We start from the raw sequence: 70,462 nt of genomic DNA, 5'->3' as shown, positions 1-70,462 counted from the left end.
ACACCCAAGTTATTATCAGAGACACACAAAGAACTCTGACAAGTATGTTGCTATGATTTAGATACCAAATGACTGTAGAATTATGGTCCTATTACTTAATAATATTATATGTATATAATAATCAATAGATTGGCTTTGTATGCATAATACCGTGGATATAAAAATCAAGGTTCTTAACAAAAATGATTAACAATTAGATACAGGTTAACATGAGTGTCACATCAATACGCATCCCACAATCCAGATTCCAATAGGGAGAAGTTTGCTATCAATCATAGCAAAAAAGGCTTGCGTTTTAGAAGAAAGATGAAGGGCAGTTCAGGTAACTTATGTTTACCGAAAACGTCTTAGCCAAAAAACCAAAATTTTGGGTTTCCTGAACATGCCAATTTACTAATGCTTCTAGTCAGATTTTGAAAAATACCAACATAGAGCTTTACATATTATCCAAAAAAAGAGGATAGAACAAAGCTTTGGCACTAACAAAAACAAGGGGACATAAAATCTAACATTTACAGTAAAATATACATATAAAAATAAATGAAGCAACACACTCAAGTTTATGATAATGGGTAAATAGTATGCTGAAAAAAAAAACACATCTAATGTAAAGATCACCCAATAGAAGGTAAAGAAAACCCTCAGAGAATGGGATGTCTTTCTATCCTCTGCTTAATTCTTTCATGGGCTACCATGCAGGGGGCTAAGAAAGAAAGATGTCCTCCATTCATGACATGAAGAGAAGCCAAAGAGTTTTCCAAATTCATTAACTAGTGGTGTCAATTACTTAAGAAAAAAGAAAAAAGAAATTAAACAAAAAAGAGATCTGCACAAAAGTAGCCCAAGATTGGCAACCAAGATAAAGTTCGGCTTGGGGCAGAAACATTAAGCAGCTATATTGGCAATTGATACCATGAAAATAGGACAGCTATGTAACAGTGTATATTGATAAACCAGCTATAGTGTACATAACTGACCTGAAGGGTGACACTATTGACATTCTGACTTCTGCCCAACTTTCCATTGATGCTATAGTTTGAAAAGAAATCAAATGAACCACCAACAGCTGGCACACCAAAATTATCATGATTCCCTCGAAGGTCGAAGAAGACACTCTTCTCAAGTCCACTTCTTTTTATAACATCTTCCATTATGTTCTGGTATTCAATCCACTCAACCTCATTTTGCTTCATTGTTAACAAGTCCTTGCTTTTCCCATCTGGCAAAGATGAGGAACACAAGAAGATTATAGTAGAACCATTTGGACATCAATTTGATAAGAATATAAAAATTTTCAAAGAAATAAGCATATAACAGAAGCTAAACACCTAAATCTGCAGATGCAATCATTAGAAATGTCTTTGTGGTTACATACTCTCAACTTATCTGAGTTTAACAATGCCAAATATAATTCAACGACTCAAAATTGGACATGCAACTCCCCAGAGACGAAGAGAGTGGAGGGCCAGTATGGACCATGGCCCTCCCCCATAATCATTTGAAAATTTTCTTTATTGAGGACCATGTTGATGTAGACATGCGTCAAAGCCCTGAGAGTACCAACGAGCTCCTTGACTTCCTTCATTATTACCCATATCTTTGACCCTATGCCCCTATCAATTAATTAATTTAATTGTCTTATCGCTATGTAGTACTTCATATATATACGCATCATCAAAACTAGAGCTCATAACTTATTTTGTACTAATTGTTTCACTCACAACTTAATTAAATAGTCGATATAATCAATTTTTTTATGGTATTTTGCTTATATTCTCTTAATTGACCTTCTTCTTGATAGTAGGAAGGATTCCTTGTAATATTTTGTTTTTGGTTTGTATCTTTTCTTACCTATAAAAAGAAAAAAATAAAAAATAAAAAAAGCTGACCGAGTATTAAGTATTTTTACTACATTACTACAGCATTTTACCTATCAGTTGCGAATGGTTATGCAACGGAAATTAGGATCCTCTCCAGTTCATTTGAACAGAATATCCAGTTAGTTATATTGGAGGGGTATTTTTGTCCCTTCAAAATGTGAAAAGACAACAATAACATTCCAATATAACTAACTGGATATTATCCAGTTCAAATAAACTTTTTGAGGGGACAAAAATACACTTCCAATATAACTAACTGGATATTATCCAGTTTAAATGAACTGGAGAGGATCTTGTTCCATGCAACGGGGGGTGAAACTTGTGACAAAATTTAATTATAAGTTTATCACTGCATAGTAAACTTGAATAATATGGTATAGTGATGATGACGGCGTTTTATCATGAAATTTGAAATATTATATATATATATATATAATCTTCAATCTTAACATATTTCTCATTCATGCTTTGGCCCATTCCGAAAAAAAATTTCTGTGTCCCAGCAGCTCCCAACAATCATAAATTTGGGAATTATTTGATACCAAAAACCAAAAATAGTTGGAAACTATTAAGAGGCTTGGGAACAAATCATAAAGAAATGCAAATACATATGAAAAAGATGCAAGAAAAAAGCATATCAAAACAACTCTGCAGCATATAAGAACCTATTTAAAGAATGCCTAAATCTCAAATTCAACCACCAGATTTGTCTTTATGGTTAAATACTATCAGCTCATCCACTTGTTAAATGTACCAGCACACAATTTGACCATCCTCAATTGAACTTGCAGCCCATTTCCCAATAAGATGAAGCGGAGGGTAAGGGTTATGGTTTCAAGACCCATTGCATGCATGTGTAACTTATCAAAAGCGAGAGACAGAGACAGAGACAGAGACAGAGAGAAAGATCTGGTTTCAATGCCCAAAGCACCAGCCTAGGTCATACAATGTGCATTCTTTATAATCCATGTGAAATTCTTGCATGTTTCCTCAATACTTTGTGTTTATTTTGGGCGAGAAGATCATGAAACTGTTTAGCATTCGCCATATCCAATACAGTGTAGACTTGCATTATGGTTTTAGGCAATAGCAACTTCATAAAGGTCCTGGAACTCTATCTTATGCTCTCCAGAACAATCCTCCAAGAACATAAAAATGGTGATTCAGACTGACCATCAACATAAAGTAAGATATCCCACATGGACCCGAATATACTAAAATTTCCACTAAAAAAATTCCATTCATCAACAGAAATTGTGCTTCAAAATTTTTGGATGAAACTTATTTCTAATCGATCAAATTTGAAAATATCTTAAAATGGATACACAAACATGAAATATCAATACATGCACAAACATAATAAAGAACCTCATAATTCGTTGACCAGAATCACACGAATTACAATTCCTAATTAAGTAAAAGAAATAAAAAATCAAATTTTTAGACAAATACATAACAACAAAAAGAAACCCATGATTCCTAAAACCACATTAACAAAGTATATGGTCCTCAAAAGCTAAGCACAAGAAACCCAAAACATGAAATTCAATCACACCAATAAAGCATATATTGGCAAGAGATTAGAGGGAGAGAGAGAGAGAGAGAGAGAGAGAGAGAGAAAGGAGGGTAAACCTGTGAGATCACCAGTGATGAGGACAAGGGAGGGGTTGATCATGGAGAGAGCAGAGCCCACAATGGTTTTGAAATCACGAGCTCTGTCGGGGTGGTGGACACTGAAATGGAGATCAGAGAGCTGAACCACCCACACCACTGATTCTGGGCCTCCCTTCACATCTATCACTCTCCTATTATTCCCGCCATTGCTATTCCAATGGGGTTTTGAAGAGGAAGAAAAAGAAGACAAATCTCGTCCTCCTGCCTCTTCAATGATTCTTGCTGCATGCCCAGAAGAAGCGCACGTGGTGGTGAGGCATAGGAGCATCACCAGAATCACAATTCTCATCTTCTCTCACGTCGGAAATGGAATTGTGTGGAGCTGACCATGTAGAAATGCACCTGGAAAACGGGCAGGACTGTTCGGTTCGGGTCGGGTCGGGTATCATTTATTTGAAATGATCATTATGGTTGGCTTAAATTACAAATTACTCCATGTGGTATAAAAAATAATTTATAGGTCCATGTAGTTGGTCTAAATTATAAATCACTTAATGTGGTATAAACAATAATTTATAGGTTTTCAAAGTATGCTAAAATAATAGTTTACTCTCTGAAAATCAATTTCCGTTAAGAAACTTAACAAAACTGTCACTTTACCACATCATACCCAATAAAAACGAGACACGTGTTACTATTAATTTATGACTTTAAAAAATGACAATTATGATTTTTCACTTTATTTTACCATGCCAGCTAGGATTACACATCAGCCTTTACTTCACGTCATATTGTTATAGTAAATTAATTTAATCTCTTATTTCTCCAAACTTTTACCTCGTGTATAATTCTCCCTCATATTCATCTTTCTCAGCCATGAAAATGAGGGAGGATTACGCACGAAATAAAATTTTGGAGATATAAAAAATTATGTTAATTTACTGTAGCAACATGGCGTGGCAAAGTGACGAATTCTGTTAAGTTATTTAACGTCAATTGATGTTAGAAAATAAACTGTTATTTTGGCCGACCATGAAGATCTATAAATTATTTTTTATATCACAGGGAGTGATTTATTATTTAGGCCAACTACAAAGATCTATAAATTATTTATTATACCACGTTGAGTAATTTGTAATTTAAGCCAATCATCGTAACCAATTTTGTCTGGACCTTAGAGTAAGTATTTCCGGGTCGAGTTCATTTCGACCCAACAAAATGAAAGAAGCGTACAAAACCGAAATGAAGAGTCCGCTGCTCACATTTCAAAAAAAGCAGATTTTGCCACTTTTTCTGTTTCTTCTCCAATTCTGTGAAATCACACTCTTGTCACTGCTTGCTATTCAGATCAATTAGGGCCTTCCTTCAAATGGACTTAACGACGACGTCTTCCCCCTCCACCCCTCGCTGGAACGTCGAGCGGCCCTTCCTCACTGGCCGATTCCACCAGGTCCTCTCTCTCTCAATTTGTTTTGATTTTCTTTTTGTAGTTTTTCTTGGCTACCAAACGGTGGATTTGGAGCGCTGAAGATTTGGTTTTGAGCTGTATAGGAAACTAAGGCGATGTCTCGGTTCGCAGAAGCAAAGGGTTTCTCAGTGGAATCCTTTAGGTATGGATGTTGTATTTATTGGGTTTGGTTTTCCTCATTGCTTACTTACACTTGCGCCGTAGTCCATCCCATTCTCGTGGAGGAGGAGGTGGCATTTGAGATTTGCTTAATTGTCTTTTTGTTAATTCTGTTGCTATTATTATTATTACCATTTCTACTACTGCTATGATCTAATTTACATGGTAAAGTTAGTATTAATTATATATATGATGCGTAAAGTTACGATAGTTATTAAAGAAAAGAAAGATTTTGATTATATTTATATGATTTTGTATGTGTCTAAGTGGCGCTGGACTGGACAAGGCCATAGGTTGCTTCGATGCTGCGGTTCAGGTATGTTTTTAGCCTCCTAAGATAATGTGCATTGATGCGCATTGATGTTGCGCCCACTTCTTTGCGTTTATTCTGTAAAGTTTCTTTTATATATATATATATATATATATATATATATATATATATATATATATAAAGGATCTTTTGTGTCGCAAGTATGAAATGAAAAATTCAATACCAACAATTGGTGAAGAGTTTAAAGGAACATTTAAAGGAAGTTATCTGTATTAAGCTGTCTTTGTAAGGTTGGAGTCTGACAAGGGTAGGAGGAATTGGTGGAAAATATTTGGAACAGACAAGCGGACCATTGCATTTTGAATGCTTTCTGTTTTAGACAGTTGCGATGGTATTGGTATTTTTGAGTTTCATTATCTGGTAACATGGTTACGAATCATATATGGATTTCAGTTTCTTTGTTTGTTCCCTTGACATGTAGGAGCTTATTGTTATTGATGATCTCCTTTCCGCTATGGTTGGAATTGAAGGACGATACATCTCAATCAAAAGAGTTCGTGGAAAGGAGGATCATGTTATCTTCCTGGTTGATCCATCTATGGATTTAGCACTTCAGGTATGAATTAGTTGGTTTTCTAATCTGGTTGCAACAACAATTTTTCTCATTAGACTTCTTTGTTAAAACAATTTTTGTAGTTTTTTTTTAATTTTTAATAGCTTTTATTATGAAAAGAAGCATGACTTGATAACATTGATTGTTGGGTTGGAGTGGTGATTGAAAAACTGAATAAGTCAAACCGAGCAGAGTTGCCGTGAAATCCCTTAACAAGCAAGGTTTTATTGTATTAGTTTGAGTTGGACTTCAGGCTCTGTAATAGTGTAATGTATTGTCGCTTCAGAAGTATACCAAAGTTCCCTTCTCATAGATTAGTGCGACTTGCATTATGTTTTAATCATGCTTGGTGCCTTTGAAGTCTTTTTAATCAATTTATTTATTGAAGTTTATAGAATCCATAAAAATTGATAAAGTGCTTGAGAAAAGAAATGACCCAGCTGATAAAGTATTTGATACCTGAAAGGGTACACTGGAGCCTATTGACTTCTTTAAAAAACTAAAGAATTTGATAATGCATATTATGGTGTTATCAGAATGTTTTTTTAATGTCTGATTTGAGTGATAGTGTTTTAAAATTGTTTGAACTGACCAGCACATATTATTGCAGGAATTGGCCAAAAAGATTTTCCCCTTGTGTGAGAGCTTTCTTATGATTAACCAGTTTGTTGAGTCGAGGTCCCAGTTCAAGAATGGCCTAGTTAATCATGCCTTTGCTGCTGCACTCAGGGCACTCCTTCTGGTAGTTTCTTTGTGTTGTAAGTCATGTCATAATTTTATGTTGCTTTATTGTTGATGCCTGTTTATATAATTTAATTTGTTACTGACATGCCAACTGTTGTTGGCGTCTATTTGTTTGCTATTGAATTATTATAGCTTTAAAGAGCCAAGTTTGGCCCTGCTCTGAATGCTGATTTTTATCTATTAGATCTTCCAATTCAGAAATTAACAGAATCTAAAATACAACTTAATGGATTCAATTTATAAAACAAAGTTACATATATATATATATGACAAAGCTTTACTTGGTAAAAAGAAGAATAAAACAGAGGTGTTAACCTCCATTGCTCCTGCAGGATTCTAACCAAGGTTCGAAGGGTCATGAGTATATTTACCTTCCTCTCAATACAATTTTGCATCTTGCTACTGTGCAGTTGGATAATATGGTTCTGATGTGTCAAAAATACATCTCAAGTATATTTATTGGTAATTGAAGTAAATACTAGGAAATGTCTATTAATCTGACTTTGCTGTTACTGACTTACTGTGGCTTTGGAATGTTTTGGTTTGTAGCTTTCAAGCCCACGATACCCTATTAGGTTAGCTGGTCAGTTAAGACATGCTGTCTGAAAATTAAGCCACTGGGGTTCCTAAATTCCTTTGGTTGGGATCTGTGGAAAAATATGTTTCCTACTTGATTATTTGGAGATGTTTTCATAAAATGAAAGCTTACAATATATATATTCTATTATTTGGGAATTCTTGAATTAATGAGAATGGTTGGGTCAGAACTTCTTGATTTTTAGGATAATTGTAGCTGCTGATGAAACCCTTATATCCTTAAAATTGATGTGCTTTTGCGCACAAAAATGATTATTATGTTCTTGAGGATCTTCTGGTCCATCTTTTTCTTGTTGAACTTTTTTATTTATTTTTTACTTAAAAAAATAAAAAGGAAAACGTTTCCATGGATGGGGTGGTTGGCCACCCCAACCAAAAGTGCCAAGGGTGGCCATGACCACCCCCTAGTTCGATCGAGAGTGGTTGCGACCACCTCCATAGTGCATTTGGGGTGGCTGTGACCATCCCTGATGGTACCGGCTGTTGTTTTGCCACCCCTGGGGGTTGAGGCTACTAGGCATATACCTCGAGGAGCTCTGGGGAAAAAATGGTCATTCTATTCCAGTTTCGTGTATTCCTAGTAATACCCAACCCTATTCCTAAGGAATCACGATTCTACCAAACGTAGCCTAAGTATTTGTTTCTATGGTGTATAATGTTCTTAATGAGCCTCAATAAAAAACAAAAGGTTTTATTAATATGTCCAACTGTGAACACCATCATTTATCCCTTTGAAGACCAAGGCCTCGTTTGGTTCGTGAAATGGGTATTCCATTAGGAAAAAGAATACTTATTACTTGGAATGAAGGAGGGTGGAATGTAATAGTTATTCCTATTCCTTAGTACATATATTTCATAACTGGAATTGAACCAAAGTTACTAAAAAATTCATATGATTTCGTATTTTTTCCAAAACTCATATTTTTTATTTAAAAAAAAGAAAAGAAAAGAAAAAAACAGAAAACCCGTTGGATCTGTGCCTAGAGGGCCTTGTGGGTGGCCAGCCACATATTGGGTTGGTTGGCCACCCACAGATTCATCGAGTTTTCTGTTTGTTTGTCTGTTTTTTTTTATTTTTTTGAAAGAAATTTTTAATAATGGTTTTTTTTTTTTTTTTTTTTGGAAAACCTTGTATTTGTTTAGAGGAAAATGTATTCCTCTTCACAAGGGAATAGTTATTCCCACGGAATAACTACGTGGGAACAACTATTCTTAAGAATAGGTCCCTACCAAATAAAGGAATGACTATTCCATAGAAATAGTCATTTCATTCTAAGGGTCTATTCTGCAAACCAAACGTGTCCCAAGGCTATGTATTTTGGATGTCTTGTGGATCCACCAACATTTTTTGTGTCTTCTGGATGCAATACAGTATTAAGCTTGCTGTGTTTAAGTTGTGTTGAAGCCTGTTGAGGAAAGTTGGTTTAATAATTGAGAGTTCAGCTGACTATAGCAGTTTTTTAAGATTCTAGTCCCTCTTACTCATTTCACTTTGTGTTCTTCATCTTCTGCACAAATTTAACCTCGATGAAAAAAGAAAAGAAAAGATTTGGGATTACAAATTGGTATTGCCATGACAAGTAGGGGTGGGCAAATTAACCGTTACCGTTTAACCGGCTGTCTACCGGCTTCGACCGAACCGATATAAACCGTAGCCGATATGCCGATATCCTTATAGGTTAAAAAAAGTATACCGGAATTCGGTCCGGTCCGGTCCGGTCCGGTTAAGCGGTTCTTATCGGTTAACCGATTTAACCGATAAGAAACCGGAATTTTTTTTTTTTTAATTCTAGTCCCAAAACGGCGTCGTTTAGTCTTTTAGAGAGGTTTCCAAATTCTCACAAGTGACACAGGTTTCCGAATTTGTGTAATGGTGTTGCCCATGACTTATTTTCCTTTTGCTAAGTGACTTTAATTAGTTAATACTTTGTTTATTATTCATTAATGAATTTTATTTTAATTTGGGTTTGGGTAGGTTTGATGTTTTTTTTTTTAAGTGATGGCATTTGATGGGATTTCTTTGCCTTTGGTAAAAGCATTTTTCATTAACTAGTTTTGCTAGTCTAATTAGCATTCATTATGTTAATTAGTCCATTTGCTTTGGAAAAATGTATTTTATAATATAAAAAAAAAACAAAAAAGTTGAAGTGGATCAATATAAAAAAGCTTCAATTTTTAGCCCAAAAAACAAATATTTGGGTCCCAACAAAAAGTATTTGGTCCCTAAAACAACTCATTTTTAATAAGTTATTTTAGCCCAACAAAAAGTATTTGGGCTCTCAAAAGTAAAAAAAACTCATTTTTGGTTTTTGGCCCAACAAAATAAATCAATATAAAGCTGTCGGTTAAATCGGTTAACCGGTTTAACCGGACCGTTTAACCGTGTACCGTTTTAACCGAAATTATCGGTTAAAATTCTTATTGGTTCGGTATCGGTTAATAAACCGTTTAACTGAAAATTATCGGTTAATAACCGATAAGGTCCTTAACCGGACCGTTTTGACCGATACCCAGGCCTAATGACAAGTTCTTTTATTACTGATTCCAACTAGAAAAAAAGGGTAAAGAATGTTTACAAGCAAAAATAGTAATGCTTTGATATGCTGTTAAAAATGATATGCATGTCTTTAGCTGTCTTATACATAAAACCAGTGTGTAGAAGAGTTCATCTGACATTTTTTATTCTTATTTTTTCTTTTTGTGTTTGTTAATTTTGTTCCTTTTCAACCAACGGTTTAGTTAAAATATATATTTTTTTTTTGATGTCGGGAAAACCTCTCCAAGGCAGAGTCCTTCGGACCCACCCCTACAGAGTAAACCTCGGTCCTATGCACCGCACCCTCGGAAATTTCCCTATGGTTTAGTTAAAATATTAAGTATGTATACTTTTAATTTTTCTTGTTAATACTCCACCCTGTTGAAAAGAGTCATACATCACTGGATCAGCTTCATGCAATTCCATATTATTTTAAAGGACCATGCTGTTTCAGTTAAATGTCCTTTTTTGTTTATGCTATTTAGAAATGACTCACCTTCATTAAATGACACTCCACAATTTCTTATCAGGATTACCAGGCCATGGTGGCACAGCTTGAGCACCAGTTTCAACTTGGAAGACTTTCCATACAAGGATTGTGGTTTTACTGTCAGGTTTGATTTTGTCTTAGATCTGTATAGCCATTTCTAGGATGTTCACTGAAGGGTTTCACCACGTGTTGCAGCCCATGATGGCGTCTATGCAAGCATTGTCAACTGTGATACAGAAGGCTTCAGCTAATAATTTTGCAGGTTCTGCAGTTCTTAACCTGTTGCAGAGCCAGGTAAAAACTTAATCCAAGTTACTCTTGTTTTTGTTCAATAATAAACTTGCTCTTTATGTGGTTTTCTTCTCTGCAGTTAAACTTACTAACTTGTTTAACGTTTACCCTCTCTCTCATGAACGTTGTCCACTTTGAAAAGATGCATTCTAGGAAAGATACATTAAAAGTTATCTCAGTTACTTATCATTAATTCTAATCTTGCCCCTACTTCTGCACTTACATGTGCATAAAATACAACACATCTCATGTAACTAATGGATGACTAAGGCTTTTTTGGCAAAAAGAAACATAAATCTTCTTTTACTTTGACAAGGGGCAAGAATATTGGGTCATCCCAAAATAGAAATGTTGACTATTATCATGGCATGAAGGGATTATATGTTTTCTTAGTTCTCAACATTGCTTTTCCCATATTCAGGCTAAGGCCATGGCTGGTGATAGTGCAGTGAGGTCATTGCTTGAAAAGATGGCGCAATGCGCAAGCAATGCATATCTTGGCATATTGGAAAGGTATAGTTTGCAAGTCGCTATTGAGATTTGTCTTTAGATGTTAGCATCCATAAGGCCATCCCTTATTTGCTTTTAACAACCTCTATTTCTACAATATATGGACCCTAAATATTAGCTTAATTGATCACACATACACGGGCGTACACACAAACAACCCACCCGCCACACACGCATATGCTGTTTATATTTTTGCCTGGGTACCTTGTTAGTTTCATTACCTCCATGGACTGTCCTTTTATAAATCAATGGTTTATTCCTTAACGCTTTTGCATAAATATTCATTATAAAAGGAAAAGTCCGAACTTTTTTTCCCCTTTCCTTTCAAGTATTGAACCTAGGATATATGCGCCCCAGCTCCCCCTTTATACTTAAGGGAAAAAGGGTCCCTAAATTTTTTATTATACTTATCCTGTTAAGCAGGTTCTATCTGTATTCTTTTTATTTCCTGCCTTCACTTATAAAATTATCATCAGGTAATCAGAAAAACACGAAAACACAGACACAATGATGCAAGTGTTGTGTCCTATTTTTTCAATGCCTTTGTTCTTGGTCATCTTAGTGTGTATCTTTGGTGTCATATCCAAGGCCTTTGTTCTTGGTCATGCTTCATGAATTCAAAGTTCAAACTTTAAAGTTTGAGATATTATGTCAAAAGTTAATTTGAATTATGTGTTTTGATTTAGTGGAATTTAGTTGTCACGTATTCAATGACCAGGGCATTTTAGATATTTTTATTTCTGCAGGAATTTGCAGCTTTTAGCATTCTATACTGTTGTTTCGTGCATTGTAATTTTATGATTTGGCCTAATTCATTTCTTTCTGAAATGGAAATCAAACAACCTTCTAGGTGGGTCTATGAAGGAGTGATTGATGATCCTTATGGTGAATTTTTCATAGCAGAGAACAAATCTCTTCAAAAGGTATGTTGCCTTTATTTACATTAATGATTTCATAAAATCTCTCTTTAGATGCTAATAATTATTTTTTTTTTACAGGAGAGCCTCACTCAGGATTATGATGCTAAGTATTGGAGACAGCGGTACAGCCTCAAGGACGGGATTCCTAGCTTCCTCGCGAATATTGCTGGAACAATTTTGACCACAGGAAAATATCTGAATGTCATGAGAGAATGTGGGCATACTGTTCAGGTTTTTTGTTATGATTATGCCCCTAGGACTACCTGTTTTTGTTTAAAGAAAAAGAAAAAAAGAACCTTCTGGTCTTCCATATGGTTGTTTTGGTACATGCCTTTGACCAGATTCTTATTATAGGTCCCTGTATCAGAAAATTCAAAATTAATGAGCTTTGGATCGAACCATCATTATCTTGAGTGTATAAAAGCTGCTTATGATTTTGCGAGTAGCGAGCTCTTAAATCTCATTAAAGAAAAGGTAAGGTTCAGTTGCCATCACTAAATAATTGCCTTGCTTATGATACTTGTGTCTTCTGGTTTTGCTCATATGTTTGTCTGTATGGGAATTCATCTACCTTCGTTCTAGATCTTCTGATGACAAATTATTCTTTAATTATTGTAGTATGATCTAATCGGAAAGTTGCGTTCGATAAAGCACTATCTTCTTCTCGATCAGGTATCTGTAGAATTCAAATCAGTTACTTATATGTAATGTGGGTCTACCAAACTGAGTATGCTAGCTACTTGATTTAACTAAGCCTTACTCCCAACTGATTGGGGTTGGCTACACAAGTCCTTTCACTATCCCAACACCATGTCATATTACGCATGGGAGAATCTCTCTCTCTCTCTCTCTCTGTGTCCTTTAATGATTTAATGTGATGATATTTCAGGGTGATTTCTTGGTTCATTTTATGGATATAGCTCGAGATGAACTCACGAAAAAGCTTGATGACATTTCTGTGGAGAAGCTGCAGGTTTGATCTTAGCAATCTGGATAATTATATATAATCAGAGCTGGGGAAAACTTAAATATACATTTTTATTTTTCTTTTGACAAAATAGTCCCTGCTAGACCTTGCTTTGCGTACCACAGCAGCTGCTGCAGATCCTTGTCATGAGGACTTAACATGTTGTGTGGTAAGCCACTGTCTATGCTTCTATGAAGTTTTGCGGAGTTGAGTTTGCATTATTTCTAATTTCACCTTTTTGTTTTCAGGAAAGATCATCATTGCTTAAAAGATTGGGCACACTAAAAGATCCTGAAGTTATTAGGACAGTTGCTGAAGGTAATGATCTGGAGGAGCCAATGAACATTACTGGCCTTGAAACATTTTCTTTGAGCTACAAGGTTTGTTCTTCAGGGATTTTTTTTAAACTTCCTCCTTTTTGTGATTTTCCTTTGTATTTAAAGTTTGTAGTATTTGTCAGAAACAGCCTTATATGGTCTATCAAAGGCCAATATATTTAACATACACATAAGAATTGGTTTACAATTTGGTGAACCTGAAACTCTCAAAGAAGATATGCTTACCATAAGTTCCATCCTTTCTTTTCTTTTAGTTGTGTTAGGCCCTCTTTTCTAATGTAATGTGGTAGATAGACTGTTGTAGTTTCTTTATCTACTGTAGTTTTGGCCAAATGTTTTCCTTTGTCTACTCTTCTTATTCAGAGGTCCACATCTCCGGATGACGCCACTCTATGCCATGGTGAGAGCATAAATTTCTAATATGTGTATTTGCTTCACTTTCAGGTGCAATGGCCATTGTCTATAGTTATATCAAGAAAAGCCCTAAGAAAGTATCAATTAATTTTCCGCTTTCTTTTTCGCTGTAAACATGTTGACCGCCAGCTTTGTGGGGCGTGGCAAGTGCATCAAGTATGAATAAAAGAATTTTCTTGTATTCTTTGATATTACATGCCTCTTTGTGCTTTTCTAAGTCGATCACAATGAAAATTTGCAGGGAGTTCGTGCCCTTAACATGCGAGGAACTGCAATCTCCAGATCATCACTGCTGTGTCGTAGCATGCTCAAATTTATTAATAGCCTTCTGCATTATCTAACATTTGAGGCCAGTCTTACCTCAACCTCTTTGGAAATATTTGTTTTAAACTCTTTGTCAAGACATTGCTATGTTGCTAATGCTTGTTTGTATATGCCTTTCACTTTTATTGGCATGTTTCTTGTTAAAAGATAGTACCTGTGTGTAAACAACATTACATTGAGTGGCATGCTACTGGACCCATCAAAATAGTGGATAATTCTTTAGGAATCCATTGAATCTGATACTTGGACTTGGCCCTGCTTGTAACATAGGTTTAGTCATTCTTCGTTTATTTTCTTCTTCTATAGGTGGGGTCAGGCATTTTTCCTGTCTCTCTGTGCTTTCCCTGCTTTTAGACCTCAAATGTTGCCTGCTCTTGCAATTTCTATTATCAGGTAATAAAATGGAAATCTACATTATCTTCTCTGACATGCCAAAACTGTCTTAGCATGCTGTTGGAGACATATGGTCGGGTGATGGGTTCTGATGAAATATTTTCCTGTTGACCTGCCTGTTTGATGGGTCAGGTCAGGTGACGAGTTCTGATGGTCGTTTTATCTTGATTTCCTTATCTTCTTCTTCTTCTCTCTCTCCCCCACTTTTAGACTTCGAATGTTGCATGCTCTGGCAACTTTTTGTTAGCAGGTAATGGAATGTAAATCTACATAATCATTTTCTGACCTGCTAAAACTGTCTTATCATGCTGGTGGAGGCATCTGGTTGGGTGAGAGGGTCCAAGGTTCTAATGTTTTCCTATTGACCTAGGAGGGGTTTGAATAGAACATACATTCTGACCATATATGAATTCATTTTGGTTTTTAAGTTACTTTTTATATCCAAATTTTGTTTTTCCATAGAATTCTGATGAAAGTTAAGTGTACCAGCATTGTCCTTGATATATATTACTCCTTGTTCTTAGGTTCTCGAACCCAATTGGCACATAATGCATAACAGACTTCAGACTGCAAAAAGTATAGATGAGGTATCATCTTCATTTACTTACATGTTTCTTCCCCGTCAAAAGAGAATTCTATAGGACTTGAATGTCCTTGACATGTACACTATGTGCAAAATTTGTATGCACATAGTTCTTTTAGACAAATAGAACCAGGGATGGTCAGTTATGGTGTGTGTGAGAGCTCCGTGTGTATGTATATCTGTAATACTCTTTTCTGAAACAGGTTGTCCAGCATCATGATTTTTTCCTTGATAAGTGTCTCAGAGAATGTTTGCTTCTTTTGCCTGAGCTGCTGAAGGTTAGTACTGTTTTCATCAGCAATCCCCGAGTGCTAGTCCAGTTACCTTTTGGATTAACTACTAGGATGGTCTTTAAACACTATATGACTAATTATGATAAGTAAAGAAATAGAAAGATGTTGGATAAAACAATCTACTGATTGAAGAGTGAAAACAAATGAACAAGTTAAAAATGTTAGGAAGTTCCAATCAGCCTGCTGGGCCCAAGAAAACTTGCGAAGGATGGGCTTCTGCTTTGGTACACATTCCCCAAAGACCACATATCAAAGTCAAAGAATTTTGGAGGTAGATGAAATCATGTTGTATGTTATTCAAAATTAAAGCTGTTTAAAAATCTTAATTTGCTTTTGTCTTATTATAAATAGCACGTCTTTGACTTGAGATATACTAATTTACTTTGATAAGGACATAAAGTTGTAAGTTGGGATCAAATCTGTTTCATTTAAAAGAAGGAAGTAATCGAATGATATTTGGGCACCACCACTTAAGAATACTATTAAATGAGGAAGACAAATTTTACTTTTTATGCCAATTTTTATGGGTTGTCTTTGAGATTTATTTTACTAGCTAGATTTTCAAATGCAGAAGGTGGAGAGGCTAAAATCACTGTGCCTACAATATGCAGCAGCAACACAGTGGTTGATATCATCTTCCATTGACATTCCCAAGCTAGATGAATTGTCTGATGGTTCAGTTGGGAATTCAAAAAGTCCATCAAGGGCAGTTAAATTAACTAGCAGAAATGCTGCGGTCACTGATTCCATTCTGTAAGTAATGCGATTTACGCAAACCTTTGTCTGTCTACCTCTCTGTCTCTGTCTCTGTCTCTCATTCACACTTATTGCAGCAAATTCGAGAGGGAGTTTAATGCTGAGCTTCAGAGCTTGGGACCAATATTGAGCAGTAGTTCCCAAGCAGAGCCATACTTGACACATCTTGCACAGTGGATCCTTGGTGTTGGAAAAGACCAATAATTTCTGATGCATCTATCTCCCTTTCTATTATAGCAGGAGTTTCTTCAGAGTAGAAAAAATGTGAATATGTTGAACATGAGATATACATTAGGTATGCAATTTGCATATTCTTTGAATCTGTAGCAACATGAAAAACTTGTGGGTTTGTGCAGATTTTGGTCAAGTTGATTGTATTATTATTCAAAGTGTGTTGAGGAGTAATCTGCTTTACATTATTCATATCTAACTAGCTACTAATGAAAAACCCTTACCTTCATCCTTCTTCTGATGGGTTGCACAGAGAGATATGTGGTTCTAAGTTGGTGTTCGGGTCGGGTTGGCTCCTAGACTTTCAACGACCGGATTGTTAAGTAAATAATCTCAAACTCATGATGGAGGGTTAGGATCACATTCGTTGTTGCCATTAGGCTTGACTTGTTCAATAAACAATTATACACCAACTATATACCTCATAACATATTTCATAGCCAACCTTCAATACAATCCATATAGTTTTCTTATACGTGAACTTAATTTAATGTATGAAGGAAAAATTATTAAACGATCCTTAAGATTTAGACGTGTATCAAATTGATATCTAGGATCAAAAAGGTTATCTTAAATCTTCTTATAGTGGAATTAAAACAAAAAAAAAAAGAAAAAACTTCTTATAGTGAGCTTTTTGTATTCAATTAATCTTTTCTTTCAATTTCATATGAATTTTGTCTATATTTTTTATGAAGCCCTTGTAAAATTATAATTTTATTTTTTAAGTAAGAAATTAATAGATTGTTAGGACGTGAAAAATCCCACCGAGGCCTGTTAAGGGGAATTACTAGCCTCTCAAGTCAATCCGATGAAAAGGCTTTTATTTGCACAAAATATGGCCCAAAGGCCCATGTTGCACCTTGCAGGTCGCCTACGGCCCCTCTGCAAGCCACTCACAATTGACCCTAACCACTTCGCAAAAGAGGGTCCCGAGTTGCCTCTCGACTACGAGGACCCACTCTGCACACCAATCTTGAGCCTATATCTACAAGTTGTGATGTGTCGTCAATACAGAGCACTGCAACAGATCTTATAGGAGTGACACGCCATCAACAAGCTCTGAACATCCATCTTGTCACCATACCTAGAGCCATCCTGCGTCAGGGTGACATGCTCCGTACTGACGACACAACACGGCTCGCAACCGCAACCTAAGCACCTTGCGAGTCTCGACTCGCAGATCAAGAAAATGTGGACCCCTCCACCAATCAAATCAACTTGTATAAATAAGAGGGACAATGCCACAAGGCCCAAGATGGGAACCTCGAACTCTTCCTCTTATAAACACGAAGAAGGTCTCTCAGGGCCTCTCCCTTTGATAGTTTCTACCCTTTGTTCTCTTAAGAACAATAGATGATCTCTCCATCTCCACTTCACTCCAAAAGTATTAGAATACCTTCGGCTCCGGTCAAGGTCATGTTCTCTGACGTCTTCATTGTTTTGCATACGCGCTATTATCCTATTGGGGTTCCCTCATCTCAGCTTAACCACGAAAGCGACTATTGTGGTAGCGAATTCTTGTCCCCAAAAATGCTCCAACATAAATAAATATCAATCTCAATGTGATTATAAATGTTTGTTGAGATCATTAGGCTCACAGCATAATTATTTGATAACATGCATTTAAAAAATGCTCAGTTTAATAACATATTGCATGATAAAAACCGTTAAAATGTTCCATAATTATTTAATTACCTCAAACGCTCATTCTCAATCTTGAACATCTTAAAATATTAACTTTACGTTACTGTGAATCATATTCTACTATTAGGCATATACAACACTAGAAACCCTATCATGTGTTTAAAACCCTAATTATGCATTAAAAACCCTACTATCACCCTTCTTGCCTTCATCAATCGTTCAAACTTTGGGAGTCGATCAATCGATGTTGCCCAGAATCCAATAATCACTAAAAACTTCTAACAAAACCTAATCTCAAGCTTAACCAAGACTCATAATCAGTCCAAGAAAACCTAACAATTAAGCATTATCCATCTTGTTATAATGTTTTAAACACAAGCATGGTTTATGAGCATCATTAAAAGACATACAATATTCCACTTGCTAATAATCTGAGATAAGTGCATTAACGCGTGGAATGATATGTGTTTTAATATTGTTTCTCATTTAAAAGAAAACAAATTTTTAAAGTCTATAGTTTTCATGCATCAATATGCTTTCTTAAAATAAAAACACACATTTAAACTCAAGTGATTAGAAAAAATAACTAAGCATAATTAGATACGACAATACACAATGAAATCGTGCATAAAAACAGAGTTTGAGATTGGGTTTTGCTCATTACCACAATAGTAGAAGCTATCTAAGCAAAACCTTAAAGAAACCCCTATATATATATATATATATATATATATATATATATCTCCTCATTTCTCTCTAGGGTTAGTGTAACAACTTACGAAAAAGCACTAACCATATCTATGCTATCATCCCAAAAGGACTAGTTAATTTGGAGCTTTCTTAAAATCACTTATAAAGCCTAACTTCACATAGTAAGTAAGCAATATGAAACTTAGCACCTATGAATATCTTTATACCACTCACTTTATATGGCTTACTCATCTTCCCAATATGGGACTGAAATGTTGCAAACTCACCCCTTAAACCCCTGATGTCCTTATTAGGGTGACATCATGCATTAATCACATTTGCTCTATCACCCCAAAAAGACTAGTTATTTTGAAGTTTCTCTAAAATCACTTATAAAAGTTTAATTTCACATAGTAAGTAAACAATGTAGGACTTAGTACTCATGAATATCTTTATAAACTATCTAATACTCTATGTAGGCTACTCATCCTCCTAATATGGAACCGGGGTGTTATAGTTGTGTCTCTAAAATGGGCGAAATAGAACCTAAAGTTTATCCTGAGTCCTTAAATAGAGCCATCCAACGCAACATGGTCTACAATTTTCTCTTAAAACCATGTATGTGGGCATCGACCATTCAATTTAGTTATCGATTAATAAATGTGTCAAGTGCATCAATTGATCAATGGTGAGATCGATTGACCAATATTCCCCGAACCCTAAAATTTTAAAACTCTTGCAACACCTTTTGTGAAACACTAGTGCATGAGGGCATATGTATATACTCTTTAATAAATTTATCATATTGCTAAGCCTCATGGTTTATAAACCGATTATTAATTTTAAAAATAATTTCACGTAATTAAGTGATATATTACACATTGTGTTAGCGTAACCATGTTTGTTAAAATGCCTAAGTGACCAAGAATATAAGATTATGCCATAGCACTAACTTAGTTGAAGCAAACAGCAAAAGGAAGGCAATAATATATGAGAAAAAAAGCTAGGACCATAGTGTGTATTGCGTGTTTCTAAAGGCAAGCCAATAGCTTTTTCAAATTTGATTGTCGCATGTATTAATCCTATGGGTACATAATCTTCGACTCAAGAAAATTGCTAGTCACAACTGTACTATTACTAGAAAAGGATTAGACGAAATTACATTTAGAACTCTTTATAATCACTTATAAAGTCTAGTCTCACCTTTAATGTTGTAAGACTTAGCATTCATAAGTATTTTTTTTATGAAAATCCAACAATCCAATACGAGACTATCTATTTTTTTTAATCACAATTTTAGAGTATTTACATTTGGCTCGGCAAATTTCCTATCCATTTTACCTAAAAAATCTTTATTTTTTAGGTACCCATTTTTCAAAGCTCTTACATCTCACTCTCTATTTTAATTATCAAATTTTAATATTCCATTTAAATATTCTTTCTCAAGGATTTCTTTATTCTTTTTTTCCAACAATCATATTTTTTGAAAATTGTCTTTTCTTGACGGTCATGTTTTTAAAATCTTTCCTCTTCTCTGCGGTCATATTTTTAAAAATTCATATTTTCCTAACAATTATGCTTTTAAAAATTTGTCTTTTTCTAATTGTCATATGATTTAAAAATTCGTATTTTTATATTGGTCATATTTGTTAAAATTTATCTTTCTAATGTTCATATTTTTAAAACTTTGTGTAAAGAGCGAGAGTATGTTTTAGAGGAGAGAATGAAAGAGAGAATATGAGAGAGGAGAAAAGAGAGCATAAAAAAAGAAATATTGAGAGAAGGGAGAGTGTAAAATAATTAAAAAATGTTTTTTTTTTTTTATTATTATTATTTTTTACAGTAGAGTGTTCATCAATTTGGTGGAGACTATAACAGCTCAACAAATTTTTTTTGTTAAAATAGTTAGTTGGATGCGAGTAATTTTTCACCCAAATTTACTAGTAGCTTTCACATGCTATAAGGGGTGTACAACCGGTTACGGTTACAATTATTTCTTTATAACCGCAACCACAACTAGTTTAGGGGCTTATTCAATTTTAAATAATGGCAACCGCAACCGATGGTTATGCAGTTATTGAAGAGCGGTTATATATAGACCGGTTTTCATAAATAACTTCATCATTTCTTTCTTTAATATAAAACTTCAAATTTATTAATTCAAATGAGAAAATATTTGTAAGATATTAAGTATAAATATTTGATAAATATAAAATAGGAAAGAAAAACAAATACAAAAGAGAAATTAAGTATACAAATTTTCCCTTTGTCAAACTAAATTTCAGAATGAGATCTACCAAAATGAACTATTTACTTAACACATAAACAAAAAGAAAAGAAAAATTAAAGAGATAAATAGAGTAGTGCTACGAAAACTCACCATTACATCCTCCAAAGCCATAGAGATTTGCTCCAAAGCCAGTGTTGCAACAACATGTAAAAGTTGCATTCCACCGATTAAGAACTATTAGATTACAATTATAGATATTAAAATGTTCATATATATAATAAAAAAGAAAAAGAAAAAACCGATTACCCAGTTGCCCAGTTATTAACCCGGTTTTCTAAATGCCTATAACTAATAACCGTAACCGGCTTAGGTAGTTATTCAATTATCTTGCAGTTATTTTCGGTTATGCGATTACTTGGTTATTTGATTAATGGTCAATAACAACTATCAATAAAGAATAAATGAATTTTTTTAGAAATAATATTTAAATAATAACAAGGGTTAAATACCATTTTTCTCCATGTGGTTTAACAACTTTATTTTTTGCCCCCTAGAGTTTAGTTTGTATCACAGGAGGTACCTTGGGTATACATAAAGACGGAGATGATACCTCTATATAAATTCTGTCCAAAATTTGACGGAAAACCACGTCAGCACCATTAAAAAATCGACATATGTCCATATACCTAATTAAAAAAAATATATATTTTTTTAATTAAAAACATTAAAAAAAAAAAAAAAAAAAAGAAAAAAAAAAAAAAGCCCTTTGGCCATTTGGGGGATGGCTGGCTAGTGGGCCAGTGGCCACCCCTTTGGCCATGGGGTGGCCTGGCCACCTCCATCTGGCCGGAACATGGAGAGTGTTGAACATTTCGATAAATCCAATAGAAGAAGACAACCCTACTGCCACGTACAAGCTCCACCATTAAATCCCCTCTTCTCAAAGAGGAATGTCACATTCCGTTTTCTGACTCATTTTTTGAAACACATGCATGGAAGTAGTGGTTTTCTCTTCAAGAATAGTCTTCCTTTCTGCGATATTTATTCTCAATATATATATATATATATATATATTTGATGAATAAGCAACCTTATAGATCAAAACAAAAACCAATTACACATCAACACCTAAAACAAATCTGGCAAAGCAGGTTGAAAACAACCTACGCAGAGGCCAAAAACCAGAACCACACTAAACAAAAAACACAAGCTGCAAAACACCAACAGCAACCCAGAAACAAGCTAAACCAAGCCCTTACAAAAGACTAGACAAACCAAACTTTCATCAACAAAGTAAGTTGCAGGCAAGGTCAGAAACCTGCAGTAACTTGCATCAACAAAGTATACTTGCAGGCAGCTTCCATAAGGAACAGAGCACCAAATTCTCCCTAGTCTTTGGAAAATTTCCTTTCCCAGCAACTCTTGAACGAACTTCCCATAAAATTTGCTTCAAAATTTGCTCTTCTGTCCTTGGGAGTCCTACATGTTTAATTTCATTTTTAGTTCTCCAAATGTTGTACACTGTAGAACCAAAACCTAGCCGACACAACAAGCCTTTAAGAGTATTGCACCTCCAAGAATCACATCCCTATTGTATGATATCCTCCCAAATAATAGGAGGGTTAGCCACTTTGCATCAGTTATACAAAACTTCTATACTCTATGGTAGAAACTACATTCAAAAAATAGATGGTTGTGGTTCTCCATTTGATTTATGCAGAAAGAGCAATTGACATCTCCTTTATAACCCCAACTCAGCAACCTTTCTCCTGTAACCAACCTATCCTTCCGCCACTCAACTTGATCTCTCTTTTCCCTAAGAGCCTCCTAAGTATCATAACTAACATATACTCCTTTCCTAGAAGCAGTCCATATGGGTTTATCATAAGATCCCAAACTGATTTCAGCAAGTCGAGTTTGAATATCCACCAAAGCTTCAGACCTAGCAGACCTCCAAAACCAATCTCCATTGTGAATAATAGAAGATAGTTTTGCATCCACACTACTTTGGGCATCATAAACAACTCTAAAGCCATACTTCTCAAAAAGAATGCCAGCAGGGTGCCACAAACCCAACCAAAGATGGATATTTTTCCCATATCCAACTTCAAATCTCAAAAACTTCTTTACAGTATCCCTCAACCTGAGTAGCTTCCTCCAACACCAAGAGCAATTATGAGGAATACTAACACTCCAGAAACTCTTTTGTTTCAAAGTTTTTTCCTTAATCCAGGCCACCCAAAAAGATCCTGGCCTTGCAAACAAACTCCAAATGTGCCTAGGCATAGAGGTTTTATTCCAGACATCAATATTTTTCAACCCCAAACCACCCTCTTTCTTAGGAAAACAAACATCAGACCAAGCCATTTTTGCTTTTGCAGCCTCAACAGACTTTGCATTCCACAAAAACCGATTAAATTTCTGCTCTATAGCCTTTATAATTTTATGGGGGAGAATGAAAATACCTATCCAATAAACTTGTAGACTGTACAAAATAGACAACAACAACTGAAGCCTGCCTACATAAGAGAGATTCCTGGATAACCAAGAATCAATTCTAGCAGTAATTTTATCCAAAAGCACAGCACAATTAGTAAAAGAGAGCTTAGAAGATATTAAGGGAACCCCAAGGTTTCTCATAGGGAGAACACCCTCCTTCATCTGCAAATCATTCAATAAATTAAGCTTAACCCTATCTGAAATACTAGGACAGAAAAGAACTTTTTGAAGGATTGGCCTTCAAGCCAGACAACTCCTTAAACTCAGCCAAAGCATCTTTAATGACTTTAATAGACCTCAAACTGGCTTCATAAAATATAAGCAAATCATCAGCAAAACAAAGATGAGTAAGCTTCATTTTCAAGCATTTGGGGTGAAACTTGAAACTTGAAGTAGTAGCAGTAGATTCAGCCATGATCCTAGAAAAAACTTCCATAACTAGGACAAACAAATAAGGAGACAAAGGATCCCCCTGCCTTAGACCCATTTTTCCTTCAAAATAGCCAACCAAAGTCCCATTCAAACAAACAAAAAACCTAGGAGAGGTAATGCATTCCCTGATCCAATTCAAAAACTTCTATGGAAAACCAAAACAATGAAGACAATGAATCATGAACTCCCAATTGATTGAATCATAAGCTTTCATGAGGTCAACCTTCAAGGTGTATCTAGGATTCCTCTTACCCTTATGATAATTTCTAACAAGTTCCTGAGCCAACAGGACATTTTCAGAAATACTTGTAGATGGAATAAAGGCTGATTGATTCATACTCACCAAATCTCCCAAAAAGGGCAGCATCCTGTTTGCAATAATCTTTGTAATGCATTTGTAAATGACATTATAGCAAGCTATTGGTCTGAAACCCCCATAGCAGAAGGGTTAATCTTCTTAGGAACCAGAGAGAAAAAAACTCTGAATCGCAGCTACCACTTCCTGCCTAACAATAGGCCAAGCAACATTGAAAAAATCAGTAGAAAACCCATCAGGACCAAGGGCCTTATTGGCTTTCATGTGAAACAAAGTCTCTGTAATCTCTTCTTCTGTAACTTCTTTGTCTAACAAAACTGTCTTTTCAGCAAGAATGGTTACTGGAATCAAATGTCTTATTTGAGCTGCCTTGGACTCATTAAAGATCATTTGATCAGTACCTAGCTATTTCTTGTAGAAATTCTCAGCCACCTGCTTTATTTGCTCCACATCATCTACTTTGTGGCCCTGCTCATCCCACAAGTGAGTGATGGTGTTCTTTGTATGCTGCACTTTAAGGGATCTATGAAAGAAACTATTATTCTGGTCACCTAGTTGCAGCCATTGATTCCTAGCTTTTTGCTTCAAAAAAGATTCTTCAGCTTTTGTTATGGAAACATAAGCATGAAGGCACTCTTTTTCCTTAAGCAAACAATCAGTCCTGCCAAAAGAGGTAATAACCTCTCTTTGAGCTAAATCCAGATTATCCCGAGCCTGCAGAACTTTATGTTTCAGATTTCCAAAACAAGCCACATTTTGTTTTTTCAACACCCCTTTGACAGATCTAAGCTTCACATACAACTAAAATATAGGAAAACCATCAACCTGAATATTCCAACCTTCCCTCACCCAATCCATAGACCCTTTATGCTCCAACCAATAGTTGTAGAATTTAAAAGGTTTATGGCCAAAACTTTGAAGAAAACCTGCTGTAATAATAGCAGGAGAGTGATCTAAAATGCCTTCAGACTGAAAGTCCACAAGAGTTCTTCCAAAAACACTCATCCAATGCTTATTAGCCAACACTCTATCAAGCTTTCTAGCAACAAACCGAGGTTCCTCAATCTTATTAGTCCAAGTGTAAAAACAACCACTGAAATTAAGGTCCAAAACCTTAAGAACATTTAAACACTGTCTAAACTCCAATATAAGAGTTTAACCTATTAGCACCTCATTTCTCCTCCAAAGAATTTACAACATTGAAGTCCCCACAGATCATCCAAGGGTTATCAGCCACCCTGACTTTCATAGATCCTAAATTGGTCCATAGAAAGTTCTTCTCCACTCCTGAGTTAGCCCCATAAATAAAAGAATGGAACCAACAAATATTAGACTTCAAGGACTTAATGAGACAATGAATACTTTGATCACACTTATCAAGCACAGAAACTTCATAATCAGATTTCTTCCAACATATCCAAATCCTTTCCAAAAAATGCTTATTATAGTTGAAAACAAAATCCCAATCATAAACAATAAGGGATCTGATTCTATCAGCTTTATTTTCCTCAACCCTAGTCTCAATCAAGCAAATAAGATTGATCTTATGCAACTTAATCATATTCTTTACCTCTTTCTATTTAGAGGGATGATTCAAACCCCTCACATTCCATATCAGAAAATTCATGCAGTAGGAGAGAAACCTCTCATCAGGACCTCCTCATCCTCTCTCATTTTTCCTTTTCCTTTGTCTTTCAAGAAATTTGCACTCTCCTTATTCAAAGCATGCTCAATAACCTTCTGAAGAGATTGAGAAACAGGACCAGTACCTCTCACCTCACCTGATTTATACCTGCCATCAGCTCTAGCTAACAAATAGAAAGAATTAGTCCAATGCCTCTGACTGTCCCAAATAGAAGGCTTTGAAACATGAGTTTTCCTCACAGATTTAACAATATTGCATTTATCCTTATCCACCACACTAGGAACAGTTCTTTCAAGAATCGCAGAAACCTTCTTGGTCCCAAATCCATCCTGTGTATGCTTAACAGGAACAGGCTTCTTTGGAATCCAAACCTGTTTCTCAACTTTGGTGCAGGTATGAGACAAACGACCAAAAGGTTTACACTTATTACATTTAACAAGAATCCATGGATATTCAATACCTACAGCAACTTTACTCCCATCAGCACTAACAATCTAAACTTCTTTAGGAAAATCTGAATTAATGCTCACTTTAACCAACACTCTAGCATAACCAATCCTAAGCTGCTCTTCAGTAACAAAGTCAGCACATAGAGGTTTGCCAACACCACTAGCCACTTAACTCAAGCAAGTAGAATTTCAGAATTCAATAGGTAAATTGTGTAGCTTAATCCAAATAGGAACAAAGGACGATGAGAGTTTTAAAAGCTCCATGCGTAGAGTCCACCTTCTCAAAATCAGAGGCTTATTTGCCAAATGCCAAATTTTAGCCTCCATAACCTCATCCCTGGTCTTTCCATCCGCAAATCGAAACAAATACAAACCATTTTCCAATAGAAAAACTTCCACCTTACCATATTGAGCCCAAAGGCTTTCCACAATTCACTTAACAATATAGTAAGGTAAAGGTTTATCAAGAAACTGACCAACCAAAGAAGGTGACCATTTTAGAATGCCTTCCTCAATAGCCTCCTTAGGAGGCTTCACAACAATCTTACCATCCTCACAAGAAGGAGCAAAATACTGCAGCGTGCCAAGAGACTTCTTAGATCTAAATAATTGCCTCCAATCTTGAGTTAAATTCTTAGGTTCATCAGCAGTCGCAACAACACCTTCAGAAATCTCCACCTTAACACCAGAGGATTCCTGGTTATGAATAACCAATGCCTCATCCAGATTCACCTCAATGCCAGGTGATGGGGCAGCAATTAACATCTGCGCATCCACCTCTTCATTCTCCAATTGATCACCACAGATCAATTCACAATTCTCCTCTTCCTCACTCAATTCAACACCACAATCCCCAGATCGCGAAACATCCTCCATAGCAATCTTAACTTCTTGCAGATTCACTTTAGAGTTCTTGTTCCCGCCACGACCTCAATTAGCTCTTCTAGTCATGAGTGACCAATTGAACCTCCACACTACGAAATTGTAATCACCAGTAGGTTTCCGGCACACCTCCACCAGAAACACAACCGTCAGACTAGTCACGCGCCCACACGCGCAGAGAGAACAAAAGCACGTAGCCTTCAGTCGTAGAAAACCCCAACTAACTTTCAAAATCTAGGAGAGCTATGCCATGTCCAAAAAAAAAATTACTCCAATCATTTTTGGGTCTGGGCCAACATTTACCTTCATTTTCTGTTTGTGCCTTTAAGGGTGGTTTCGGCGCCCCATTTGGTCTATTGAGAGTGGCTTGGCCACCCCTCATGGGTCATGGGGCCACCCCATGGCCCAAGGGGTGGCCAGCCACGAGCCACCCCCAAATGCCCCCAAAATTCCTTTTTTTGTTTTTTTTGTTTTTTTGTTTTTAATCTAATTAAATTTAATTTTTTTAAAAAAAATTATCATTTTTTAATTAAGAATATGTACCCGTGTCAATAGTATTGATGTGGCTTTCTGTCAAATTTTGAACGGAATTTAAATGGAGGTACCATTTCCGTCTTTATGTATACCGAGGTACCTCCAATGATAAAAACTAAACCATAGGAGACAAAAAATAAAGTTGTTAAACTAAAAAAGTATTTAACCCCAATAACAGAGGTAAATAGCTAAAATATATAAAAATAAATAAAATCAAAAATAAAAAATTGAGGTAAATTAATAGAGTTGAAAAAAAAAATTGTTGAATGACGTGAATGCTGTAAGAATTAGCCCTCTGCTTCTTCCCAGTAGGGGTGTCAACCCGGTCCGGTTTCCCGGCTTTTGGCCAAAATCGGAACAGGAACTGGGGTACCTCGGTTCTCAATTTTGAGAAACCGGGACCCCGGTTAACCGGGGTCCTGGTTACCGGCCGGTTCCGGTTTTACCCGGTCCGGTAACTGGTTTTTTTAAAAAAATTGGTTTTCGGGCTTATTTTAGGTATTGGGCCTAAAATAAGCCAATTTTTTTTTTTATAAGTTGGCCCATTTTTTTAAAAATCTATTAGTTTCTTTGTCTAAATTAAAAGGGCTTTGTTGTAATTATTCCAAATAATTAAAAAATAAACCTAAAAAAGTCCAAAAATTCTAAAAAATCAATGTTTTTGCCTATTTGGGCCTTAGAAATAAAAATTTAATTTTTTAAAATACCCTAAACCTAAACCTAAGTGTATATATATATATATATATATATATATATATATATATATAAAATGGAAACCCGATTCCGGTATTCCGGGTAAAACCCGGGTACCAAAAACCAGTACCGGAACCGGGATACCCAGTTTTTGGATTTTTCAAACCGGAACCGGGACCCCGGTTTTCCGGTTTTCCGGTTTTCCAATTCTGGTTTTTCGGTAATTTTTGACACCCCTACTTCCCAGTCGTCTTCTTCTTGTCACGTTTGCCTCTTCTCTTCCACGACGTCGTTTGCACAATGGAACAAAACAGATAAAGTGATCCCAAATGGTACAAAACGGTGCGGACTGTTGTATTCCCTTTGAGCGTCAGTGATTCCCCCAATCCACTTCTTCTCTTCTGGGCATGATTTGAGAGTGATGTTAGCTCATGGCATGTGGAGCGGGATCGACGATGCTTCGACCAGGTTTATCAATAATGGAGGCCGAAACCCCAGAAAGATCATGTTTACCCCTCGCCCACAACTGGTGCAGTGAGCCTAGTTTCATCGGTGCCCAAAATCCAAACAAATTTCCCATAAAGTCTGCACCTTTTTCCCGGAGGAGGTAACATTTTTGACCACTTTATCTGCTCTTGTCGAACCAATCGAAAAAAAAAATCAGAAATTATTTAATGGTTTTCAGTAAATTGATGAGATTTCCAAGTTATTCTACACCCACAAGTACAATATGCTATATGTATACGCACCCATCTAACTCCTAGTTCCAGAATTGTTGAATTTTGTGAGGCATTTGTGTTGTTACAACTAGAGTGATGAATGGACTGGTGATATTGAAGAAAAAAAAGGGTTGGCTCAATTTTAGGATTTTCACTAAAGAATATGAACCAGTCGATTGGTTTTCAAATGTATCGACTTTCCTTCCAATGTGCTTTGATATATTGAATGTTCAATCTTTCCTTGTCAATTCTTTTGAGAACAAAATCGTTTTCTGTCATGTGTCATTTGGGTGTTGCCATTGAAGATGTGTGTCCATTGTAAAACAAGTTTTATTTGTTCTTTATATTTATGTGATTTTCAAATGGCCCGGAATGTGGAGGGGCAGGGCACTTTGCACGGTGTTCGGGATACCCGGTTTTAAAATAATAATATGTATTATTGAGAGGCCCTTGAGAAGATGACATTGGTTTTCATTACATTGATGATTGATACAGTTTTCAGAGAAGAAAGCAAGGGTGGAAAGTAGGGTTTGCATTGGACACTGGAGGGATTCCTGGAAATGGTGAGGGCCCTGATCTTGGACGCACTCGATTGGGCAGAATAGTGAGTGCAGCTGGAAGACAGGTATTGGAGAAGCTGAACTCGGCTAGGAAGAACTTCCCCATGAAGATATTTCTGCTTCTTTTGGGTTTCTACACAGCAAATGCATTGGCAACAATCCTTGGGCAGACTGGGGATTGGGATGTGCTGGTTGCAGGTGTTGTTGTTTCTGCCATTGAGGGGATTGGGGTGCTTGTGTACAGAAAGCCTCCTCCTCTGTCTACTGCCAGATTGCAGTCTTTCGTTGGGATGGTGAATTACTGGAAAGCTGGAGTGTGCTTGGGCCTATTTGTGGATGCTTTTAAATTGGGTAGTTAAAAGGTGATTTTTTTTTGCCCCCATTGTTGCTTGGGTTTTCCTTTTTATTCTGATATAAGATCTGCTGTTGACTCTTGTTTCTAAAGCTCTTGTAACATGGAGAATTTGCTTCATTTCTTTCCTGCTGTAACTCTGATTCCCATTGGTAAATTAGGTGTAAATGTATTATATTATAATAGGCTCTCTCAAATGTAATTTAAAATAAATAAATAAATAATCTGTTTGATCGTGCAGTAGAATGGAGAAACTCTTTCTTTTCTCTATTTTCACCTGAAATTATTTTCACCTTTTCTCTTCCTCTACCCCGCTTCCCCTCTCAGCCTGCCTCTCCCTCTCCCCTTCACAATGGACGCTCTCCACTTGATCCTCCTCAACTTGAGATCATACCCCCCACGAAAACACTACCCAGAAAACTTTTTCCCTTTTTGGAAAATTTATAGCTTCAAAACATCTCAATCCCCAAATGGTTGGAGGCACTTTAACAAAAGCTTGGCTTTTTGCCACTCCACTAACCATTGAAAAACTTGAACCAAACAAATATCTCTTCTCCCTTTCTCAGCATACCCACCTCTTTTTTTTTTTTTTTCTTAAAAAAAAAAAATAGAATGAGGAAAAAGAGGGTTACAAGGGAGGATCTTTCTCGTTCATGATTCGAATGGAAGAGAGAATAAGAAATCCCGTGGGAATGCTTCCAAACACAAGGTGAGAACAACCTATTTAGCTAAAGCATGTGTACGGAAATTGACACATCTAGACACTTTCAAAGCATTCCAACTTTGAAAGGAAGAGAAAACTAAACTAATATAAAAAATACAATTAGCAAAAGACCAAGTTGCACTCTCTAACGAGCTACTTGGAAAGTTTGTGGCTTCCCTGTTATCCTGAAACCTTGGTCTCCCTCTCTTGTGATTAATGAAGTTTATAGCAGTTTTTGCCCCTTTTGGGTTCAAGTGCATAGTCTTTCCCTGCAAAACATGAAACCAAAAAATATAGTTAGCATAGGGAAGGGTCTTGTAACCGCCCCGAAAAATTAATTAACTAGTAATTAATTTCTCGGTACGCCTCCTTGTGTAATTCCTTTAGATAATAAGACCAATGGATTTCTATTCCTCAAAATCAGAATACTAAGCAGCGGTATGAATTAGTTCATGGAAAGGAGGATCATGTTACCTTCCAGATTGATCCATCTATCTTCAGGGTATGAATTAGTTAGTTTTCTAATCTGGTGGCAACAACAATTTTTCTCATTAGATTTCTTTGTTATAACATTCTGGTTGATTTTTTTTTTAATTTTTTTTTTAATTTTTTATAGCTTTTATTATGAAAAGAAGCATGGCTTGATAACGTTTGGCAAAGCTTTACTTTAAAATTATCATATTATGGAGTTATCAGGATTTTTTTTTTTTTTTTTCTTGTCTGATTTGAGCGATAGTGTTTGGTAAAGCTTTACTGGAAAAAGGAAGAAAGGCAAGAAGAATAAAAGAGAGGTGTATATAACCTCCATTGCTCCTGCAGGATTCTAACCTAAATGACTTTGGTTGGGATCTGTGGAAGAATATGTTTTCTACTTGATTGTTTGTAGCGGTTTTTTCATAAAATGAAAGCTTTTAATTTGTATTTTTTCTTTTTCTATTAGTTGGGAATTCTTGAATTAATGAGAATGGCTGGTCAGAACCTCTTGATTTTTAGGATAACTGTAGCTGCTGATGAAACTCTTTTTATCCTTAAAATTTCTGTGCTTTTGTGCATAAAAATGATTGTTATGTTATTTAGGATCTTCTGGTCCATCTTTTACTTGTTGAACGTTTTTTTCAAAAAAAAAAAAAAAAAACCATTTTGTTTTTTTGTTTTTTAAAAGAAAAGGAAAAAAGTTTTCATGGATGGGTGGTTGGCCACCCTAACCAAAAGGGTCCAGGGTGGCCACAACCACCCCCAGTTCAATCGAGGGTGGTTGCAACCACCCCCATGGTGCATCAAGAGTGGCTATGACCTTCCCTGATAGTACAGTCGGTAGTTTCATCACCCCCGAAGCCCCTCAGCATCTACTTCAAAGAGCTTCTAGTTGGAGTGATTGACCTTACCAAGAGGGTGGTCAGCCACCCATTTGAATGTTTTTTTTTTTGGCCCACATTCTTAGGGTTATGGTATTTTAGGAAATTTTGGCAAAATATGATTAAGTTCCAGTTAAAAAATGGTCATTCATATGTTGTCATTAAACGAAAGAATAAAAATGGTAATTTCATTCAAACTTCTTGTATTGCTAGTAATACCCATTCCTATTTTTAGGATATCACCATATTCCAGTATACCAAACGTGTTAGCCACTAAAACATGATAGGTCAGCTGGTATGAAATAAGTGTAATAAATAGGTGTGAAAAGTAGCATGACTCTTTAGCACCATAAGAATAGCTTAATCGACCTCCTTGTTCTTATTATCAGTTTTTTCCAGAAGAAAATTCCAGTTTTCATCTAATTCTTAAAGTTTTCTATAATTTATAAAAAGTAAAAAGTTTAATATTTACAGATTCTGCTTCTCACTTCAATACGCCGCATCATAGCCAAAGGAAATGTCTTAATAGGCCTGATTGCATGCCAGGAAAACAGGGAAGCTTCACAATAATGCAGATACACAATTTGGGTGGATATTGTATATAAATCAGGACTAACCATTAAAGTGCAGCTTTGAATGTCTAATAAACTTCACTAATGTGTAAAAAAGTACATGAAGTATGTGTAAAAGTTTGCATCAAATTGTTAGGGATAATGCCCTAAACCCTAATTATTTTATTAAATTTTACTTTTAATTGAATAAAATTATTTATTTACTGATTTATTTAACCAGCAGTGGATATATAAACTATGAAATTGGTCAAATAAAGAGACAAAGTTTTTGTCTCCTTTGGTTCCAAGTCCGAGAGAGAGATTTCCTTGGAACCAAAAACAGCTATGTTTGGGGAGAGCAGGTCCGGCACTGTAGCTGGAACGGTACTATTCCAGCTACAGTACCAACTGACATGTGGCGCCAAAAAATAATTTTTTATCTTTTTTTTTTTTTTTTTTTTTAAAAATCAAAATATTAAAAAAAAAAAAAAAAAAAGGGGTGGGAAACGCTGGGGTGGTTCCAGCCACCCCTTGGCCAAAATGGGGTGGCTGGACCACCCCATTTTTGGCCAAGGGGGTGGCTGGAACCACCCCTTGGCCGATCTGGGGGTGGTCGAACCACCCCCGTGGACAAGGGGGTGGTCCGGCCACCCCTTGGCCCAAAAAAAAAAAAAAAAAAAAGGGAACCGGTGCCTTTGGGGGTGGTCCGGGGCTGGGGGTGGTTTCGACCACCCCATACGGCCGGTATGGGGTGGTCGAAACCACCCCCAGCCCCTTGGGGGTGGTCCGGCCACCCCCAAAGGCACCGGTTCCCTTTTTTTTTTTTTTTTTTTTTTTTTGGGCCAAGGGGTGGCCGGACTACCCCCTTGGCCATGGGGGTGGTTCCACCACCCCCAGATCGGCCAGGGGTGGCTCCAGCCACCCCCTTGGCCAAAAATGGGGTGGTCCGGCCACCCCATTTTGGCCAAGGGGTGGCTGGAACCACCCCAGCGTTTCCCCTCTGTTTTTTTTTTTTTTTTTTTTTTAATATTTTGCTTAAAAAAAAATAATAAAAAAATAAAAAAGCTGACATTTGGTCAGCTTCGCACTGTAGCTGGAACAGTGCCGTTCCAGCTTCAGTGCTGGACCTCCCCTTGCCAAACGTAGCTAATTATGAAAGATGACTTGTTGACCAAGTCATCTTGTTCTTTATTTCTTTTGAATTACAAAAGTAAGTGAATTGAAGTAGGTGTGGAAAATTTTGTTGGGACGACTTAATTAATATATGGAAATTGAAGTTTGAGCCTCGGGCCCTACATGAGCGATACATGCACCCACGCAGTTGCATTAAACTTTTTAAATAAAAGTTATATTTGATGAGAATTTTTTTATTTTTTTTATTTTGGAGAATTACTTTTTAAAAAAAAATCTTTCTATAACTTTTTTCATTTTATTTAAATATTAGTTTTAATTTTTTTTCTTGGTGGATGAGATAGAAAGAAAATAAATATATAAGGAAGGTTAAAAAATTAAATAACTCACTTTTTGGTTCTTAATGCCATAATCAAGAAGTGACGAGTAATTTTAGGTGATTTATTTGTGTCCTACTAAGAATAATATGACTATTAAAATCATCATTGAGCCTGTGATTGATTATTATTAAATTTTGATCAAAATGTGATTCTAATAGTCACATCATTCTTAGTGGAATATAAGTAGGACACAAGTATACCATCTAGAATTACTCGGAAGTGACACCTAAGCTCATCATACCAAACTTAAGTTTAGAAAAAAAAACACACACACACACATACACCTACACCTGATTATACAAATATTAAAAAAATAATAATTAAATTAAATTAATTTTTTTTTTTTAAAAAAAAAAACAAATTAGAAGGGGTGGCTGCCACAGCCACCCCATGTGGGGGTGACTGTGTGCCACCCCCTGGGCCGGAGGTGGCCCGTGAGCCACCCCTAGGCCATGGGGGTGGCTCTCTCACTTGGTTGGCTATAAATCATTTTTTCTTTTTCTAAGAAAAAATTAATTAATTAAACCTGATATAATTAGGTGTTTTGGTTTTTTTTTTTTTTTAACATTTTCCATGCTCCTCATTGGTGGGCACAAAATTGTGGCTTTATGCACCATCCTCATTGAAGTTATTCTTAGTATTTGGAGAGCTTCTCTCGTAAAAGTTAAATTTAAAATAAGGTAGAAAACTTAAGAGCATCTCCAATAATGATGACTATTTTAACTATTTAACATATACAATTTTTTTAGCTACTAGTTTTTTAATATAAATTCCAAGAAATTATCTATTCAACTCTCTACTTTATTTAAATATTATTTTTATTGTTTGTTAACAGAGAGGGAGAGAGAGAGAGAGAAAGGGAAGAGATAAATGATTTAAATAATTGTAGGAAAAAAAAAGAAAGAAGAAGATAGAACCAATTTCTGCCTTGGCTTGTAGCTGGCAACTCCTTGGACTTCAATAAATACATATTAAAAAATTTGTATACTGTATACACCCCTTTTGTCATATGACTCATATTTGTTTTCATTTTTTGCTTTGTTGTTTTTTTTTTTTTTTTTTTTTAAGAGTCGAGCGACATGTTATTTTGTACACGTGACAACATTTTATTGGCATTATATGTCTTTGCCTTTTCTTGTACACATGATTTAAATTTTATTAAGTTTTCAGAATGTTAGATGGAGAGAAGTATTAAATTGATAAAAGTGCATTTATCAATTTTATTCCTTTTTAAAAACCTAAGTCTCTTTTTGCAAAACTACATTTAGCCAATTTTGTATTTGACTAAAAAAAAGAAACTATGACAGATCCTGCGAATGCTTCCAAAGATTCTACATTTTTTTTTTTTTTTTTCAACCTTAAATGCTTGTTAAGATTCCGATGTTGTGTAAAATCATTCCATGTCATTTTTTTTCTTTGGAAAGTTCACGTTCCCCTTAAGTTACCACCAAATTAAAAAATATTTTTTTTAATGACAAAAAAACTATATATATATAATTCAAGTGGTGACCAAATTTAAAAAAAATATATATATATTTTTATAAGAAAAAAATTGATTTTTTTTTTTTTTTTTTTTGTAATTTGTTATATAATTTTTTAAATTAAAATTTCTGTTTTAAAAAAATTAATAACTTTTGTTTGAAGAAATTAAAATTTTCGTTTTTTTAAAACAAATTTATTTATTTATTTTAAATTTCCGGTTTTTTTTTTAAATAACAATTAAAAAATTTTAAAAATTCCTTTTTTAAAAAAAAAAATTAAAATTTTTGTTTTTTAAAAAATTATTATTTTTTGAAATTTATAGGTGTATTTTTGTCTTATTAAAAATTTACAAGGGTATTTTTATCATTTTTATTAGCTTTGAGGGGGACATTGACATGTTTTGGTAGTTTGAGGGGAGCATTGTCAAAATTGAAAGTTTTGGGGAACATTGTCAATTATGTGGTAGTTCGAGGGGGTATGTGAACTTTGTTCTGGCTATTAAAAAAACATATGCATCTCACATGTTCAAATGACATGTATTATTTTTATAAATAGTTTAATCCACGCCTCATGAAGCAAAAATCACTAGTTCGAACTCTCTCCCTCTCTTATGTTTACATGTTAAAAAAAAAAATATACATATCATTCTTATAGACTGAACTAAAAGAAGTTCATTAACGTTTACAGAAAACCTCTATCCAAAAGAAAGGGAAGAGAATCAAACCAGATTCTATAAAGTGCAACATGTTAAAAAGAATACGAAAAAAAGGAATAACTTCCTCCAAAGTCCAAAGCATAAAAAAATCACTTCTAGTTCCCACTACAAAGAGAATCAATTCATCCTCTTTGTGGGGTCTGAAGCGAGACTGTTGGTGGGTATGAGACTATGAGTCTTTTCATTCTGATAACTTGGGCAACAAGTTACCTTTTACCATCATCCATCCTCGTCATCTGCTTTTGCTATACTCTCTTTGTGCACCTGCAGTTACCTTTTACCATCATCCATCCTCGTCATCTGCTTTTGCTATACTCTCTTTGTGCACCTGCCCACAGGTGCACAAAGAGAGTATAGCAAAAGCAGATGACGAGGATGGATGGTATATATATATATATAGCGTTGCAGCTGCTTCAGTCTCTGCAGCGCTCTTGTTTGTTTAAGTTCTCTAAGGATCTTTCTCTTCCTCTACCGTACCGTTTGGAACTCTCATTTGCTGTTCTGTGAGTTTCCCACTTCTCAACTTTGGCTTTTATTTATTGAGTGCCAGTTACACTCTTGAGATTTTTATGGGAATTTTTTTTCTTTTGTTTTTTGGATTCATTGGTTTTGTCTTGATCAATGACGGTGCAGAGAGAAGCAGAGAAGCCAATTACTATGGAAATAGGCGAATCCCAGCAACTATCTGTTGATCCTCTTCCATTTGCCAGAAGGTAGTTCCTAAGTTTTCTTTCTTTATTTTTGGTTGATGAGAAAATTGAGGAAAAGAAAAGTGCAGAAATATATACTCTTTCTTCATCAAACATCTATTTTCCTGTATCTTCTCATCACTCCGATAGTGGGTCATTACTATCTTCTCAAATTGAATTTTTTCTTCTTCTTTTTCATTGTTTGGTGATGGTAAAATGAAGTACAATAAAGGGCCAGAATTTGTTTTTAATTTTCTCTGCTTTTTTTTTTTTTTTTTTTTTCCCGGTAGTTTCGATTTACCTTCATCTCCAAGATAAGGGTTTACTAAGAGTTTGTCAAGTTGATATTGTTTTGATGTTCTTTATATTGTGTGTTTCTTTGGGCAAGTAAATATAGGGTGTTGTTGTTGTTGTTGTTGTTGCAGTTATCAGCTTGAAGCACTGGAGGTGGCAATCAAGCAGAACACTATAGTGTTTTTGGACACTGGCTCCGGCAAGACTCTGATTGCAATCATGCTTCTGCGCAGCTACGCCTATCTTCTCCGCAAGCCTTCACCTTTCATTGCAGTCTTCTTAGTTCCCCATGTTGTCTTGGTCTCTCAAGTATGGCCTCTGCAGCCTCTCTCTCTCTTTCTCTTTGTGCTTGCACTCAATGTATGTATTTGGAATTTTTAATTCTGAGTTGATAATTTGGAGTTGTTAGTTATGGATGATAAAACAAGCATTGTAAAAAAATTTTGAAATTTGTTTCTTTGGTTGTTGAATATTTGGAAAATTTAAACTTCATGCGTCTCAAGCATATCTATGCAATTTGGAATTCTCAAATTTGGGTTTCGGAGTTAAAAAAGTTTCCTTATGTTTCCTATTCAAGTTTTAGCAGTAAAATAAAGTTAGATATGGGTATTTGAAACTGAAATTCAGAAATTTCATTTCTTGTTTACATTACAACATGGATAGGAAATTCTGGAATTACAAGTCAGTAGCTGTTGAAGATGAAAATCAATACCCAGTTGTTCTTGTTTTTGTAATTTTGTTTTTCTCTTTATCATTAGCAAGCCGAAGCTGTGAAAATGCATACTGACTTGAATGTGGGTATGTATTACGGAGATATGGGAGTTGACTTCTGGGATGCTGCTATGTGGAAGGAAGAAATAGGAAAACATGAGGTGGGAATTTTTCATATATACTTCGATTAGAAAAAGAGAAACCATGTTTATGTGCTGCTTAGTATTTAAGTTTCCAAGTTTACAATTTCTCCATTAATTTCTTTGTTTCCAATTTTTGTGTTCCATGAAAACCTTTTATTAAATCATTGATTATCTTAAAAGCTTAAGTTAGATAGGAAAGGATGAATTTAATAATTTAATTAATATTCTAACATTTCTCCTCACGTATAAGCTTTAACTTCCCCTCAATAGTTGAATTCTAACACATGGAATATTTAGTTGAAATGGGAGGTGAATGAGAAATCACCACTTATAACACTTAAGCTTAGACTTAATCGTTTAAATTAATATTCTAACAGCTTTTACTCAAAAGCATCTATTTTCATTTCTAGAAATGCACTGGACTTTGGCAGAAGCTATTCATGAAGGTGTAAAGTAGCCAAAACATGTAATTTTCATAAAACATTGATTGACATGGTGCTGATAAGTTCTGTGAGATTGATGGTGTGATATACCCTCTTCAACTACAGTGCAGACAAGAGCCATTGAACAATTTGTTTGCTCTTAGCGATGCATAAGAAGAACTATGATTTTAGACATTCTATGTGGGTTGCAAACAAATCTCAAAACAATAAATGACTTCTTTATATGCTTTTTTCACAAATGAGAATTCCTGTCCTGCTTACCAACTTCTATGAGGAAAGATGGTTTCATTGTTTGCATGAAGGTTCTATAACATTTATATTTTTGGATCAAATTATAATGTGATTTCCTTATATTAGTAACATGTGGCATCCTCAAGGCTTGTGGTCCTTGTATCAAATGGCATCTCCTCTTCCCACAAACAAGGAGAGGGAGTGAAATCATAATTTTAATTCCGTATGGGTGTGTGAGTGTATTTTCCTATAAAAGAAAGAACTCAATCAACAATAACTTACAGTTATTTTATTTATTTATTTATTTGCTTTCTGCAGGTGCTTGTGATGACACCTGCAATTTTGCTTGCTGGCTTGAAGCATAGTTTTTTCAAACTAAGCATGATAAAGGTTTTAATAATTGATGAATGCCACCATGCCAGGGGTAAGCACCCTTATGCTTGCATTATGACGGTAAGTTATCTAATCTTGTTTCTTTCTGTATCAGCAGGCTATCTCTAGCATCATAATGATCATTATTGCGCTTAAGTGCTTATACACAGAAAAATCCTCTAATAAAATAGGTTTAACTGCTTAATTTTTTGGGGATAAAGTTTTTCACGTCCAATTTATTTTTTATTTTTTATTTTTTTATTTTTTTTATGTATATATAAGCCGTTTCATTTGTATTTGTATTTGTTAATCTTAGATGTATTTGGATTCTAAACTGCCTAGTCTGTAATCTTTGGATATAAAAATGTGCAATCATATTTTCTGGAGTGTGTTTGCAAGGGAAATGCATGGTAGTTGAGGTTTTTGGACCTATAATGCATGGCAGTTGGCGGATATTGTGCTGACGTTGTTATTGCTTTCAGATTGGGTTGAGTTAATCAATTTCAATTATTTAACTCGGAGTTCATGTTACTTTGTTATTGCTTATTGATGTGTTTGCTGCCTGTAAAATGCATGCTTTTTTTGTATTTGAAGTATCTGGAATGGCATTTGTAGGAGTTCTATCATCGTCAGTTAGGTTCTGCTGGATCTGATCTTCCTAGAATATTTGGGATGACTGCTTCCCCCATAAAGACAAAGAGTATGCAATCTTTGACAATGATTTAGACTAATTTTTATTAGTTTTTTAATTTCTTCTTATTTTGTTTGGTGGTGAATATCAACCTTTGATTTTAAACCTATCGCCCCTTTCCTGTTAATATAGGTGGAGACTCTGAAAACTCTTACTGGGAAAAGATTTCCGAACTTGAGACCATGATGAATTCAAAGGTTGCTTCTGTTCCTTTGTATATAAGTATGTTGTCCTCTCACTCCGTATCTGTATGGTGAACAAGTGTTTGACTACTGGTTTTCTTTCCCTGTTGGTTTAAGGTGTATACTTGTGCTAGTGAATCTGTGGTTGCTGAGTATATCCCATTTTCGACTCCGAAGTTTAAATTCTATAGGCACACGGAAATTCCATCTACCTTATATGAACGACTAGCTCGTGATTTGCAGGGTTTAGAAGAAAAGGTAAGCACATTTTGTGTATACTTTTTTTTTACAATATTAAATTGTAATCTATGCTTCATGAAATGTAAATCGCCATGCTAATATGTTGTGCTTGAAGCCTCTGCATTTCAAAATTAAATTTTAATTTCCATTCTGTAAGTATAATTTCAGTTATGTATTCTTGTCATGTAGTTCTTTTGCAATCAGCTTGTTCTTTTATAATTCTATATGTTTTAACTTGAAAGGACTAGCTTGCTTCCTTGAGAGCACTGACAGTTGATTTGGTTCTTATCAGCATGTACTCTCACTGAAAATGCTTGATCTCGAAGAATCTGTTGCAGATGCTACAAGCAAAAAGATAAATAAGATTTGTTCAGCTTTAGTATTCTGTTTGAATGAGCTTGGTATTTGGCTGGGTCTAAAGGTATTAATCAGTCTATGTCTTCTATGTTTTTGGCTTAGCTCTATTTTCAATGCCTTTTGTATGGCGAACATCACTGATTGTGCATTTTTTGTGTAACAGGCTGCAGAGTCCTTTTCTTGCAATGAAACTGACATATGCAATGAAACGGACTTAATTCCATGGGGAAAACTGGATGTGCGTAGTCAGGCAATTGTTAATAATTTCAGTTTGGATGCATTCCACACATTTGCCACTCATGTTCCATCAGGTACTTTAATTCTGAATAAATACTGTTGATTTGAGTTTTTGTTCGTTGATTACATTCTTTCTTTCTCCCCTTCATACGTTCAGGTCCAGAGTGGTCTATTGGTGATAATGATAAAGCCAATATGGATGCAGGGCTTGTAACTTCAAAAGTTGTTTGTCTCATTGAATCTCTTCTTGAATACAGGTTGGCATGTTGTGCATCATCATTAGCTTTGGGACATATGTCAAATGTGATTTTGTATATTATAGTAATGTTTATACTCTTAGCTTTGCAATATCCACTTCAAGTGCCTGAAAGTTAGGAAACATTGATCTCTCTAACACAATGATAATTTAAAGGAGGCTTGAATGACCTTTTCTAAGTTTGATGCAAATCTATGTTAGGAAGGTTTGCTAAACTTGGCTTTTGCCATAAATTCTATATAGAACATTTTGCTCATTAAATGCTTCAATCTCAATTCTAGATAAGTCATGGTTTGGCCCAAGTTTGGGAGTCCTATTCTTTCATTTGTTTGATTTTTTTGTTAAACTTGTCTAAGATAATAGGAGTATTCATTTCCAACATTTTTCTTTGTTTCAGTTGTACATCATTGCTTGTTGATGAGTTATCATGCATTATGTGAATACAGGGATTTAAAGGATATTAGATGTATAGTCTTTGTGGAAAGGGTCATTACAGCTATTGTCTTACATTATCTTTTGAACGAGTTGCTTCCGAAATACAACAGCTGGAAATCTAAATACATTGCGGGAAATAACTCTGGGTTGCAATCCCAGACAAGGAAAAAACAGAATGAAATTGTGGAAGAATTTCGTAAAGGCATGGTATGTTCTTTCCCACCACTTAGTTTCACATGAATGTGTTTTGTTAATAATTTCCTTGTTTGATTGTGAGTGTGAAATGTGTTTATAGGTGAACATCATTGTTGCAACATCAATTCTTGAAGAGGGTTTAGATGTTCAAAGCTGCAACTTGGTGATTAGATTTGACCCATCTTCCACCGTTTGTAGTTTCATACAGTCCAGAGGCCGTGCTAGAATGCAACATTCAGATTATGTATTAATGGTGAATAGGTAACGTTCTTTAAAACATCATTTGACATTACACCTTTAAAACCATGTTCATTCAAGGAAGGGCTGTTGAAAGCTTCTAATGAAAATTTCCACCTTTATTTTGTTTCCAATTTAAGACTACTCTTTTAAAAGAGTTCCAGTCATTTTTTTCTCCCCCTTATCTTCTGATTTACTGTTTCTTCATATGAACTAAGTGTTGATCTTAGAACATATATGGTGTACTTGGTATTCAATACTTTGTCTTTTGTTAATCTATAGTGAGGATTTTGCTACTCGATCTCGACTAGAGAAATATCATGCTAGTGGAGATACTATGAGAACGGCATCCTTACACCATGCTTCGCTCCCTTGCTCACCTCTTCAAAGTAATTTAAAAGATGAGGAAGTTTATGATGTTGAAAGCACGGGAGCGTCTGTGACACTGACTTCTAGTGTTGGTTTGATACACTTCTATTGCTCACGGCTCCCTTCAGATCGGTTAGTTTATTCCTCATTACTAATCTTTATTTTCCATGCTGCTATATATGTTGTTTATAATTTATTAACTTTAAGATTTTTTGTGTACTTGACCTCGTGTTGACTTGGTTTTATTTCTTCTAGCTATTTTAAACCGGCTCCGAGGTGGGATGAGAAGACTCGCACTCTACATCTTCCCAAGAGCTGTCCTTTACAGAATGTTGTTGTAGAAGAAAATATTAACTCTAAAATTATGAAGCAGACTGCCTGCCTTGAAGCATGCAAGAAACTTCATGAGATGGGTGCTTTGACAGACAATCTTGTTCCAGATGTTGTAGTGGAAGAAGGCACGGCACAAGAATGTGGTAATGTTATTGTATTGTAGCCTTTTTTTCCTTCCTGCTTTGATGGTCTTCCACTTTGTTCTTGCAATGTTTTTTTATAACACAGTTTGGAGGAGTTGAAAGCTTTATTCTTCACTACTTTGTATCTTTGTACAACTAGTTATATTTCTCCTTTCATGATTAGTTATCATGATTTTCTTGTTCTTTTTGCCTCTACTATCTAGGTGGCTTCTCTTGTATACTTCTTGTGTACATGAGGAGGTCTTACACTTTTAATGATATTTTGATTAATTATCAAAATTTTCTTTTTATAACATAGGGAGAAGCCTGTGGCCTTTTCTCCCTCCAGCCTTCTTTTTTTGAACCTCTTGATTGCTACTTTTGCTCGTCTGACTCTTTAATGCACAGGGAATGAACGTTATATTTATGAGCAACCCAGTTACTTCCCACCTGAACTGGTCGGTTGTTGTCCAAAGAATTCTAAAATAATGTATCATCGCTACTTAATCGAGTTGAAGCAGAACTTTGGTTATGATGTTCCAGTTCATGACATCATGCTTCTCATGAGAAGTGAACTAGATTCTGATGTTGGAAGCATGCATTTTGACTTGGACGTTGATTGGGGTAGCTTGGCAGTGAACTTTAAATATGTAGGAGTGATTCATCTTAGCCCAGATCAGGTAACTTTCTCTTTTTTTCTTTGCTTACTTTGCTCTTTAACTGGTGTATATGAAATAAATTTATAAAGAAATTTGTTTGTGTTTGTGAAACTTTGTTTGCAGGTCCTTTTGTGTAGAACGTTTCAGATAGCTCTTTTAAGAGTTCTTAAAGATCATAATTTGAATAATTTAAAGGATCTTTTGGATGGAGATTATCCGGTAGATAATATTGAGATTGACTATCTTTTGCTTCCAGCCACTGGCAAAGATGGGATACCTTTGATTGATTGGGAGTGTATTACTTCCGTTCACTTTTCATTTGAAAAGTTTTGGGAAAATCACTTGAATTGTTCTCATCCAAAGGGTTATGCTCGTTGTGTACATACCATAGATGGTTCTGTATGCACATGCATGCTTCAGAATTCTGTGGTCTATACCCCTCACAGTGGTCATGTGTACTGCATAACTGGAATTTTGGAATTGAATGGAAACTCACTTCTGAAGCTAAGGAATGGCAGAATGGTTACATACAAGGAGTACAATGAAGAGCAGTATGTTATTATTATTAACTTCTGAATGAAAAGATATTGTTGTTCTTTCATCTAGTTGGAATGTAATACAATTGTGCAATGCCAAATTATAATCTATCTAAATCCTTCCATTACAGCCATGGCATCAAGCTGCGTTTTGATGACGAATCATTGCTTAATGGGAGACATATGTTTCGGGTGCAAAATTACCTTCAGAGAAGCAGAAAACAGAAAGACAAAGGTTTAAAGTTCTTACTTATTTGTTACATTCTCATTCCTTCTTTTTAGCACAAGCAAAGCATGACTAAAATCATTGGTCATCTTCCTGTTGTTGCCTCTACTCTCTCAAAAATATATCGTAAACTAATCAATCATCATAATCCATTGTGTATCATGATTTTTCTTGGATAGGCTTTCACTTTAAGGATGTATTAGTCTTGTTGATACTGCCCTCTATTTATAATGTGGTTTGTATGAAATGGAATAATTCAAATTCTTTGAATAGAAAATTTTATAAATGCTTTTTTTTTTTTCTTTTTTTTTTTCAATGGCCCTATGTAACACAATTATTTAGATTTTGTATTGTTGGTTTTACACTTTATATATTCATTTTACTATGAACAAAATGGATTATTTTTCTCTGGAAATTGTATTCTTTATTTACTCCCCACATCCAGTTTGCATTATAATATTTTGATGAGAAGGGAGCAGTAAGATGAATAGGATGCCCTAGATATTTCTTTATGAGGATTTCAGTGCTTCCATTAGATTCGGTTGTCATTGTCTATTACATCTATAACATTATTTTTCTCTTAGTAAACATGACATATTTCATTTTTTCAGAATCAGGTCATACAACAGTTGAATTGCCTCCAGAACTTTGCAAAATAATAATGTCACCAATATCGATCACTACATTTTATTCGTTCTCATTTCTTCCTTCGATCATGCATCGGCTTGAGTCTTTGCTTATAGCTGTCAATTTAAAAAAGATGCATTTGGATCATTGCACGCAAAATGACGTCATTCCAACCATCAAGGTATGTAATCCTTGACATTTATGTGGTGAAGTGCTAGTCCATTTTATATGATGACACATTTACATTTTTTGCTTATATGATATTGTGTGTCTGTTATTGTGTGTCTGTTATCATACGTATGCACAGTAGAATGGCTGGTTACTATTAGAACAGTGGAGTTAAACTGTATTTTTTTTTTCCACCATGTGTTTGGCAGATAAGGCAGATAGTTCCTGTTTCGTTTTGTGAAAACAATTGGTTTCAAGCATGAAACTTTCTTGTATCCGCTTGTAAAAATGCATACAGCTACATTTACGCTTAATTTTAGGCCAACTTGCACTTTCCATCGACGTTCCACGACATTTCATAGATTAAGTATCTAATGAGTTATAGTAGATATTCTATATAGTTATATTTGTTGTATCAGTACATTTAGTATCAATAAATTCATCTAGTGTTTGGGGACCATGACTCTAAAATGATTTAAACTGCAGGCCTTGGCCTCTCTCTCTTACTGTGGCATGATCAACTGTATATTATTGATTTTCCTATCTCTATCGTTAGTTGTATATTGAGTTTTTGTTTGAACTTGTACTCAACATAATCTTCATGGTAGGTCTTGGAAGCAATTACTACTAAGAAATGCCAAGAGGCATTCCACTTGGAATCCTTAGAAACTCTTGGAGATTCTTTTATCAAATACGCTGTTAGTCAACAGCTTTTTAAGACCTATCAAAATCAACACGAGGGCGTCCTTAGTGCGAAGAAAGAAAAAATAATTTCTAATGCGGCTCTTTGCAAGTTTGGATGTGACAGCAAACTTCCGGTAAATTTTCTTTTCTAATAATTCCTTAAATTCTTGGTGTTGTCATTGTCATGAATTTGTTGCTGCTCTTCACTTTTTCAATTCTGTAGTACACTTATTGTTCGTATTTTTTATACTTCAATTCTATTCTGAATCAAATTTAATCCTAGAAGATTGTTGACCTTGAATTTAAATTGTAATTGGTATGAGTTTCTGTTTTCTTCCCCATCTCTTCATCAAAAGGTGCATTTTTCTAATCTAATATGGAGGTGGTGTAATTTTTTAATGCAAAAGTATTCTTCTTCTTCTTCTTTTTCTTGAGCCTTTGACAAATGGGTTTGTTTTGAAGTTTACATGATATATGCTTGATCCTCTTGTATTGCATCTAGGACTGAAGTTCTCAGACATGATAGCATAAAATTTCATGCCATTCTCTTTTTGCTTATTTTCTTGGTTGTATGGGCTTGCATACCATTCTTGTTGACTACAATATATATATACATATATATATATTAGTTACCTTTAAGTTTAGTATCTCTAATGTATATATTGTCTGTGAACCCCGTCTCTACTCCTTGTGTAAATATTGTTTCTCAAGGATCCTGAATTATTGGTGTGAATTAACTTGTAATTCTGCAAAACTCTTCCTTTATTGGATTTTTTTTTTTAGAAAATATTTTAGGCCTTTTGCTACTTTAGATTTCATCATGTGCATCAAAGGTTAAGGTTTCTTTGGAGCTCTCTTTGTGATATAAGTACTTCTAGATTGCTTAATTGTGAGAGGATGTTTTCAGCTTTGTATTTTGTATTATATAAATGACTTGTTTTTCATTCTTGAAATTGTAGGGATTTATTCGGAATGAGTCATTCGATCCTAAAAAGTGGATAATTCCTGGAGACAGATCTCAAAGTTATGCATTGAGTGAGGAGTTGCTTCTTAGTGCGAGGAAAATCTATGTTAGGGAAAGTAGGAAGTTGAAAATTAAAAGGGTTGCTGATGTTGTTGAAGCACTAATTGGTGCATATCTTAGCATAGGCGGTGAAACAGCAGCCTTATTATTTATGGATTGGATGGGTATAAAGGTAGATTTCCACACTACACCGTATGAGAGGCTCTTCCAAGTTCATGCTGAGAAACATCTGAATGTGAGAGATTTGGAGTCTTTGTTGAACTATGAGTTCCATGATCCTTCTCTGCTACTGGAAGCTTTGACACACGGTTCTTACATGCTTCCCGAGATTCCAAGATGTTATCAGGTAAATTTGATGACACTTTATATAAGAATTATACCGATAATTTCATCAATCAACTTCGTTATATTTTGGCAGTATATGTTGTATAACAACTGGTCTATGCATTTTATGTTAACATAGACACATACACTCAAACACACGTTCTATCTCTTGATCTCACACGTTCTTGTGTATTCTTTTTGACTTTGTTAAGAGCTTGTTACTTGTGCAGCGACTTGAATTTCTTGGGGACGCTGTGTTAGATTATCTCGTGACGATGCATTTCTACAATAAATATCCTGGGTTGTCACCAGAATTGTTAACTGACATGAGATCTGCTTCTACGAATAATGATTGTTATGCAAGATCTGCAGTCAAGTTTGAACTGCACAAACACATCCTTCATACCTCACGAGAACTCCACAGGCATATAGTTGAAACAGTTAACAACTTTGAAAAGTTATCTTTAGAATCAACTTTTGGATGGGAGTCGGAGTCAACTTTCCCCAAGGTTAGATTATCATGTTTATTCTTATGTTTTTTTTTTCATCCTCTTTTTCCTTTTTTCTTCAAGTTCTTTGGTTTTATTTTATAAATCAGCACATATTTTCCAATTTGTGATAGGTACTTGGTGATGTTATAGAGTCTTTGGCAGGAGCAATTCTTGTCGATTCAGGATACAATAAGGAGAAAGTCTTTCAGAGTATAAGGCGTCTTTTGGAGCCTTTGATTACTCCTGAAACAGTGATGCCCCATCCTGGAAAGGAGTTAAATGAGTTATGCCAAACAAAGCATTATAATATGAAAGAACGCATCAAGTCTCATAACAAGGGTATGACTTCCATTACAGTAGAGGTTGAAGTAAATGGGATCTCTTTCAAGCATACAGCTACGGCTGCTAAAACTAAGACAGCGATAAAGATTGCATCCAAAGAAGTATTGAAGTCTCTGAAGGAACAAACCCTATGAAATGAATTCGAGAAGCAAGTCCATACCAAAGTTTTGAGCTTCTTGTGGTAAAAATTAATAGGATAGATGATATATGAGTGAACATTAAGGAAAATTTGCAGTTACATACCTATAAGTTTTTTCATGTATTGAGTCATAAATTTTATGTTTTGGGTACCAAGGAAAAAAAACAAAATTCGTTGTGTAGGTTGTAATCTCATATCAAAGTTCTCAGATGGTGTAAAGTGGTATTGTAATTTTCTGAAATTATAAAACAGATTCCAAAATGCACCTAGAGGGGGGTCAACATGTGTTTATCAAAATAATGCGAAATTAAATATAAGAAGCATGCAACAATCAATCACCAAAATATGTAAAACTGTAAATTACAGATACATATTTTGGTGACGAAGAGAAATCTTTTTAGAAAATTCTCTAAAAGTAAAATATTTCTAAAGCATTCAAACCTAGGAAATCACTATAAGAAAATCCATAATACAGACATAAGGGCCCCGTTTGCCAACAGTGTGGACAGTGCGGAACGGCACTATACCTGGTATTGTTCCAGCTACAATGCCATTCTTCTGATGTGTAGCAAAATTTTCAGACTTTCAGCAAAAAGTTTACGCGAATTTCAAAAACAACTCAAATAATTCACTGTCACACATCCCAACAAGTAACCAAGGAATAACTAAGCTAACCATGTACTAACTCTACTTTGTCTTTCAACAAAAAAGAGAAAAAATTAACAACTTTTCTGCTGCAAAGCACTCTTCTCCCACATTTTTTCAACGAAATTTCTTCTTCCTCTCCTCTGTACGCCGACAGCCCATCTCAAATCATATTTTCTTCCTTAAATCCTAAATCCTAAACAAAAAAACATAAGCTCTTTTTACAAGTTAACACGGAAGTATAATTAATAAGGAATTTATATATAAACTTCTCAGGTCAACGCGCTTTTATTAAAAATTCTCTAAGTGTTTTTTTTTTTTTTTTCGGAAATTGACTCATTGGGTCAATCGAAATTATAATAAAACTCAAAAAATCTCATGGAAGAAATATATATAAATCTCATGGAAGAGAGCTGCCTTAATATATTTAATTAGTCCAAATAAGCCTGATAGGCCAACTAAATCCAGCCAAGCTCAAATGGACGGGCACACAAGACACAAGTAATAGAAAGATATGTTATTTTCACATTATCCGAACCACTGCCAATTGGATTTATAAGGCCCATTTATTCTCGATGGCTAACGGGTGTTTGCATAATAAGTTTGATAATGTCAGTTTGATCGTCGTACTTCGATTTAAACCAAAAACACCAGTCTAAGGATCACCCATAATAGTTGACGTAGAGGAGGATGAAAGCAGGATTGACAATTTCTTATATGACTTGCAAATTTGTGAATTTAACACAAAATTGATGTGTTAGGAATGGTCATTTAACTAAATGAGTCGAGTTTTGATTAATCTCTATAATTTTACTTATGCATCAACATGGCCCAAATCTAACACGTGATATTTAGGGTCCGTTTGAGAGTACCTTTTTAAAAAATAATCTGCATTTTTAAAATCAAATCGCAATTTTAGAGTGTTTGGAATTACGATTTTAAAAACGTAAAATTTAAAATCGTGGAAAAATCCGTGATTTCTATAAGCTGACTAGAGGATGCTTATTTGAAAAGGTGTGAATTTAAACTAAAATCACAATTTGCTTAAAACAATATTTGGCGCAATATTTATCTATTTGGCTATGAAACCGCAATTATATGCTAATGTTATTCAAACACTCAATTGATTAAAAAAATTATCTCTTAACATATTTTACTAAACGCTTATGCAATTTTAAAAAGTAGGAATTTCATAAACATAATTTTTAAAAACGCAATTTTTAAAATCGCACTTATTAAAATTGAACTCCCAAACGGACCCTTAATATGGTCAATTTTTGATATAATATGCAAAATTCGAAAATAAATCTAACAAAAAATTAATAGAGTTTAAAATTTAACCCAAAACAGAGAAAGACTGTCGACAGGAGAAAAGGGAAGGGTTGAGAGACTTCAAATCAGACCCCTTAGCGCTGCTCCCAAGATATCGGCCTCCTCTGCGCCACCGCCTCTCTCTCTACACGACACCTCTACCGCTCCTTCTCCACCTTCCTTTCCGGACAGCCTTACCCTCCCGCCAATTGGCTTGGCGTCGTCTTGTGGCTCCTCCTCTTCCGATTTTCCACCGACTCTTCTCGGCGATAACTTGTTTTCGATGGGGCATACAAGCAAAGACCTTCTACAGTTGGAGCGCAAGAATTCCTCCACCTCCCCATTAGGTCTCTCTCTCTCTCTCTCTCTCTCTCTCTGTGTTTGTTATTTTGTACGTGGTTGCTGATTCCTCGTCTAACTCTCTGTGTGTTTGTGCTTTGTGCAGAGTCTACGCTTCTTGTTTGCAAAAAAGACTCGGTCTCTCAACCCCAGAAACCCCTCCCTCATGGAAAGCCCATCACTGCCCCTCTTCCCAAAAGCGAAGGTACCCATCTGAATTTTCTCATTCTATGACTTTATCAGCTAAGATTGTGTTCGAGTGAAAGAGTAATCTTATTGATTTTTCCCTAATGTGAGAGATTGAAGATAGTTTAAATTATGTTTGAAGTTTGAACTTGTTTAGAATCTACAACTCGAGTTGCTGGTCGTAATTTAAACTTTGCTTACTACCTATAAGATGATTCTAGTTTAAAATTTAAGTGACCCGCTTTGATGTATGGTTGGTGACTTTGCAGCTCAAATCTGCCATCAAATATTTTCTCCTATTGTTGTATGACTGGCGATTTTCTGTTCAAATTGTTTGTATGCCAGGTAGTTGGAACATTGTTACTTAGCAGCCTAATCTGAACACTTGTGTAGTTTATTACCTACTTTGATTTCTAATGCAAAAGGTGGGTTTGGGGAGGTCATTATAAGATCATGTATTCTTGTTGAAGCATAGTCGATATGTTGTGTTTAATGTGGTGTATTTGAAAATAGCGGAATGTATGGAGTTTTGAAGATAATAGAGACTTTGGTGGTAGAGCTGAAAAGGATTATGTTCAACATATTATTATTATTATTATTATTATTATTATTATTATTATTTTTGATAACGTAAGAGAACTTTACTCAGATTAATTGTACGTCGCAAACGCATACTATACAACAATCCTCACCGTTAATCAAACTCCTACGAGTAACTGACCCCGCCTGCTAGAACCAGTTACCAGGTGACCCAGGAGCTTTCACCCCTGACGGGCTAAGCAGTTTATCCTCATTCCCAGGATGCATCGAAACGAAAAGCAAGTAGTAAAAAAAAAAATGAATAACAACACATCTTCTCTCTTCTCTTCTTCTCTCTTCTCTTCTCTTCTCTTCGCTTTTTTTGCGATTTTAAGGAGATTGCATTACTTAAATATAAAAAAAAAAATTACATGGAAAGCTTTCATGGAATTATACGTTGTGATATCAAAATTTATAGTACATGAAAACTGCTTATAAGTTAGATTTGTCTTGGCCATTGAGAAGAGCTAAGGTTTCTCACTGTGATGTTTTCTTTTTTTTCAAAGACCATTTGCTTGGATTTGGAGGGTACCATGTGGTCTTTCATGTTATAAGTGGAATATACATAGGTAATGGAGGAGGTGTTTTGGAGAGTTCAGACAGACATTATTCAAATAACCAAAAAGATTAATGAGCTTTGGTGCCAAAACTTCCACTTTCTACATTGGATACATGTATTTTGATATGTCCAGAAGATTTAAAGTTCCACTGGATGAATTTTTTTATTAAAATAAAATTGAAAGGAAATAAAACACTGATGCTTCCTACCAGTCGGTGCTTAATTTTTTTGCCTTTGCTGCAGTTTTGGGAAAAGTTAAAGACTTCTTAGGAGTGATATCAGAAGATAATGAAAGGCTTCAGCTTGGTGCAAAGGTTGCGCTTTGATCTTTTACCCAAGTTGTATTGTTTTATTGAATTCCAATGTCTTTTCGTTTTCCCTAAGCTGTTTTTTACGATTTACCAAAATGCAGGACAATTTTGAGAACTGTGATATTGAAGTGCTCACCGGAAATGAATCTGAAATCATTGAAATGGTAATTGGCGGAATCCCACACAAAAAAAATCCACTCTTGCAATCATTGAATTCATAACTGATTTTTTAAGTGCATCTTAATAACAGGATTTGATGCTTGGTGTTGCTGATCTTCATACCCCTGAGGCTGTTGCTGCTGCGGAATCTGCAATTGCTGGTTATCAGTCTAAGATTCCATTGTCTGCGAGCAGTAGTGGAACAGATTCAGAAGATAGCAGTGATAATGACAGTGATGATGACGAAGAAGATGACAATGGTGATAATGAAGCTGAGGAAAGATGCTCTCATTTGAAACTCAAAAGGTCAAAGTTTGGTCCAGATAATTCTTCGGGCAAAGATGCCAGTCAATCAGAAAAGCGACCGAAGATTGTTGAACTTTCATGAAAGCTTTCTAGTGAAAGAAGTCTGGATCCAGAACTGATGTGAAATTTCTTCTTGTTGGAGTTCTACCAACAGGGAGGATGGTGATTGGAAGCCGTAAGTTCTTGCTTTAACATGCAGGGTGAAGGACAGTATATATAAGGTCAAAAAGAAGAGATCCCTTGTACCAAAGGCGTGTAGTTTTCTGCATAAGATCTAACATGCATGCACTCGTCAATCTTGATTAAGAGTTAATTGTGATTGCATTGGGAAATAGAGCTTGTCTATAAAAAAAAAAGTAGTCTGTAAGAACTTTTTTAAAAAAAACCTCATTTTTAAGATTCTCTCAAAAAATAGAAGTCAAAAAGTGATTTTTCAATTTTTTTTTTTTTTTTAACCAAACGGATCTATATTTGGTCAGTACAGTTTTTAAAGTACTAAAAATATTTTTTTAAGGTCCTTAACATAATTCCAGTAAGGTTTTTAAAATCAATATATTAGCTAGACTTTTAGTAATTCTACTACACCCACAACTCAATAAATGGAGGCTATTGATCTTTATGTTCCCCAATACATGCAAAAAACAGTGTACAGTGACTTACTTTCAATCTGATTCATTGCCTACTTTGATTCATTGTTGGAGATCTAATTTTAAGTTTTTTTATAAGAAGAAAGAGAGAAATGAAGTTAAATCTAGACCATTGAAAAATTATAGTACATATTCTGTAGATTTTTTATAGCATCTAAGTGTACATTTTTTAGGGGGGAAATTACCTTTTGCCCCATGAACTACCAATTGTGACACTCAATCCCCATGAACTATCATTTTGTGCCCAAAATTCCAATTTATGTCAATTAAAGGCTCATTTCGCTAATCAAAGCTGTTAATTCAGATGGTTTATCAGTCATTTTGCTCTTATGAACTACAACGCATTATCATTTTGACTGTCTGAGTTAACGCTTTTGACTGACAGAATATGTGTTTTGGGCACAAAATAGTAGTTCATGGGGGGTCGGGTATCACAATTGGTAGTTTATGAAGGTAAAGTGAAAATGCGTTGTAGTTTATGGGGGCAAAATATAGTTTCCTCTTTTTTAGGACACGCAAAAAATGATAATAGATCTCGTCAATTATATTTAATAAAATAAAAATTTAATAATAAAGTAAATATAGATGGTTTTGATAACATATACACGAATGTCTATTAACAACGCATAAAGAATAATTGATTAGATTTGTGGACGTACAAAGAAACACTTATGCTATTAGAACTTATGTCTTATCAAGTATGTTATCACTTTTTAAATTGGTTTATTTTGCAGCAGTAGCCAATACTGTACCGGTCCCAGTGGACCACCAGATGCCGACAGTTCTCAAAGCCTTAGTGGAAGCCTCGGGCCCAGACCAAGTCTTGGAGCCAAGGGACAAAAGACAATTGCTTCAAGTATCGCAAAGCTTTGGGTTTCCAATAGCGATACCTTTGGCGAAGTCTGCCACACTGCTCCTCGAACCTCTCTAACTTGGCAGTAGTGGCCTTCAAAGATTCTTGAGCCTTTTCACGGCTCTCTTTGGATTGAGCCAGTTGAGCCTCAGAAGGCTTCCGATAATCCTCCGCCGAGTCACAGGCCTGTTGAAGATCTTCCAAAACCTTGAAGTGTTCCTTGGTAGCATGAAGAGCTGTTGTATCCACTTCTTTTGCATGTGCAATGAGCTCCCTGTTCTTCTGATCCCCGACATTCAGAAGCTCTTCCAATTAAGCATTGGCAACCTCCAGGTCGGCGTGCCTCTGTTTGCTTTCAAGAAGTTCCTGATCCTTGGCGGCCGATAGTAGCCTGAGATTCTCCACTTCAAAACCTGAGGCTTCTTGCCGGTTAACCCTGTCGAAACCTGAGACCTCCTATCGGTTGCTTAACTTCCGAACAAATTCTTGAAGCTCAATCGTCTCTGAGGGGTACTCCTACAGCCCCTTTATAAATTCATCGTATAGGCCAACTAGCTGAACTGATGACTGAAAAAGAGTATAGGTAGAACAAGTTAGTCGAAATGCTGAAAGAAAAAAAAGAAAAGAAAGAGAAGGTAAGGAAATGTACCGCAAAGTGGTGGTGGATAAGCGTATTCTCGGACATCTCAGGAGTAGCCCCCCCCCCCCGCGAGTATAATCAGCAGGTAGCAGTTTTCTAATGGAAGTCAAAGGGTTCATTTTTAAACCTTTTGTCAATGACTTGAGCAAAGGTGACCTCCCCTTGCAATGACCCTTGATCAATTGTCCCCTATACACAGACTCCTAGCTTTCAGGCCTAGCGGAAGAAGATGGAAGATCAGCTTCTGGGGAGGAAGGCTCGGTGCCATCTGCAGTAGCGACCATGGCACGATCACTAGGTACCCAAGAGCTTGGTTCCTTCGAAGCCCGGGGGCAGTATATGTAAAGGAGTAACCTCCAAAATGTTCACCTCCCGTTCTTGAGGAGGATCAGCTAAAACAATAGAAGTGTGCGGCTCCTCGTAAGTCGCTGTAGTGAAGTAGGTACCGGTGGACCTAATAAGGCCTAGAAGTTGTTGTCACCGATCAGTCTTTGCCTTCTTCAAAGGCTCTTCCAATGGGGCCTTGCCTTTTTCAGCCTTCCGTTTACTTTTCGAAATAGGAGTAGTTACCCCAATCTCTCCCGAGCCACCACCAGTGGTTTCAACAGTAGCGACTGCCCAAAGCCTCACCCCAAGCCCGGGGCTCAGCAGAAGGCTTAGAAGCAGCACCGATAGACTTGTCCCCGAGTGTCGACTAACCCCTTTCGGGCGTCAACTTCAAAGTAGCAGCCTTAGGGGCAGATGCCCTAACATCAGCAAAGCCTTCCGAATGACTAGTAAACTTGTGTGCCTGTGCTTTCTTAACCCTGTCACCATGGACCCGGGCAGGTGACTTGTTGACAACCTTGTCAGAAACTGGTACCGGCTTCCGAGGTTTCCCTCTTCTGTCCTAAAAAACCTTATTTTTTAGAATGTGGTAACCCAAATGCTCCCAAAGGGTAAAATCGGTAACGATAGTGCTGAAAGCCATCCAGGTCACATTCGCTGGGAGCAGGGAAAAAACGAGGATCTTGTCGACTCGACTTCGCTGCTCCGAAGTAAGCTTGGGACATTCCTCCCCCAAAGATAGACGTGAGGAAAACACTCAAGCCAAGCAACAACAACAACAACCAAAAAAAAAAAAGAGAAGATACTAACAATTCGGTTGAGGAAGTCTTAATTCCTGAGGAATTTTATACCCCGATGAAGAAGCCTCGGTAGAAGACGCCTCCTAGGCGCCCCAAACGTAAAAGAACTGCTCCGGCCAGTGTTTGTTGTTGGAATAGGTGGAGCCCAATTTGATGAATTGATTATTCCCTCAAACCATGAAGGTCGCCAACTCGATGTTGTGGTAGAAGTGGGGACCATAAATGTTAAGAAATTCCAAGACAGACATCTTCTGTCCGAGGAAGATAGTAGGCCACAACAGATTAAGTGGCAAAAAAATACCTCCACCCATTGGGCATCAATTGACATCACGCAACGCCAAGATGGGATAACAGCTCCCGAACGATAGAAGGAAATGGGAGGCAGAGTCTAGCCCGGAACATCCTTTAATAGACATAGATGTCTCCAGGACCATCAATCATCCCTGTAGATTCGTTAAGAAAGTGGAGCTATATCAAAGAAGGAATGTCATAGTTGTGTCAGAGCACCTTCTCGTCGGTCGGAATAAAGCAAGATCGTTGCTGGTGGGGAAGGTCCAAACGAAGGGAGGGCCCAGCGTCGAAGCGTTGTGCCTCAATAGTAGGACGAGTTTTTGAGGAACTTCCTCCCCTGTGAATCAGAGGAATCTTTGGGGAATGTTCGTCAGAGACTTCCTCATCTAAAAAGGCTGGTTGGTTGGAAGAAGACATGGCCTTAGGACAAAAGGAGGATAGAAAACTTGCAAAAATCCCAAAAAACAGAAAAAAGGAAGCTTGAAGAATGAAATAAATGGTAGAAGGAAGGAAGAAGAGAGGTTATTTATAGGGAGAAGCCCTGGGTGAATCAACACAGCATTTAATGCGAAGAAATGTTGAGCGCATGAATTAGACTACGGTAACCATTGGAGTTTCCCTCAAAAGGCATTGTAGAAGAACCACCCAATTCCTGACACCTGTCTCGGAGGCTCACGCGCTCGGTGGTCACAAAAAAGGAGTTACACAAACCTTTCAGAAGAGAACACGTGGAAGTGAAAACAACAGATTTAAGAGTAGCAAACAAAAACATTAAAAGAATGTCAAAAGATTTGAAAAGATTGCCGAGAATCTCAGGTGAGGTGATACGCCAGAAATCTCGGGTGTATAGTTGTCGAATCAGAAAACAGTTGTTGTATCAGAATGCAATGGCTATATTAAGAAAAGGTCAACAGGAATATCGTGTAGAGGTCCCACGGGAACCCTCAGGCCCGAGAAATGCACAAGGCATTTGGAACACGAAGATAAGAGAACAAAGAAATTATCTTTTTTCGAAAGACTTTAAAGAAAGGAATTTGGGAGGTAACTGTTACATATATAGAATACGGCTTCAGCCAATGGGCCATGTAACATACCTGTTCCAAGTGGTATGATATTGTCCGCTTTGGGCCAAGCCTGTACGGTTTTATTATTGGGTTTACCCCCAAAAAGCCTCATACCATTTAGAGAGAGTATATTCCATATAAACGATGATCTTTTTCATGCCCAGGCAATGTGGGACGTTACAATCACCCCCTCTTAGGACCCAGCGTCCTTGCTGGCGACCCTCATGGGCTTGTGCACGCTCTCCCATCTCAGGTTGGACTATGGCTCTGATACCATATGTAACATACCTGTTCTAAGTGGTATGATATTGTCCGCTTTGGGCCAAGCCCGAACGGTTTTATTATTGGGTTTACTCCCAAAAAGCTTCATACTATTTAGAGAGAGTATATTCCATATAAACGATGATCTTTTTCATGCTCAGGCAATGTGGGACGTCACCACTTGTAACGCCAGGCCATGTGGTACTGGAGCACTACATGACGTGGACCTGATGAGGACGTCAGGAGTTTAAGAGGGGGAGTTTGTAATACCCCAGTCTCATATTGGGAAGATGAGAAGAAGCTCACATAGAGTAGGTGGTTTATAGCGATAGTCATGGTACTAAGTCCTACATTGCCTAGTTACTAGGTGAAACTGGACTTTATAATGAATTATAGGGAAGCTCCAAATTGACTAGTCCTTTTGGGGTGATAGCGCAGATATGGCTAGAGTCTTTTCCTGAGTCGTTACAAGCCAGGTTTATAACGGCCCAGGAGTATAGGCATCATCAAAGCCCAAAACCTATAGGAGCGCCGATTTTCTCAAAGACTAGCACTATCTCGGGGTAACGTGGTCGGGTACACTTGCTTCTTGGATCTAGGAGCGCCAAAAAGGTAGCTCGGGACAGGTTGACAATCGAGCAAATCACCATAATCAAATGAAACCTTCGGGAGCGAATATGGAAAGATATTATGCTCATTATATGCAGAATTTGTAGGGCGCCATCCGTGGGATACACATTAAACCACCGAGGCAGATACGATTCGCCTGTAACGGTCACAAGATCGGGTCATTAATCCGATTGCCGTTATTTACTCCTGAATCCCAGATTTTCAGCCTTATTACTATCTTTAGCCCAAAATGACCCGGCCTATAAATAGTCTCGCACGCAGAGCAAGAAGGTACACAATATTTTTCTAACTTTTGAATTGAATCAACAAATAATGAGCGAACTTAAGCATCGGAGGAGGATCCACCAAAATGCCCCTAGTGAATTCTCTTAACCCTTATTGTCTTGTAGATAAAGGAATGAGCACATGAGAAGATTGTAGTATTATCCCTGTATTCACCGTACCATAAACTGTATTAACATCTAATATTGACAAGTGCTAGTTTAGAGATATTAGTTGTTTATATTGTCCCACACCCAAATATGAGGACTAATTCTTTCTGTTTGTTCTTTTTTTTTTTTTTTTCCTTTTTTTTTTTTCCTGGGGAAAAGTACACTTTATCCCACCAAAGTTTGGAGCAATTTTCAATTCGACCTCAAATGTTTTAATTTTTGCAATGCGCCCTCCCAAAATTTGCAATTTTTTTTTTTTTTTTTTCAATTCAACCAATGTTATCCCAAAATTCCTATATATTGCCCTTAATTTTTTTTAATAAAAAAAAAAAAAAAAAAAATTCGCTAGCCATTTTTGCACCCCAAATTTTTTTTTTTTTTTTAAATAAAAAAATTAAAAAAATTAGGGGCAATATGAGAATTTTGAGATAATATTGGTCGAATTGAAAAAAGATTGCAAGTTTGAGGGGTGCATTACAAACATTGAAACATTGGAGGTCAAATTGAAAATCGCTCCAAACTTTTTTTAGGAGGGAAGGGGCATAAAGTGTAATTTTCCCAATTTTCTGCTTTTAAATCAATGGCAGATTTTCCCTTTCAAATCTCTTGAGCCCTTCCAACTTTAATGTTAGAGAAAAATATACTTTACTCCTCTGAACTATCCACTCATTTACACTTTAAATCTCAATATTTAAAAAGTAACACTTTACTTCCCCAAAGTATTTGACATTGACACTTGACCCCAATGAAGTACACTTTACCCCCTAAATAATTTGAATTGACACTTTACCCCACTGAGTTGATACTTTACCCCCCAAAACTTAGTTACTTTGGGAGGGGGGGTAAAGTGTCAACCTAAAATACTTCAGGGGAGTAAAGTGTATTTCATGTCAAGTGTCATAATTAGATACTTTGGAGGGGGTTAAAGTGTCATTTTTTAAACATTGGGGTTCAAAGTGTAAATAGGAAGATAGTTTGGGGGTAAAGTATATTTTGCCCTTAATGTTAATGTTTAGGGTTAAATGATTAAAAAAAGAGAGAAAGAAAATCAGATAAACTTGGAATGGAAGAAGACATAACTAAGAACCATATATCATAAGTGTATTTTTCCACGGTGATTTTTTGAATAAGAATCTCAATTATTATTTCAAAAAAAAAAAACTAAGAACCATATATAACTTAGATAAATAGATAGAGAGCTATCACTTGATTAACTTTATTATAATGGAAGGTATTATTCAAATCCAAATTATATGCTCCTTAATTTATTTTTAATTTTACTCCAAATTTCTATTTATCGGTTTTTTTTTTTTTTTTTTTTTTTTTTTTTTTTTCACTGCAAATATTAAATCACAATGTCCACTTTCATTATTAAAGTGCAGCAGGATCCTAGGAACTATTTTACTATCTGGATTTTTGTTTTATTTTATTTAATATGACACCATATTTATTATATGATATCATATAAACTAGGGTTAACTTTATTTTACCCCCTGAAGTTTCAGGGCTTTTTTTTTTTTTTTTTTTTTAAATTTTAATTTGAACCTCAATATTTAAAAATTGACAATGTACCCCTTAATGTTTCAAAAAAATTTAATCCAGCCCCTTCGTTACTAATTTCCGTCTAATTGGACGTAAATCATTCCACGTGCGTCTCATGTAGGATTTTGATGCCCTCTATTCTAATTTTACCTTTATTAAAGCCTATGAAATTACGTAATTACCCTAAATTTCATAGGTTTTAATAAGGGTAATTACGTTATTTCATAAGTTTTAATGAGGGCAAAATTGGAATAGAGGGCATCAAAATCTCACGTGAGACGCACATGAGATGATTTTCGTCCAATTAGACGGAAATTAGTAATGGAGAGTTTGAGTTGAAATTTTTTGAAATATTAAGAGGGTACATTACTAATTTTTAAACATTAAAATTCGAATTAAAAAACTCCTAAAATTTAAGAGATAAAGTGAATTTTCCTCTATAAACTATTATATTCATAAAATTTAGTTTAAACCATTTCTATCTACCTTACTTGAAAATTGAAATAAAGAGTGGGTCCTATTTCATTTATAAGAGCCCCTTTTTGCATCATCAATGCAGAATATCACTTTCTGTATGTTTAGAAGGAACTACACGACAACTTTAAACGAGAGAGATTTACTTTGTTGTTTTCCATGCAACCAATTGTGGAGGATTACTTGCTGATCGAGTCATTGTGTTCTATTTATCTTTTGATTTAAATAAGTTTATATGTTTGTATTACTTGGTATGCAAGTTGGAATCGTTGTGATTGTCCCATACCTAACTAATCTAACTAATTTAGATGTTAATGAATTTGGCCCGTTTGAGAATCAAACAGATTTGAAATGGAGAGGAATCAATTGGTTACTTTTGAGGGGTAAAATTGTCTACAAAAAGTAAAATTACAATTTTATCCCTCAAATTTCATCGCAATCTCTTTTTTCCCTCAACATTGTTCATGCATTTTTTTTTTTCCTCAAAAAACTCAACATTAAAATATTCTCATTTTTTTTTTACTTTTTATATCACATTATTAACTTTTTATTACTATTCAAATAAAAAACCCACTACAAAACTTTTTTTTTTTTTTTTTTTTCTCGTTTTCAATACAAAAAATTTAAAATTTTCAATCATTTTCCGCTGCAATAACAAATGCAAATATGCTTTGCCAAACAAAGATTTTTACTTCAAAATAGAGGACCCTGGGTCTTTTGATTCTCATACGTACCTTGGGCAACAAGTTCCTTCCTAAGGAAGGAGTTACCTTTACCATCATCCATCATCCATCATCGTCAGCTGCTTTTGCTATGCTCTCTTTAGTGTACTTGTGGGGTATGTGTGTGTTATGTGTATATATATAACGTTGCAGCTGCTTCATTCTCTCCGGTTCTCTTGTTTCTTGAAGTTCTCTAAGGCTCTCTCTCTTCCTCTACAGTACTGTTTGGAACTCTCATTTGCAGTCCTTTCTCTGAATCCCTGTGAGTTTTCCACTTCTCAACTTTGGCTTACATTTACATTTTGAGATTTTTGTTGGAATTCTTTTTGTTTTTTTTTTGGATTAGTTCTTTGGTTTTGTCTTGATCAATGACGGTGCAGAGAGAAGCAGAGAAACCAATTTCTATCTGTTGATCATCCTCTTCCATTTGCCAGAAAGTGGTTCCTTAAGCACTGGAGGCTGTGACACTCAAATTTCACAGAGAAAGTTGTTGTAGAAGGAAATATTAACTCTACAATTATGAACCAGACTGCCTGCCTTGAACCAAGTAAGAAACATCATGAGTTTGGTGATTTGACACACAATCTTGTTTCAGATGTTGTTGTGGAACAAGGCACAGCGCAAGAATGTGGTAATGTTATTGTATTCTACGTCCTTTTATTCCTTCCTGCTTTCATTGTCTTCCACTTTATTCTTGCAATGTTTTTTTATAACGTAGTTTGGAGGAGTGGAAAGCTTTATCCTAGGAAAAAAAAAAACCTCTAAATTAACCGTCGTTTTTTAAATAGCCTCATGAAGTTTAAAGTGTGCTAAGTAGTACATCAAACGACTAAAGTATGTCAAAAAGACCACATTTTTTTAACAAAAAAATAAATAAAAATTAATTTTTTAATTTAATATATTTTTTAATTTTTTTATTAAAAGCGACACATGTCGCTATTTTATTGGCGTTGACGTAACATTTAACAAAATTCATCAATGGTACATCAAACTACTAAAGTATGTTAAAAAGACCACATTTTTTTAACAATAAGAAAAAATTAAAAAATTAATTTTTTTAATTATATATATATATATTAAAAGTGACACGTGTTGCTATTTTATTGGCGTTGACGTAACATTTAACAAAATTCCATGTCTTAACAGAATTTTGTTTTTTGTTTTTTTTTTTTTTTTGAAAAATAGTTTAGTTTAATTTTTTATTTTATTAATGTTTTGTTTAGTTTTTAAGAGGGTATTATAGGAAAATACTTTAAGAAAAAAAAAAAAAAAAGGTGGCATTTTTGGGACACCTGATGTACCACTCAAGCACCTTTTAAACTTTATGGAGCTATCTATAAAAAAAAAAAACCTTTATGGAGCTTTTTTAAAAGGGCTTTTAGTTGAGGGAATTTTTTTTTATATTTTTTCCCTTTATTCTTCAACTTTGTATCTTTAGATGGATGCTAATGTTTCTCATTTAGTGATCGGTTATCATAATTTTCTTTTTCTTTTTTGCCGTACAACTTAGGTGGCTTCTCTTTTATACATAGGATTAATTATAATTTTGTATTATTTATTTATTTTATTTTTATAACATAGGGAGAAGTTTGTTTCCTTTGCATGTCTGACTTTTTAAAGTACAGGGAATGGACATTATGTTGATGAGCAACCCAGTTACTTCCCACCTGAACTGGTCGGTTGTGGTCCAAAGAATTCTCAAACAATGTATCATTGCTACCTAATTGAGTTGAAGCAGAATTTTGTTTATGATGTTTCTGTTCATGACATCATACTTGCCATGAGAAGTGAGCTAGATTCTGATGTTGCAAGCAGCATGCATTTTGACTTGGAAGTTGACCGGGGTAGCTTGTCAGTGAACTTTAAATATGTTGGAGTGATTCATCTTTGCCCAGATCAGGTAACTTTTTTTTTAAAATTTTTTTATTTTTTTTTAATTTTAAACTTCACAATTGACAAGACCACTGAATTATCTGGCATTTTGAGAAGACCTTCATTAATTTTAAAAACTCTTAATTTCACCTTCTGAACTTTCAATTTGATGCAATGTACCCGCCTTTGTCAATTTATAAACATTAAAAGTGATAAAATAATTATTATACCCTTGCTTTTTATTTATTTTTTAATTCTAAATTTACTCTTAATTTCAAATTAAAAATAATAAAAATTATTATTAAATCACTTTGTGACCTTTTTTTTTTCTTTTTTTTTTTTTATAAAAAAAGTGAAGGATAATTTGGTCTTTTTAGGGGTTTCTGTTAGGATTTAACGGCAAAAATTGACGGAGGGGGTAAATTGTATCAAATTAAAAGTTCGATGGGTGAAATTGAGATTTTTCAAAATTTAGGGGTTTTCTCAAAATACATGGTAGTTCAAGAATTCTTTGTGAAATTTCCCTCTTTTCTTTTCTTTTTATTTTTATTTTTTTAAAAAAAAAAATTATAAAGGAATTTGTTTGTGTTTGTAAAACTTTGTTTGCAGGTCCTTTTGTGTAGAACCTTTCAGATAACTCTTTTTAGAGTTCTTAAAGATCATAATTTGAATAATTTGAAGGATCTTTTGGATGGAGATTGCTCAGGAGATAATATTGAGATTGACTATCTATTGCTTCCAGCCACTGATAAAGATGGTGGACCTTTGATTGATTGGAACTGTGTTACTTCTGTTCACTTTTCAAGTGAAAAGTTCTGGGAAAATCACTTGAATTGTTCTTATCCAAAGGGCTATGCTCGTTCTGCACAGACCATAGATGGTTCTGTATGCACATGCATGCTTCAGAATTCTTTGATCTATACCCCTCACAGTGGTCATGTGTATTGCACAGCTGGAACTTTGGAATTGAATGGAAACTCACTTCTGAAGCTCAAGAAAGGCAGAATGCTTACGTACAAGGAGTTCTATGAAGAAAAGTATGTTATTATTACATGAAGCTTCACTTTACCTTTCTGAATTGTCATCTCTTTTACAATGTCCTTCTAAAGTTCAATTGTTTGCAATCTCACATTTTCATTAAATTTTTCCAAAATACCCCCATTTGTTTTAGGAAAAAAACAAGAAAAAAATTGCAAAGATTAAGGCATTGGTCCGAATTTAACGGCATTTGCAAAAATACCCATGCCTCAATTTTTGGAAAAAATTTTAAACATTTTTTTTCCAAAAAAATGGGTATTTTGGGAATTTTGTTGAGATTTAACGAAAAACCTTAATGGATGGGGGATGTTAAAAAAAAATTAAAAATCCGATATACTAAATTGAGAAGTTTTGAACTTTAGAATTACATTACAAAAGTGATCGATGATAATTCAAAAAGTAAGTAAAGTTTCCCCTTATTATTATTAACTTCGATCTGAATGAAAAGATATTGTTGTTCTTTCATCTAGTTGGAATGTATTACAAGTATGCAATGTTAAATTGTAATCTATCTGAATCCTTCCAATACAGGCATGGCGTCAAGCTGCATTTTGATCATGAATCATTGCTTAATGGGAGACATATTTTTCAGGTGCAAAATTACCTTCACAGATGCAGAAAACAAAAGGAGAAAGGTTTAAAGTTCTTGCTTCTTATTTGTTACAATATTCTCAAAGCTTGACTAAAATCATTGGTCATGTTCCTGTTGTTGCCTCTACTCTCTCAAAAATACATCATAAACTAATCAATCATCTTAATCCATTATGTATCATGACCTTTTTTTTTTTTTTGGTAGGCTTTCAGTTTAAGGAGGTATTAGTCATGTTGGTACTGCCCTCTATTTGTATAAAAAGGAATAATTCAGATTCTTTGAATAGAAAATTTTATAAATGCTTCTTTTTTCTTTTTTTCAATGGTCCTATCATGTAACACAACTATTTAGATTTTGTATTGTTTTACACTTTATATATTCATTTTATTATGAACAAATGGATTATGTGAGCTAGCTAGTCTTAATATTCTCTTGAAGTTGTACTCTTAATTTACTCCCCAAATCTCGTTTGCATTATAATATTGTGATGATAAGGGAGCAGTGAGAATGCATAGGATGCCTTAGCTTTTTCTTTGTGAGGATTTCGGTGCTTACATTAGATTCAATTATCATTGTTTATTACATATTTTACTCTTAGTAAACATGACATTTTTATTTTTATTTTTTTCAGAATCATCAAGTTATTCCACAGTTGAATTGCCTCCAGAACTCTGCAAAATAATCATGTCACCAATATCAATCACTACATTTTATTCGTTCTCATTTCTTCCTTCGATCGTGCATCGGCTTGAGTCTTTGCTTATAGCTTTCAATTTCAAAAAGATGCATTTGGATCATTGCAAGCAAAATGATGTTATTCCAACCATCAAGGTATGTAATCCTTGACATTTATGTGCTGAAGTGCTAGAGTCCATTTTATATGATCACACATCTACATTTTTGCTTGTATGATATTATGTGTATGTTATCATAAGCATGCTACTATTAGAACAGTGCATGCCTCAGCCTCAGCCTCCTCTCTCCCATTGTGGCCTTATCAACTGCATATTAATGATTTCCATATCTCTGTCTTTAGTTGTATATTGAGTTTTTGTTTGAACTTTTTGCTCAACATATCTTCATGGCAGGTCTTGGAAGCAATTACGACTAAGAAATGCCAAGAGGAATTCCACTTGGAATCCTTAGAAACTCTTGGAGATTCTTTTCTCAAATATGCTGCTAGTCAACAACTTTTTAAGACCTATCAAAATGAACAAGAGGGCGTCCTTAGTGCAAAGAAAGAAAAAATAATTTCTAATGTGGCTCTTTGCAAGTCTGGATGTGACCGCAAACTTCCGGTAAATTTTGTTTTCTAATAATTCCTTAAATTCTTGTTGTTATCATTCTCATGAACTTGTTGCTACTCTTCACATTTTCAATTCCATAGTACACTTAGAGCCTGTCTGGGATTGTTTTTGAGGGCCTAAAAGTGTTTTTAATACTTAAAAATTTTGTTTGAAGAAAAAAGTACATGTTTGGTAAAGCAATTAAAAGCGCTTTTAACGGTCCAAAAAGCCTAAAATGGTCAAAAACACACTTTTGGCATTTTAGTTACCTTTAAGTATAGTATTTCTAGTGTATATAGTGTCTATGAACCATGTCTCGACTCCTTGTGTAAATATTGTTTCTCAAGGATCCTGAATTATTGGTGTGAATATTAACTTGTAATTCTGCCAAAACTAATCCTTTATTGGATTTGTTTTTATAAAATGTTTTAGGCTTGTTAATTGCTACTTGAGATTTCATCATGTACGTGCATCAAAAGTTAAGGTCACTTTGGAACTTTTTGTACGTGTGACATAAGTTTTTCTTTTCAATTACTTGGTATGTTCTATTATATCTAGCTATGACTTGTTTTCCATTTTTCAAATTGTAGGGATTCATTCGGAATGAATCATTTGATCCTAAAAAGTGGATAATTCCTGGAGATAGATCTCAAAGTTATGCATTAAGTGAGGAGTTGCTTCTTAGTAGGAGGAAAATCTATGTTAGGGAAAGTAGGAAGATGAAAAGTAAAACAATTGCTGATGTTGTTGAAGCACTAATTGGTGCATTTCTGAGCACATGCGGTGAAACAGCAACCTTATTATTTATGAATTGGATGGGTATGAAGGTAGACTTCCACGTTACACCGTATGAAAGGCTCTTCCAAGTTCATGTAGAGAAACATCTAAATGTCAGACAATTGGAGTCTTTGTTGGACCACCAATTCCATGATCCCTCTCTCTTACTGGAAGCTTTGACCCACGGTTCTTACATGCTTTCTGAGATTCCAAGATGTTATCAGGTAAATTTGATGACACTTTAGATAATAATTATGCCCATAATTTCATTATAATGAAATGCATATCAACTTCGTTATATTTTGGTAGTATATGTTACATAATAGCTGGTAGGGGAGTAAAAAAAAAAAAGAAGGAAAACCGAGACCGGAACTAGGAAACCCGGTTTGAAACCAGTTGGGAAAAACCGGTAACTGGGATACCCAGTTTCAGTTACCGGTTTTGGGGCTTTTAAATACCTGGTTATAACCGGGTAACCGGGTATATATATATATATATATATATTTTCAAATTTAGTATATTTATTATTATTTTTTTACTCTAAGGTTCACAAAAATTGTAAATAACTTCTATATTTTCAAATTTAGTATATTTATTAATATTTTCGATTTTTTTTTTTTTTTTTTAATGGGGCACAAAATGGTTAAATTAGGCTCAATACCTAAAATAAACCCAAAATGTAAAAAAAAAAAAAACCGGTTACCCAGTTCGGATAACCAAGTATCAACTGAAACCGGCCGGTTATTATATAACCGGTTAACTGGATAGCTGGTTTCGATTTTCAAAAATCAAAAACTGGGTATCCCGGTTCTGGTTCTCGGTTTTGGCCAGTAACCAAGAATTGGAACCGGGTTTTCACCCCTTGCATTTTATGGTAACACAGACATACAATCAAACACATGTTCTATCTCTTGATCTCGTACTTTCTTGTTTGACATGAATTTTAGTTATCTTTTGTTAGTCCTCCTTATGATATGATTAAATTTGATATCTTTTAATATGTTCTTTTTTTTACTTTGTTAATAGTTTGTTACTTGTGCAGCGACTTGAATTTCTTGGGGACGCAGTGTTAGACTATCTCGTGACCTTGCATTTCTACAACAAATATCCAGGGTTATCACCAGAACTGTTAACTGACATGAGATCTGCTTCTACGAATAATGATTGTTATGCACGATCTACAGTTAAGTCTAAACTGCACAACCACATCCTCTATTCGTCAGAAGAACTCCACAGGCGTGTAGTCGAAACGGAGAACAATTTTGAAAAGTTATCTTTAGAATCAACTTTTGGATGGGAGTCAGAGACACATTTTCCCAAGGTTAGATTATCATGCTTATTCTTATATTTGTTTATTCTTAAACTTTATGCTGAATTTTGATTTTTGATTAAGAAATTTTTTCCTTTTTCAAGATCTTTGGTTTTATTTGATAAATCATCACATATTTTCCAATTTGTGATAGGTACTTGGTGATGTTATAGAGTCTTTGGCAGGAGCCATTCTTGTCGATTCGGGATACAATAAGAAGAAAGTCTTTGAGAGTATAAGGCCTCTTTTGGAGCCTCTGATTACTCCCGAAACAGTGATGCTCCATCCTATAAAAGAGTTAAATGAGTTGTGCCAAACAAGGCATTATGATAAGAAAGAACCCATCAAGTCCCGTAACGAGGGTATGACTTCAATTACAATAGAGGTTAAAGCAAATGGGATCTCTTTCAAGCATACAGCTACAGCTGCTGATACTAGGACAGCGAAAAAGAATGCATGCAAAGAAGTATTGAAGTCTCTGAAACAAAGTCTGAAATAAATTCAGGAAGCAAGTCCTGACCAGAGTTTTTAGCTTCATATGGTAAAATTTATTAGGATAGATATATAAGTGGAGTTTTAGGAAAAATTTCTCTTATATACCCATAAGTTTTTTCATGTATTGAATTATTAATTTTATGTTTTGGATAACAAGCAAAAAAAAAAAAAAAAAAGGTATTTGTTAGTTGTAATATGAACATTAATTAGAGTTAAAATTTTTGGAATAAGTGATAATTGAACGTGGTATCAAAATAGAGATTTTGAGTTTGAACCCTAACTCTTTCGTTTATCCTTATTTTCAATTAAAATATTTCAAGATGTTGGTTGATCCCGTGCGAATGGCTACACCAAATGCATGTGAAAGAATAAAAACAGACGTAAAAAGAAAACAATTGATGAGATTGGGAATGTAAAAGGAGATCAAAGAGAATACATATATAACCAATCGCCAACATGTGGATGCGGAATAGTCGACCATTCAATGTAGTTTACATTATGATTCCATCACTTACGTGAGCCTCCCACCGTAATTAGCCGCGCCACCGCGCCCGTTTGCCACCCCATCACCATTAGCACCACTGCCACCATCACGGTCACCCTCCTCACAAAACCCTCCATAGCCTCCACTCAAAAACACAAGGAGTGTCTTAAAGAAAAGAAATATTGTTACTATGGGAGCAAATCAATCGACCTCTCTTAAACCTAGGAGATTAAGAACTAGGTTTTGCCAAATAAATGTGACCTCTCTTAAACCTAGGAGGCAATGTGACCTCTCTTAAACCCAGGAGATTACGTACTAGGTTTTTTTAAATAAATATCTACATAGTTGGATAAATGTGTTCTTATCAAAAATATATCGTGGTCAAAATGGCTCGATCAAAAACTAAATTAATACCCAGAACAGGATTACAAATCCAAAAAATTTTAAAAGTTCAATCCAAAACAAGGGTAAATTAAAAATCGAGCAACATATTTTGCAATTCAAGCTACACACAAATTCAGAAGAGAAGGTTAAAAAGCAAGAAAACCAATAAATTCAAAGTTTCTCAACATAAGGACGAGCAATTGTTATGCATGCATGTGTAGAAAATGCTAGCAGATAAAAGTCAATGAAGTACTAAGAAAACAAAATAAATATTCAATTGTGATCACCTATAAATCCGGTTCTCCAGCAGCTAAAGCCCCATTATAAAGTTCTGCAGATTGTTCTGGGAATGGCATGAGCAGAACTTTAGCCCAAGAAGTATGACAGTTTTAAAAGTACTAGTGGCTGGATGATGGAATGAAAAGTTCCAAAGGACTTTTGTAGTCCCATGTAACAACAGACCAAGGAGCAAGAGTTGCTCAATGCTATTGTGTTGAACTACCTAGACAACCAAAAAAAAAAAAAGATAGGACCATAGAAATCTAATAAAAACAGGGAAAAGAATATAAACTTCAATTAAATGAAGCAACATCCAAATAGAAGAAGATGCCCCACACAATTTGGCCAATCATTGTTGAACTCCATGTATACTTGATGTAAATAAAAGAAACTTAAGAAACAAGCTAATAATTGTTTAAGAATAGCTTTAGTGGTTGTATATTGGCAATATGATAAGAAAAGAATTTAGGAATCATATATATATATATATATATATATATGCTCAAGTCTAGCTGTTGGGGTGTTCGAGCGCAAGTGCGCTTGAACCCTAGTTGATATGCGCTCGATCCCATGGCTACCATAATGCTTTCAAAGTGCTTTTTAAGCCCAAAATTAATGGAATTCTTGCATCTTTCATTTAAAAACTCTGCACACAAAAATAAAATAAAATCAAACAAATAACAATACTAAGGAATTAACATATGTGAGTTTAAGAGGTTTGAATGTGCAACATTCGACACTTATTGGTCTTCAAAAGG

The 70,462-nt window shown here is 35.2% G+C and overlaps 6 protein-coding genes across 8 annotated transcripts in view; 5 read left to right on the top strand and 1 right to left on the bottom strand.

Moving 5' to 3' along the window:
- LOC132172833 (Calcineurin-like metallo-phosphoesterase superfamily protein) overlaps window positions 1–3,843 on the bottom strand; it is a 6,555-nt gene extending 2,712 nt beyond the window's left edge. Inside the window, exons 1-2 of the mRNA XM_059584400.2 lie at window positions 3,513–3,843; window positions 978–1,219 (exon numbers count right to left, since the gene is read on the bottom strand). Coding sequence (XP_059440383.1) covers window positions 978–1,219; window positions 3,513–3,843 — 573 coding nt within the window. The remainder of the gene's footprint in view (window positions 1–977; window positions 1,220–3,512) is intronic.
- Window positions 3,844–4,738: 895 nt separating this feature from the next.
- On the top strand, window positions 4,739–16,580 carry LOC132172637 (Spc97 / Spc98 family of spindle pole body (SBP) component). The gene is made up of 21 exons (XM_059584172.2): window positions 4,739–4,944; window positions 5,046–5,104; window positions 5,389–5,437; window positions 5,874–6,008; window positions 6,616–6,747; window positions 10,413–10,496; window positions 10,568–10,666; window positions 11,085–11,176; window positions 12,024–12,096; window positions 12,172–12,324; window positions 12,448–12,567; window positions 12,712–12,765; window positions 12,983–13,066; window positions 13,155–13,229; window positions 13,309–13,440; window positions 13,843–13,968; window positions 14,054–14,161; window positions 15,054–15,116; window positions 15,316–15,390; window positions 15,977–16,158; window positions 16,239–16,580. The coding sequence occupies exons 1-21, from the start codon at window positions 4,864–4,866 to the stop codon at window positions 16,363–16,365; spliced, it is 2,103 nt and encodes a 700-aa protein (XP_059440155.1). The 5' UTR covers window positions 4,739–4,863; the 3' UTR covers window positions 16,366–16,580.
- A 12,153-nt stretch (window positions 16,581–28,733) lies between these two features.
- On the top strand, window positions 28,734–30,161 carry NPQ7 (antigen receptor-like protein (DUF565)). Its single transcript, XM_059582933.2, has 2 exons — window positions 28,734–29,013; window positions 29,621–30,161. Exons 1-2 carry the CDS (start codon window positions 28,838–28,840, stop codon window positions 30,042–30,044), a joined length of 600 nt encoding a protein of 199 aa, XP_059438916.1. The 5' UTR covers window positions 28,734–28,837; the 3' UTR covers window positions 30,045–30,161.
- A 6,598-nt stretch (window positions 30,162–36,759) lies between these two features.
- Window positions 36,760–48,376, top strand: DCL2 (dicer-like 2). 3 transcript variants are annotated; one of them, XM_059579845.2, is made up of 23 exons: window positions 36,760–36,857; window positions 36,988–37,067; window positions 37,469–37,646; window positions 38,096–38,209; window positions 39,184–39,318; window positions 39,853–39,937; window positions 40,061–40,125; window positions 40,228–40,368; window positions 40,643–40,771; window positions 40,871–41,018; window positions 41,102–41,201; window positions 41,647–41,842; window positions 41,931–42,091; window positions 42,350–42,568; window positions 42,692–42,912; window positions 43,300–43,571; window positions 43,674–44,101; window positions 44,218–44,321; window positions 44,924–45,120; window positions 45,716–45,925; window positions 46,751–47,161; window positions 47,370–47,648; window positions 47,762–48,376. In XM_059579845.2, exons 2-23 carry the CDS (start codon window positions 37,012–37,014, stop codon window positions 48,104–48,106), a joined length of 4,194 nt encoding a protein of 1,397 aa, XP_059435828.2. In that variant the 5' UTR covers window positions 36,760–36,857; window positions 36,988–37,011; the 3' UTR covers window positions 48,107–48,376. The 3 variants fall into 3 exon arrangements, with proteins under 3 accessions (XP_059435828.2, XP_059435829.2, XP_059435830.2); XM_059579846.2 differs by lacking the exon at window positions 38,096–38,209; XM_059579847.2 differs by lacking the exon at window positions 45,716–45,925.
- A 1,747-nt stretch (window positions 48,377–50,123) lies between these two features.
- Window positions 50,124–52,840, top strand: LOC132168797 (uncharacterized). The gene is made up of 5 exons (XM_059579850.2): window positions 50,124–50,414; window positions 50,513–50,611; window positions 51,974–52,044; window positions 52,143–52,205; window positions 52,292–52,840. The coding sequence occupies exons 1-5, from the start codon at window positions 50,351–50,353 to the stop codon at window positions 52,586–52,588; spliced, it is 594 nt and encodes a 197-aa protein (XP_059435833.1). The 5' UTR covers window positions 50,124–50,350; the 3' UTR covers window positions 52,589–52,840.
- Window positions 52,841–56,843: 4,003 nt separating this feature from the next.
- LOC132168796 (endoribonuclease Dicer homolog 2-like) lies at window positions 56,844–68,706 on the top strand. Its single transcript, XM_088513342.1, has 10 exons — window positions 56,844–57,105; window positions 61,670–61,819; window positions 62,814–63,088; window positions 63,670–64,097; window positions 64,630–64,733; window positions 65,322–65,521; window positions 65,779–65,988; window positions 66,567–66,977; window positions 67,796–68,074; window positions 68,217–68,706. The coding sequence occupies exons 1-10, from the start codon at window positions 56,844–56,846 to the stop codon at window positions 68,559–68,561; spliced, it is 2,664 nt and encodes an 887-aa protein (XP_088369468.1). The 3' UTR covers window positions 68,562–68,706.
- Window positions 68,707–70,462: the final 1,756 nt, after the last annotated feature.

This window comes from Corylus avellana, chromosome 1 (genome assembly GCF_965113065.1).
Source record: "Corylus avellana chromosome 1, dhCorAvel1.hap1.2, whole genome shotgun sequence".
NCBI lineage: Eukaryota > Viridiplantae > Streptophyta > Magnoliopsida > Fagales > Betulaceae > Corylus > Corylus avellana.
Note: the sequence above shows the minus strand (reverse complement) of the source record. Positions and strands in the feature narration are given on the sequence as shown.

Excerpts from the sequence above, each read along its gene's own strand:
- LOC132172637 (XM_059584172.2), top strand. The coding sequence starts at position 4,864 with ATGGACTTAACGACGACGTCTTCCCCCTCCACCCCTCGCTGGAACGTC. Across the intron at positions 10,497-10,567 it reads GATTGTGGTTTTACTGTCAG|CCCATGATGGCGTCTATGCA; the intron begins GTTTGATTTTGT and ends CACGTGTTGCAG. Across the intron at positions 12,568-12,711 it reads TAAATCTCATTAAAGAAAAG|TATGATCTAATCGGAAAGTT; the intron begins GTAAGGTTCAGT and ends TAATTATTGTAG.
- LOC132168796 (XM_088513342.1), top strand. The coding sequence starts at position 56,844 with ATGTCAAAAGATTTGAAAAGATTGCCGAGAATCTCAGGTGAGGTGATA. Across the intron at positions 61,820-62,813 it reads AGGCACAGCGCAAGAATGTG|GGAATGGACATTATGTTGAT; the intron begins GTAATGTTATTG and ends TTTAAAGTACAG. Across the intron at positions 64,098-64,629 it reads AAGGAGTTCTATGAAGAAAA|GCATGGCGTCAAGCTGCATT; the intron begins GTATGTTATTAT and ends CTTCCAATACAG.
- NPQ7 (XM_059582933.2), top strand. The coding sequence starts at position 28,838 with ATGGCATGTGGAGCGGGATCGACGATGCTTCGACCAGGTTTATCAATA. Across the intron at positions 29,014-29,620 it reads GCACCTTTTTCCCGGAGGAG|TTTTCAGAGAAGAAAGCAAG; the intron begins GTAACATTTTTG and ends TGATTGATACAG.
- DCL2 (XM_059579845.2), top strand. The coding sequence starts at position 37,012 with ATGGAAATAGGCGAATCCCAGCAACTATCTGTTGATCCTCTTCCATTT. Across the intron at positions 40,369-40,642 it reads TGCAGGGTTTAGAAGAAAAG|CATGTACTCTCACTGAAAAT; the intron begins GTAAGCACATTT and ends GGTTCTTATCAG. Across the intron at positions 42,913-43,299 it reads AGGCACGGCACAAGAATGTG|GGAATGAACGTTATATTTAT; the intron begins GTAATGTTATTG and ends TTTAATGCACAG.
- LOC132168797 (XM_059579850.2), top strand. The coding sequence starts at position 50,351 with ATGGGGCATACAAGCAAAGACCTTCTACAGTTGGAGCGCAAGAATTCC. Across the intron at positions 50,415-50,512 it reads TTCCTCCACCTCCCCATTAG|AGTCTACGCTTCTTGTTTGC; the intron begins GTCTCTCTCTCT and ends TGCTTTGTGCAG. Across the intron at positions 50,612-51,973 it reads CCCTCTTCCCAAAAGCGAAG|TTTTGGGAAAAGTTAAAGAC; the intron begins GTACCCATCTGA and ends CCTTTGCTGCAG.